General features: G+C 41.1%; 2 protein-coding genes and 2 pseudogenes across 4 annotated transcripts; 1 reads left to right on the top strand and 3 right to left on the bottom strand.

Moving 5' to 3' along the window:
• Positions 1–27,504: 27,504 nt before the first annotated feature.
• Positions 27,505–31,718, top strand: LOC147879771 (putative inactive leucine-rich repeat receptor-like protein kinase At3g03770). Of its 3 annotated transcripts, none has more exons than XM_087371796.1 (7): positions 27,505–29,626; positions 29,837–29,970; positions 30,092–30,314; positions 30,406–30,611; positions 30,720–30,772; positions 30,873–30,981; positions 31,132–31,718. In XM_087371796.1, exons 1-7 carry the CDS (start codon positions 28,192–28,194, stop codon positions 31,480–31,482), a joined length of 2,511 nt encoding a protein of 836 aa, XP_087227922.1. In that variant the 5' UTR covers positions 27,505–28,191; the 3' UTR covers positions 31,483–31,718. The 3 variants fall into 3 exon arrangements, with proteins under 3 accessions (XP_087227922.1, XP_087227921.1, XP_087227920.1); XM_087371795.1 differs by having other exon boundaries at positions 30,711–30,772; positions 31,138–31,718; XM_087371794.1 differs by having other exon boundaries at positions 30,711–30,772.
• Positions 31,719–44,551: 12,833 nt separating this feature from the next.
• LOC147879770 (coiled-coil protein (DUF572)) lies at positions 44,552–53,537 on the bottom strand. Its single transcript, XM_087371706.1, has 8 exons — positions 53,197–53,537; positions 52,946–53,095; positions 52,694–52,828; positions 52,268–52,333; positions 48,263–48,316; positions 48,055–48,141; positions 45,058–45,166; positions 44,552–44,836 (listed from the first exon to the last, which is right to left on the bottom strand). The coding sequence occupies exons 1-8, from the start codon at positions 53,392–53,394 to the stop codon at positions 44,583–44,585; spliced, it is 1,053 nt and encodes a 350-aa protein (XP_087227832.1). The 5' UTR covers positions 53,395–53,537; the 3' UTR covers positions 44,552–44,582.
• A 6,469-nt stretch (positions 53,538–60,006) lies between these two features.
• LOC147879769 (uncharacterized) lies at positions 60,007–61,849 on the bottom strand (annotated as a pseudogene).
• Positions 61,850–63,043: 1,194 nt separating this feature from the next.
• Positions 63,044–63,817, bottom strand: LOC147879768 (uncharacterized; annotated as a pseudogene).
• Positions 63,818–72,089: the final 8,272 nt, after the last annotated feature.

Raw genomic sequence — 72,089 nt, 5'->3', positions numbered from 1 at the left:
GTGGTGGTCAAGGATCAATTGCCATCTAGCTTCGCATCCATCGTAGCTGTTCGCCACTTCTCTGTTGCCTATCCACAATCAGTATGACATTTGAGGTTGCCTGGAACACAATGGGCTATGACAGATTATCCTTCTCTTGGTTCTGATAATGGGGACCTTCCTTCTTAGGAGAGAGATGCCCCTGCTGCTCCTAGTGATGGTGCTATCATCTGCCTCTTCAGTGGCCTTCGTGATGAATTTGTTGGCAATATCATGGGTTTTGGTTTTCAGCTTTCATTTTGGGTCTTGAAAATGGCAACTCTCACTCACAACTGCTCTGTCTCTCCTAAAAGGACAGCAGGCAGCAACTCTCCTCTCCATCTCTATCTCTCTGTGTCTCTCGCTATATTGCTATATTCCATGTAGTATCTTCTAAGCACATTCCCTCAAAGATCCTACGCTTGTACCTGTGACAATTTTGTGAGTTCACTGTGTAAGGTTCCCTCCCTTGTCTTCCAGCTTCCCTTGCAACAGCTCTTCAGTCTTCCCTTGCAATAGCTCTTAAGTTCTTCCCCACAAACTCTTCTTGCTTCTTGGCTTCTTGGCATCCCATTATACTAGGCCATCACAACGCATTCTTGGCTTTCTGTCTGACAGCTCATGGGCTCCTTTTCTTCAAACTCCTCAAGAGTGTCTCATCTTTCAATGCTTGCTTCTATTCTCTGTCGTCAATGCCCTCAAGGCTTCAAATTGCAAGGCTGTGATACCAAACTGAAGATGGAAGGTGAGAAATCTACACACAATACAAGAGGAGAGAGATGCTCATGAATCTCCTTCATTCATTCTAGGATGCCAACTCTCAATCTACACGTCACTTCTACACACCCATATACAAGAAAGTCAGAAGACCTTTCACACCCATACTATAAAGATGACACATCATCCTATATATCCACACTCCACACTATATCCATATAGTCTATACATCAACACTACTGCTATTGGCCACTAGTGAGACTGCTACCACCACTAGCCACTGATCCGTGGGGTATTTTGGAGAAGCCCTCTCTTAAACTTCTGGGGCTCTATTCTTAGGTAAGACCTACCACAACTAGCCTGCCAAGAAGGGCTCTGCTTTGCATCTCCAAGTTTATGATGCCCAAGAATCCTAATGCTTAGGACATGATCACTGTCTGCCATGCAACTTTGGCTTTGGTGTTCCTCATGCCATATCTGTTGAAGATGTGTAAATTGCACCATACCTCTAGGGCAATAGGGGCAAACCCTAACCCTAACCCTAAGGGATTTACATGTATATATTCATGTTTATGTTCTCAATACAACATAGTGTACAGGTAGCTATATCGTGTGCACTCCTCTCTCTCTCCCTCTCTCACTTCCACTATCATGGTATCAAAGCATGGTGCTCCCACTCCCTTCATGAGTGTTAAGCCCTCCTTGCATGAGGGATCTTCCATTGGAAAAGCTTTGGTGTTCCTCATGCCATATTTATTGTAGATGGTGTAATTTGCACCATACCTCTAGGGCAATAGGGGCAAACCCTAACCCTAACCCTAACCCTAAGGGGTTCACATGTATATATTCATGTTTATGTTCAATACAACATAGTGTTCAGGTAGCTATATTGTGTGCAATCGGTAGCCACACAGCCTGCAAGTGGCTAAGGTAGCCAGCAAGCCCGTCACCTTGTAGCAAAGGCACGCCAAGCACTACACGGCTCCTACAAGTGCAGTAAGACTCTGACACCCCTGCTTCTCTAGCAAACTACAACAACGGTAGCACAATACCCATGAAGGCCACTGCTCAACTCTCCAATGCTCCAACAAGTAGCGGCTCACAATGCCACACCTAGCATAACCAATGCAATGATGAAACTCTAGCGACGGCTCTTCCTCAACTCCAAGCTATGCCTCCAGCCTCCATCTACGGCACCTATTCACCATGACTCAGCAAGCCTCGTGCCCACAGATGACTCTATATGTGAGACGGCCTCCCATTCCATCCCTTCATTAAGCTCCTTCAACAACGATCTCAGCAACCAAGGCAACGACCCTTCAACGCCTCTCAAGCTCCAGCGACGGCTCACGATGAGCCACTAACCACCCGTAGTATCTTTGATTTCAACTACATCCATCCCTCCAAATGCAGGCGACCTCCAACACAGTAGTGCCATGACTCTCCACAGAGCTTTAACAGAACACACAGCAGCCCGACTCCACGGCAATCTCCAACGCAAATGACAACACACACTACCGGAATCTTCAGAGATTCTACCAAAATCTTAAGAGATTCTGTCGAAATCTCTACAGATTCCAGGATACCCAAGTGGGAGAGAGGGAGGATCACCCTTATCCTCAACCTCACTACACACTGAGGTGTGGTCAGCCAGCTAACACGTGGCCTTACTACCACATAGTAGGCTGGCCTTATCCGACCATGTCACTAAGGCTCCCATACGCTATGTTATCATCCCTGGTTGGTTGCCACGTCAGCACCTCGTGCTGCCACATCAAGACACCTCAATGCCACATGATCAGATCCATTGCCACGTTAGTAATCCATGGGACCTTGCCATGTCATCTACCATGTAGGACATTATGACATGTCATCATGGTACCACCTCAACACCTATCTGCCAAATCAGCAGTGTAGGCCCCAAGTGCCATGTCATCAGTGTGGTCACCTTAGCTACCACCTCACTTCCCATGTGGCAATGCCATGCAATCTACCATGTCATCATACCTATCAATAGGTCCACCTTAGCTGCCCAATCAGTAGTGCCATGCGGCACAGTTTCAACCAGGCATACTTGCCCCTTCATAGACACCCTTATCACCTTCCATGTGCACCCATGTGCCGCCATGATAGAGCCGATGGGACTGATGCCAGTGGGACTTCGGTAATTGATGAAACTGAGTTAAGAGTGAGAGAGAGAGAGAGAGAGAGAGAGGAGTGCACAAGATAGGCTAGCTGTACACTAACTGTATTCCAAGGAAAATAGGAATATATACATGGACCCCTTAGGGTTAGGGTTAGGGTTTGTCCCATAACCCTTATGGTGCAATTTACACACGCCATTCTCAACACCCCCTCTTAAATTGCACTGCATAAGAAGAGGGTGATTTACAAAACACAAATTTTGGATTTTTTGAATGTTGCATAACGGCAACGGAAATAAAGATCAGAAAAGATGCACAAGAGTGCAAAAAAGAGCACAGCGGAAAAAGTATGTACAAAGGTATACAACTTAGTGTTCACTTCCCCCTCTTAAGTTGCAATTGTCGAAGGCCAATGTGATGTCGAAAGTGTGCAAACTTATCAAGGGAAAGAGGCTTGGTGAAGATATCTGTGACTTGTTCGTGTGTGGGACAATGTATCAAGTCGATTTCTTCAAAAAGTATCTCAATCTTTGAAAGAAGCCTTCTAAACTAAATTGCTTCACATGTTGCATTGGTGGATCCTCTATACTCTGCTTCGGTGGAAGACAATGCCATTGTTGGTTGCTTCTTGCTTTGCCATGACAAAGCTGCTGAGCCAATACTAAAGCCGTATCCACTGGTGGATCTTCTATCATTTACACTTCCTGCCCAATCAGCATTGCCCAATCAGCATCTGTGTAACCATGGAAGTGTAAGTCGGATGACCTGGCATAATGTAGTCCATAATCCCATGTACCATGAAGGTATCTGAGTACTCTCTTTGCTACAAGGAGATGAGTCTTCTTGGGATTTTGCATGAACTGGCTAAGCACACCAACTGCATAGGATATGTTCGGCCTGGTGATTGTCAAATAGATCAAGCTACCAATGAAATGTCTGTACTGTAGAGGATCTGAAGCTGGAGAAGTGTCAAGTGGTGACAACTTGATATTGCATTCCATAGGAGTAGGGAGTGGCTTGCAGTCATGTAGATGAAACTACTTAAGTACCTTTTGAGTGTACTTTCCCTGAGAGAGTGTGATCCCTATGTCATCTCTCCATATCTCTATACCAAGAAAATCATGGAGTGCTCCCATATCCTTCATGTCAAACTCTGAGGTAAGCTGACTCTTTGTTTTTGAGATGAGATGTCCATTGGAGCCGGTGATGATCAAGTCATCAACATGGAGTACTACAAGAAGGATGTCTTTTGTAGTTTTTTTGATGTAAAGAGATGGATCTAAATTCGATGGCTGAAAACCAAATGTCAGAAAGTGACGATGAATCCTTGCATTCCATGCACAAGGAGCTTGTTTCAAACCATAAACTAATTTCTGCAACCTGCAGACCTTCTTTTCCATCCCAGTAATAGCATAACCTGGAGGCTGTATCATGTAGATTTCTTCATCTAGAAAACCATTGAGGAAGGCATTCTTCACATCCATGTGGTGGATGGGCCAATCAAAGTGAGCTACAAGAGCTATGGCTGTCCTGACGGTAGTCATCTTTGCAACTGGTGCAAAGGTCTCCTCATAATCTATGCCATACTCTTGGGCATATCCCTTGGCTACCAACCTAGCCTTGTATCTGTCAACCTCACCAGCTGAGTTGAGTTTGACTTTGTAAACCCATTTGCATCCTATGGGCTTCTTCTTTGTAGGAAGATCTGTCAAGGTCCAAGTCTGATTCTTGAGAAGAGCATTGTACTCTTCATCCATTGCATGTTTCCACTCAAGGACTTGCACTACATCTTTAAAGGAGGTTGGCTCATCAAACTCCATCACTTTGGCCATGAATGCATAGTTGCTCTTGTAGGTCCACCTCTCAGGTGTCTTTCGATCACGAGCAAATCTTCTAAGATTGGAAGTGGAGCTTTCAGAAATCTCAGTGATGACCATGGTAGTTGTTGTATCCATCATGTCAAGAACCTTTTCTTTGCCTTTACTCTGAGTGGTCACTGTGGACTACATACTATCTGACTCTGTAGGCAAAGAAATCTGATGTATCACTGGCACTACTGTGGTGGCTAAGGTGGAGTAAGAACTATAGTCGGACTATCAAAGTATGATGATGCCTTGACAATGATAACATCCCTGGATATAATCAACTTTTGCTTTATTGGATCATAGAGTCAGTATCCCTTCAACTCTGCAGCATATCCAAGAAAAACACACTTGATTGATTTGACATGAAGTTTAGTCCTAAGTGCGTCAGGAATATGAGCATAAGAAAGAGAGCCAAATACTCTCAATTGACCAATAGAGGGCTTAGTTCCTATGAATGCCTCTTCTGGTGTTATATCTTACAATGAAGCAGTGGGACTCCTGTTCATCAAGTACACAGCTGTGTCACATGCCTCAGCCCAATATTGTCTTGGAACATTTTTCTCATCAAGCATGCACCTAGATGACTCTGCAATCACCCTGTTCTTTTGTTCACCAACCCCATTTTGCTGAGGGATATACCTGCATGTGAACTGACATGCGATGCCATGCTGTCTACAAAAGGCATTGAGCTCTGTGGACTTGTATTCACCTCCATTGTCACAATGGAGAATCTTTAGGTACTTGCCGGTCTGCGTTTCTACCAAGGTTTTGAAGTCTTTGAAGGTGTTGAATGCATCAGATTGTTGTTTTAGGAAGTAGATCCAAGTCTTCTTTGAGTAATCATTGATGAAGGTCATGAAGTACAAAGCCTTGCCAAGAGATGGTATAGTAGCCAGACCCCATAGATCTCAAAGGATGATCTGAAGAACATTGGTACTTCGAGTCGAAGATGTTGGAAAGGGCTGTCTGTGTTGCTTACCCATGCAACAAGCCTCACATACATCTTTTTGAAAGTACAATTGTGGAAGCCCCTGTACCATGTTTGTCTTTTTGAGGGCTACAAGGCTTCTGAAGTTGAGGTGACTGTACCTCTTGTGCCATAATGTACTCAAATAGGCATCTTGATTCTAATGATGAGTTGCTAAGGCTCTCTGGATTGGAATGGTAGAAGAAAGCTTGAACATTCTTCCAATCTTAACACCCTGAGCAACGATGCATTCAAGACTCTTGAGCTCTCTCACAGTACATCCATACTTGTTGAAGATGACTTCCATGTCACTCTCAGTTATCTGTCCAATAGAGAGAAGGTTCTTTGCCATTGTGGGGACATAGAACGCATCTCCAATTCTCTCTGCAGTGCCTGCATTATTGTGCAAGGGTATATTGTCGATCCCTTCGATTTTGTGGGGTGTGTCATCCCCCATCATGACGTTCTCTTTTGGATTCCGATTGGCATGGAGATCAGAGAACCATTCTTTCTCGGGTGTCATGAAGTGACTAGTCAAACCACCATGTGCCCTCATCCTTTTGAATCTAAGATGTAGACTGCGATATGAGAACTTTGTGTTGATAGTCCTAAGAGTTGTCTTCATCGTAGGCATAGTGGGCGGATTGCCATTGATGGGTGGTGGATGCACAAATCCCTTAGATGGTCTATACTTGAGTAGCAAACCACATCCCAATGGTCTCGTGGCTTTCACTCCCAGTCTCTTTGGGGGCATCACTTGACACTACATTTAAATTGGATGCTTTCCACCTAAAGAGCAAGGAGTTTTGTATATTGGTTTCCAAGATTAGGTAGAAATTCAAATTAGAAGTGGAGGATCCCTATCTTAGGGAGGACATGGCTACTAGGGCTGTGGTTGCTTGTGTTAGGGAGTGGGCTAGGTATTTTAAAGTATGTAGACAAGAATTTGTAGATAACCTAGCAAGAAATAGAAAAAGGGGCCATGAAGAACTCATGTTATATTCCAAAGATTAGATCCTCACTAAATGGATGTCAAGTTGGATGAGGCTTTGAATTTTTGTGAGATTGAGAGGGCCAAGATAGCCAAGCTAAAGAGTCAACAATTGTGGTTTTTAGTCGGCAATTTGCTTCCCATGCCTTCTTTAAAGTGGTGAAGCAAAAGCACACTAGGGAGACAATAGGCAAGGTAATGAAAAAAGAGGGGAATATGGTGATGGAGTTTTGGCATATAGCTAGGATCTTCAAAAGAGAGATGGGGGCCATTGGTGGTTATCTAGTGGTTGTAGATGAGGGTTGGTCCAATAAGATGTAGGAGGTTTGGAAGTGGTATGGCGCAAAGTTTCTAGTAGCCAATGATGTGGGTTGGCTAGGCTGTTCTCTATAGACAAAATTTAAAAAGCACTTAGTTTGATGTAGAAGGAGAAACCCCTAGGCCTAGATGGGATGATGATGGATTTTTATCTAGCAATGGGAATATTCTTAAGGAATATATGACCAAAAATGAAAAAGATTCACCATATAAGATGTTAATGTAGGCTTGATGAAGTTATTCCACAAAGAGACCAACCAACCGGGCGATTGGAGACCCATTGCTATGCTTAAAACCTCGTAGTATGTGGTGTTGGCTAAATCCTCACTCTTAGAATTAGGGATATCTTCATGATGGTGGTTGACATAGGATAGAATGGATTCATAAAGGGTAAGGACATCTTTGAAAACATCTTGAATGTCTATCATCCGTGACCACATTCGCTTTCGGTCAAAATTTTATTTTCTTTGGCTTTGATTTGAGTCTTATGACTATATTAGATGGGATTATATTAGTGGTGTTTTGGAGTAGCTAGGGTTGGGGATGCCTTTGGAAATATGGTAAGGACCCTTTTTGGAATGTGTCTCCTATCTTGCACCTTTATGATGGTGTCATTTTGACCTACATAGGTCCATACAATAAGGGTGCCACTTGGCCCCTCTCCTATCTGCCTTAGGTACTATAGTTTTAGTGGGATTTAAGAGAAGGGAGGATCAAAGGTTTGATCCTATCATTGAGTAAGCACTTTTAGATTGCAATTATTTGCTAATGACTTTGTTGTATTTAATCAAGAGAATCAAAAAAAAGTTGTAAAAAGCTTTCTACTAGGTTTCCAACTCTCTATAGCTGGGAGAAGACTTTCTCCCTTAAAGTTGAGACCAATCTAGTCAGAGACCCTTTTCTTCAATTGGATGGGAAGAAGGTGCCCCATTGGGCCTGGGTATTACCTTGAGGTAGCTTTTCAAATGATTTTGTGATAAGCTAAAATAAAAATTCCAAGTTTGGCAAGGTATGTGTCTACGATGAATCATTAGAGTTTTGATAATTCAACAGGTACTTACAATGGCAACTATCTATTAGGCCTTAATTTGTGGGGGCTAGGGGTGATTTGGGGCGGTGGTGGTTGAGGACTCAAAATTTGGGGAGGTAACTAAAGTTTTTGAGCTCTATATTGCCTTCAATTGGCAAGAGAGGATCCTTAAATTTGTCCCTAATTGATGAGTTAGGTGGTGCAAAGTGTCATTTTGGTTGGTACATTGGCTAGGGATGACCTTCAAATAGTGGTGTCATGACTCACCACATCGATCTTATATGCCTACTCTATCTAAGAACTTAACCTAGAAGTTGGCTTGATTAATCCAAAGTCCACTTTGTCAACTCCTACTTGAATCCTACATGCCCTTTAGTAGAACACAATATTTACTTATCTCCCATTTATGATCTTGATGCTAACAGTGTTCATGATGGTGCAAGATGACCCATTTGCGACAAATCCTTAGACTAAGAGAGTATTTCATGTATTCCATGCTACTTCATACCTCTTATCTCCGCTATCTTAATTCCTATTCCCCTCAAGTGCAAAAGTGGTTGCGCACATGCCTTGGGAAGGTGGTAGCAAAAGCTACGATATCTGATGATGCTAGTAGTAGGAATTGATGCACCTCCACATGATGCTACACATGACCTTCCAAATCCTAGAAAAATTGTGTAATCACAACTCCATGGAAGCAAACATTAAGTTATCGTATTATTGTAGCTCTCTTAATACAGATCCTCTATAATACAAACATTTGTTGATATAGATCCTTTTATAATGCAAAGATATTATTGAACCCCACATGTCTTCATGTTTCGTGGATTATCATGCCACCACTTCAATTGTAAAATGAAAAACAAATTATCCTTTCCTTAGTTGAACTTACAACTAAAGAATTTCCAATAAATTACTTGCAACCTCAAGTTTCTAAGATAATAGCAACTCTCTAGGGATCCCTCGCCTCTCTTCTTGTCATAGAGATCTACCAAACTGATCTTCCCTTAGGTATCTTAGTCTATTGAATTGTGTTATTTATCTTCTCTAGAACACATTATTTTCTAAGATTTGATAAAGATTTTGTGGAAATGACTTTCAAGCCTAAAGCAAAACGTGATTTTGGTAAGAGAATAAGACCTTAAGTTAGTAGGTTAAAGAAAATTGGGACATGTGGCACACTAAGAAAACATCGCTTGATGCCAAGCAACATCTCTAAGACTTGACTCAAATGTGTTCTTGTCATATTTTTATTCTTCATGGAAAATGAACTCTTCACCATTCATTTTCCTTTAATTTGTTTTTAGGGTGTTTATACACCGGTGCCTACCCACACGCAAAGAGGGGTGGTGCCCATTGGCATGGATAGCGACGACCCCACCCATCAACCGCCCATAGCTTAAAATCTAGACTCGAACCCTTGCCAACCAATCATAAGTCACAAAGCTTAAATTACATCCTTCTTGTGGGGTTTTGCAGGAAGCCAAGCTTGGCTACCTAGTGATGGACACACGCTAAATTGGCCAATCACATGCTATTGCAGGGTCCATCGAGCAATGCCACCAAATTTGTTATACACATGGGGTGTGTGTGTGTGTGAAGGGTGTTCCCATGACAACTTGCCCATCTAGGTTCCCCATCAATGGGCTGCTTCTAGGGTTTGTAAGAGGGCCTCCCCACACTCATGCTAAAGCTAGAACACTAGCACGGAGATTTCAAGCCAACATTGCAAAAAGCACTACACCATGAAAGATTTGTGATTCTGCCTTGTGACTAATGAGAACATGAGAAGGTTGTTTCAAGTTGTTTCAGCCAATCGAAAAGAAGCTCAAAGTTTGTGCACCAATCACAAGGCTAGAATCGGCAAAATCCACAAAACTAGGCCAACGATCCAATGCCAAAGAAAATGCTGGGTGTAGCATTTTAGAGCCATTAGGATGCAAATCCTCCATGCTAGTGGGCTAGAATCTAGGCTAGAATCAACAAAATCCATAAAACCAGGACAACGATCCAATGCCAGAGAAAATGCTAGGTGTGGCATTTTGGAGCCATGGGGATGCAAATCCTCCATGCCAGTAGGGCAGGACCAGCCCCACTTTCACATAACACCATATCATCTATTTGAGTTTCAGCCTCATTGCTGTGTCCTTGCATTTGGTAATAACTAGTAGCAGGTGTCATCCCCCTTGATAAAACAAGGAAATTTGTTGCATGCTTTTGCGTAAGGTGTGAAACAATCACCGATTTGATACTGTCAACAGCAGGGTTGGCTAAAAGTAGATCCTCACAGTCTACAATCTTGCATAGTGGTAATCTTGGAATTACTCACTAGTAACTTAACACTCCTCCACTGACAGATATCACCCAACAATTTGACCCTCGGTGCTCCCCACCCGCGACAGTGCTCTATCCATGGCCATGTGGCACGTGCACATGCAAGTATTCCATGATGCCTCTGCCACGCGCATCCACTGCACTGCCTATCTAAGCAATCAAATGATGAAATGCACACACCCTGCTGCATCACGTGACCTCTCCTCACCGGTCCCCAATTTTCGATCAGAAATCATGGCAATTGGCTTCCGACCTCAGTCCTCCAGTTGTGGGGTTGCCTCGATTTCCTTCTAGAAATCTGAGCGAGTTGATTTTATAGGTAGTATGAAAGTAATTTTTTTATAAAGCTATTTTAATGCTTGCGTAATTTTTGCAAAACCATGTGAAAGCTCTGTTCGATTCCGATGCTTGCATAACTTTTGCAAAACCATGTGAGTTGATATTTTGATGCTTGCGTAATTTTGGCAAAACTAGAATTGCATCTTTAATCATGGAGCACATAACGACTAATTCGAAATTGAACCCGAATCCTAGCATTTTATCAAATTTTTAAAAGAAAAAAGCAAATGAGTAAAAAGGTGGACATGAGACATGATACAAGGTTCGTTAGGACCCAACCCTCCCTGCCAATGTCAGGGGTGGTGATTTATTATTGACTTCCAATGATATCCATATTTTTTCTGCATTTTGGGAGTTGAAGCCCAACAAATACATGAATAAGGTGATGCTCACAAGAGCTCATAAATGATCCTCATTACAATCTATACAATATTGTCACATGGACTACAATCATATGAATAAAGGTGTCAATATCTTTCGATCTTGCATCTAGCTTGGCTTTCCTTGCTCCCTCACATGGAGAACATCCATTAAAAAGAGAGGAATGCTGTAACAATTCAGATTGAAAATAAGCAATTTTGAATGGACAAGCAATTGAAAATATTTGTATGATAATATATAATATAGAATTATTATAACCACACAGTGTGTGGCCGGGGAGGTGGGGCACTTCCTTCCCTAAAGAGTTATAATCCGAGGGAATAGGCCCTTCCCTGTGTGTCAAGAATATAAATGCTGAGAATATAACAAGTGCTAAGAATAAGTCTCACAAATAGATAAGATTCTACTATGTGGGCGGGGAGGCGGGGCACTTTCTTCCCCAAAGAGTTATAATCTGAGGGAACTGGCCCTTCCTTGTGCGTTGAGAATATAAACGCTGAGAATATAACAAGTGCTAAGAATAAGTCTCACAAATAGATAAGATTCTAGCATATTACTTGGATGTCTAGCTGTAATAGTATTTCAGCATAAGGACTCCCATGTTAACCTATACCCACAAATAGAAAATGGGCAAAGCACATGAGGGTGCTAAAATTCAAATTTGACTACTTTAGATATAAATTAGTACGTGGATCATTGGATTCAAAGCCAAAACTTGGAGGATAAGTTTCCTATTAAACTAAAAAAAAGACCTTGCTAGAAGGAACCCTTTTTTAGGCCAATTTATTGTTGACTTTTGGAGCTATTGTTGTTGACGCCCAATATCCTAGCATATTTTTGGATAGGCATATGTCCCATGATATGCTAGGGACATATGCTAGTGATGGACGTTGATGGCCACAAAATCAACAACGACTGCTCTACTATTGTCATCGGATCTAGCAAGGTAAATCAATTCGGGACTACACAGGGCCTCGTACTCAAAGCCAAATTAATTCATAAAATTGCACTTTGATTTCGACATTCAAACTGCTTCTTGAGTTACCTATTCACCTACGGATCGATAGGGAATCAATGCACTTTTGTATCCTCTCCTCCCAAATCCACCATCCCTCAATATCTTGTTTTGGAAGAGACCATTCGTTGCATGAGCAAGCTCCTTGTAAGTGAACGTCATTTTCAGGAAACAACCAACCTAATCTGCCAACATTTACTCAAAATCCATAGTTGAATCCTGTCAAATAAATAAATAACTACTAGCTATCTGACTTTTTCGACAACTGTAGATGCCCCTACCATGAGGATTGTGATTTAAAGTAGACAACACCCGTCAACATAATAGACATCGCCTCGATAGTGATAATTTGTTGTCCATTTTTTAATCTGCAACATGGATGATATTGCACATGATTAATTTTGGGAACTACGTCATCTAAGAGTGTTTCTTATTTCATGGGATGCACAAATGATAGTGATGGTGCTGCATCTTTTCTTGCTACTTCAATACTATCAAATCGAAAAGCTCCGTCTTCTAGTATTCTTGTCGAGAATAATTTTTTGGGAGGAGCCATTGTAATTTGTATCCAAGTTGACTGCTCTGGTACTACTTTGTGGCGCTTTGTATTTAGTGAAAATTATCTTGAATGTGCTATAGAGATTCGCCTAGGTCAAACTTGAAATGTCTGTGAGTAAGTTTTATTGCTTAAAAGAATAAACCCATTCTATAAATCTAGCAACTACTCACATCCCTAAGCATGTTCTCATTCAATAACTGCTTTGGAGGCCCAAACATGGGATTAACTTCCAACATTGGTAAGATTCATGAGAGCTAAATTTCACTTCTCTTAAATTATGCACTAGCCAGGTGGGATTAACTTCCAACGTTGGTTAGATTCATGACAGCTAACTTTCACTTCTCTTAAATTATGCACTAGCCAAGAGCCTTTAAGAATATATATTTACCCTTGAATGTAAGTGGTAATTAAAAACTTGTATGAAATTATCTTAGATGGCATGCACAATTACGGGTACTGCACCTTGGTGGCTTGGCAAAGCTCCAGGGGAAGTGATCCTGATATCTACAAGATTTCAATCATTAGCTCATCCATTCACCTCCTCAACAAAGAGCTTTTTATTCTCTACAATTGCACCCAAATTCATCACTTCTTAATCTAATGAGCAGATGCATACAGTGCCATAAGATTGGTCAAGCTAAACACAACAGATGGAACTGATAAAGTCGAATCTTGTTGATGCTTAGATTTTTATGAAAGACCCACAAGACCTATAAGATGCTTAAAATACATCAACCGCTAGGTCCTCTGTAATCAGAGGAGAAACATGCAAAAATCACGCTGTCGATTTCCCATCAGAAGATTGTACAAGATCTCAACTATTTTGCAAGTGATTATCATGAATGGTTTAATTTCGCAGCCATGACTCACTACTCTTCAACAATAAATTCGACGATCCGAAAAGGGATTTCCGTCACTATGCCTTCTACTAATTCATGCGGCCTGAATTTTGGAGGAAAAACAAGTTGTAAATTCCCTCGCGTGGCCAATTCCCATGCTCCCCTCCGGTACCCTCCTCCTCATCGGCCTCCCTCTCTTGCCCCCACTAGATCCCCTCTAGCTTGCACCACCTCTAAGACTGCATCTATGCCTCTTGTCATAAAACCAGCAATGATAGATTGTTATCATTGTTTAAAGGTGCTTTTGCATTCCTCTGGTTGCCCAAATCCAAATTCTGTAGGTACTCTATATTTTCGATTTCACTGGACATTAGTTCCACTTACCCTTTGTTGGACAGTTTTTTCTTTAAGCAACAAGATCCCGAGAGTGTACCATTTATGACTTTTTATCGTATGAATTCATGTGCTCTGTAATTGTTTCTACTTGCATAGAGGCCTTTGGTCAAGCTTGGTACTTATGCTGCCGCTAGCACCTTTGGTGCTTTTTCCATCATCTTCCATGCCTTCTAGAGGAAAGGCCAATTCTATCCCATAGGTATAAGAAGCCATAAGTCAGTAGCAAAACTCATCAGCTCGCCCAATCATATGCCTCATGCTCTACCTCCCCACTTCTAAGGTTAGCCTTGTTCTGCACTTGAATATTTCCCTCGTTATCATGTGTGCGATCACGAGTGCTCTATGGCAGTTCATGAAGTGTTTGAACTCAGCCTCTACATCGCGCACACTACAAAAAAGGACAAGGGGCAACAGTTTCACAGAAAAGCAAAAAAGATTGGCCTGCCCTCTGGGTAGCCTTAGTGATGGTTCTACTTTTGCAAAGCTAAAAATCTAGATTATTGGAAATTTGGAAATTCTTCATTTTGGCCTACCCTCTAGGTAGTCTTAGCAACGATGCAAAGCAGAAATTAGGCATTTTTTGAATTTTTGGAAGTTCATTTTTCCTATTGGCTCTTATTCATTGGACTTGAATGCAGACTTTAAAGGGGATGACTCTCTCTCTCTCTCTCTCTCTCTCTCTCTCTCTCTCTCTCTCTCTCTCTCTCTCTCTCTCTCTCTTCTCTTCCCTTCTTTATCTCCTCAAGTCTTCTTACACACGATCTCCACCTTTTCTCCCACACCCCCCCTTCTCTCTCTCTCTCTCTCTCCCCCCCCCTTTATCTCCTCCAGTCTTCCTCCACACCATTTCTAGTGGATTCCTTTTTGTTTACTTTTTTAATCTTGGGCAGGCCTTATGAATGATTGAATATCATTCACCTTGTTTGCAATTGGTCCATTAGTTATTGCAAGTGTGCAACTATTGCAAGTTTCTTTCTTGTTGGAGGCTCCATTGTCAAAGTGCTTTAATGCCTAGTCTTTCTTTCCTTGGAGTTGCCCTCATGTATTGTTTTCAAACTATGGCCTTTTAGTTGTGGATTTTATGTGATTTGGGTTGCCTTTGATTTAATGCACACCACTTGTGAAAACAAGATTGTTTCCTCTAAATATCCTCCACATTTTCTCTCTCTCTCTCTCTCTCTCATGGCTTTAAATTCTTCATCTCCACCCTCTATCACTATATGGATCTCAAGCAGGCCTTATGAATGATTTATTATCATTCACCTTGTTTGGCCTGCCATAGGTAAGGACGTAGTCGAGTTGATCTTGGAGAAGATAAAATTAATTTTACTCGTTTTTCTTGGGTGCTGCAAAAATACTTGTACTACGCTGATTTGGCCACATGCAATGTTTCCATGGACCACTGTAGTGTCACCACTGGGCGGTCTTCCATTGCTGTAACGTGTCCTGCGTGCGCAACAAGGCCACCCAATCTACTTTCCATTTGCATGAGCTTTTTGGTGGTCCACATGTTCTCTTTGGATTTGTGCACTCTCAATCCTTCCTTTATCGATCCTTGTTTATGGTCTCCTATTTCATCAGCTTAGGTGACTCTCTACCAGGGTAGAGGCATGGATCCAGTGCATGCATAAGAAATTTGGAGGTCCATGATGTTAACATCCTCACTTCTACTGATGTCATTACTAGCATGTTTTTTTATAGTGAGATGATGCACACACAACCCCATAGTGATTATCACATTAGAGGACCAATCCATGTAGCGCTAAGGTACTTCGACATCAACTCGATGGGATATCCCTTTGTAACTCCAAGGGATGGGCCCATTGATGTTCCTAGTCCTGAGGATGAGGATGGAGATACTACTATGTAGACAGCCCAAGCTTAAGTGTAGAGCCATCGCCATAGCGACTTACTAATCCAGGTTGACATCTCGGTTGACATCCAGACAAGGAGATAATGATTATGACAACACCTGTTGTGATGACACTAATAGTGATGGTGTGCACCGTCTCTGCAATTATATTCGCTTGGTTGCACATGGCAACAAGTGGATACACATAGCTTGAATTTTGTCATGGTGAGGTTTTTTCCTATGGTCTTTTGCTATTGTTATGTTTGCATCTTCAGGCTTCTTCATATTGTCTCCTTGTGGTTTTATTAAGAGTTTTAGTGATTTGAATTGGGTTTTATGGTTAAATTAATATGTCCGGAGAAAGGGACACCTAATTAATGGGATTTACTTAAATGTGTTGCATTTTGATTTTTTGCCATGGGAATTTTTTTCGCGATAAATAAAAAATATTAGCTTCGGAACCACCTTCAATGGCCTTCTAAATCATAATTTCTAGTGTACAACGTCTCTACAATTACGTTCCCATGGTTGCATGTGGCAACAAGCGAATACACATAGTTTAAATTTTATCATTGAGAGGTTTTTCCCTATGGTCCTTTTGCTATTATGTTTGCATGTTTACGCTTCTTCCTATCATCTCCTTCTTGTGGTTTTATTAAGAATTTTACAAATTTGAATTCAGTTTTATGGCTAAATTAATATGTTCCGATAAGGGGACATTTTAATGGGTTTACTGAAATGTTTTACAGTTTTTCTTTTTTGCGAGCTATTAATTTATAGTAAATGAAAAAATCATACACCAGTGCACAACAACTGCAATGACATGTAGAGTTCCTTACACTTGGGCTAAAGTAGCAAAGACATCTAAGAAGGTCATCTCAAAGTTCCATTTAAAAAAGAGGTCAAAAAAGGAATACTTTGAAGGATGACATCATATCTAATCTTCCATATTTTATGAATAACAAGGGCTCTAATTAAACTCCAAAGACTGAAAATCAGTCAACTTCCCTTTGTTGTGGATAAGAGCTATCTTCCCAAAAAAGGTGGTAATGACACTCCAAAGCGACATGACAAAATACATACATGCGAAATCGGCCTCCGTTTAACAAGCCAATCCTTAGTTGGAAACTTACATATGAGCAATCACCAAAGGAGGAAATTAAGGCGAGAGGAAGGGGTGGAACGCCATATATGCCAAAGATAAAAAGCCCATATATGAGCCGAATCAAGATTCGGAATCAAGATTCAAAGTGGAGCATATTGCGTCCATGCCTAACGAGTAATAGCCGGAACCAAACAAGGAGACTATATGGAGAAATCCTTAAGGTGAAGCCTTGAGATGGGTTTACCTCCATTTGAGTGCCAACCCATAAAGTCCAGTGGCCTAAGAGCCACAGGGCTAGGTGGCCAATCGTCTCTCATGCGCTGCAAATGAGAGACGATAAACTGCACCTCTCTTGAAGAGAGTACATGATGCCATAGCCCAAAGGGCACCCCAGGTACCAAAAGACTTCACCATGTTGAATGATTCGAAAGCTATAACCCGATAACCAATCTGGAGCAAAATTATCATAGATGGATAGAAGCCAATCAAGGTTATTGCATTCTCCTACCAACAAGTTTGTGTTGTCATCAACGAACATTTGATCTGTAAACTGGCTTTGATTCGATAAAGTGAGCTTGTGAAGAAAATCACCTTGCACATGGTATTATAGCAGAGAGTAAGGGTGCCAAGGGGCATCCTTGACATATTGACCGACGAAGTGGAAAAGCACTGTGATTATATCCATTGATACATACACTTGTAGAGGCATTAAATAAGAGCGTGGAAGTCATATGAATGAAGTCATCACTGAATCCAAGCTTCAACATGGCTACAAGCATGAATTCCTAGTTGACCCTATCGTAAGCTTTCTCCACATCGAGATTGAGGAGAAGAAACTTACGGTTGCTAACCACTATCACCTCAATAGCCAAAAGCATGTTAAGGATTGCTTCATGTAGGATGCATCCATGAATGAATCCATATTGTCGGGTGTGAATACATTTACCTAGTACAAACTTTACCCTCAGTGCCAATGCTTTGGCAAGGATTTTGTATGCTTCGTTGACCGTCATGAGTGGACGCCAGTCCCTTGGGGAAATCCTACTTGCAGATTTTGGGATCAATTTGATAACTCCTTTATGGATTGAGCATGGCAATTGAAGGCTTAGGCACACGGGAAGTGGACACCACGTGGTGAGAGCATTCGAGGACTGTGAACCCTCATTTTGATGCTTACGCTCTACCGTAGGTAGCTAATGTCTGTCGGCCTCTTTCTGTCATAAGGATTGGCATTGTTTGGATCCATCATTGCATGCAGCCTCATTAGATGGTGCAGTTTGCTTGATAAAAGAAACATCTTGCTCTTTTTGTTTTGCGGTAACGAAAGTTTATATTGAAGGTAAAGTGAACTGTACAAAAAAAAGGAGAAGGCAGCCTCAGAAAGAGAGGCAAACACCTCTAATTCAAGCTCCTACCTATCACTCTAAAGCTCTCATTGTTTTTTCCAAAAAACTGTACAACCTTTCTTATATCGTTTAGTATAGCCGCAGCCAGCATTCTCCGAAGATGGGGTCTGTGATATACTAAGTCATTTCTCTGCTTCCAAATATGTTGAATCATGAACCCTCTAACTAGCTGCCAAAAATCATATAAGGGGTCAAGCAGTCCACCCTTGTCTCCTAAGAGGGCCGTTTTCCAACTAACTTTGAGATGGATTTGAGCTCTGGCCAAACTGTGAATTGTTTGCTTCCAAACCTCTCTGCTGAAGAAACAATCCCAGAATAAGTGCATATGGGTTTTCCTCCCTAAATTGCAAAGCAGGCAAGTAGGGCCAACATTGGGATTCCATTTGGCAATTCTTGCTCTCATAGGCATTTTCCCAACAATCACTCTCCAAAGGAGCAGATTCAGTTTGTATGATGGAGTTGCCCCCCACGCCCTTCTAAGTCGTATTCCCCACATTGTCAGGTTTTCATTAGGAGCCTGAAATTTCCATTGACCTCTTGCAGTCATAAGGAGTATCGTAGTTGATTTCTCCTTAAAGTCTTTCAAAGTAACTTTAGTAAATGGTTTCCCATTCGCCAAGGCCCTGAAGCCCACCTCTTCTTGCCAATTCTCTTGGATCCTCCTCAGTAGGACAGCTAGCACCTCCTCTTCCCGTGCAGTTAGCCCGTATTTCTGCCCAATAGTTTCACTTTCCATCCATTTCTTTCGACCAGGGTCCCAAACTTGGAAGAAAGTTCTAAGTCCTCGAAAGAAACATCTTGCTCTTTGGAGGTTAGACTCTTGGACCTTGTTGGGGAGGCTCTGGGCGTGCTTTGCCTGCCACATATGTGACTTTGTTGGTAGATTCAGGACCCTTATGCTTAGCCTGTGTGGGCGAATCCGATTCTGTGGAGGGGCGCTGAGAATCGTGACGATGTAGGGAAGTGGATTAGACGCTTGCATGAGTAGCACGCGTTCGGGAAAGACCCAAAGACAACAGGGACAAATATTTCCCACCCATTTGACAGCATGAGCTCCAATCGATTCGGTGGTTCCTGCCTTTTATCTCAGAGAACGCAAGCTCGAGGTACTGCCTTCTTTGGTTGTACTGTGGGAATGTACAAGACTTGGCCGAGTGAAGTAGCAATAGATGTGACTTCTTGAGCAAATAGTTCATTAAGGTTTGGAAGTTGCACCCAAACCAGAAACTCAGACTGGAGAATGTCCTCCACTTTGAATGTTGCACTCCAACGTATACTATTATAAACCAGGTTCCCGCGATCCTCAACATAGCAAAAGTGAGTAGCCAGTCTCTTTCAATCTGGGATATGACAGACGCCTGAAGGAAACCTTTACCAATGAGCCTATAATCACAAAGCGAGCAGCAGCGGCCTTGAAACGCTCCATGAAACCACCACAAAACTCATCCTTCGTGGGAACTCGGCCCCTGAAGAGAAGGAAAAAACTACAGCTGTGTAGCCTGTTGTATTATGATTTTTGGCCATTGGGGATTTTTGTGCAATAAATAAGAAACATTGGCTTTGGAACCACCTTCATTGGCCGTCTAAATCATAAGTTATTGATTTTGACAGAAGACTAATATATATGCCCGCCGCCCCCCGCTAATGAATGTAATTAAGCTAACGACCCCTTGAATGAACTTTATTTATCTACAAAATTTTATTCCCTGCCCCCCCCCCTCCAAAATTGAAACAAAATTGAAAAGTTTATCCTTCTATCTCTCGTCTCCCCTCCGTCTTAGCTCTGCCTCCCCTCCCTCCTACCTTGCCTCTTCTCAACTTTTAATATACTACTACTTAACCTGCACGTTGCTGCTGGATGTAAACTTCCCCCGGGGGTGGAGTGGACGTTGGATTGAAGCTTCTATACTAATCTTTAAGGAGAGGTTCCACGTGGAGCGATTTTGGAGGTTTGGAAAGAGCAAGAGGGAGGTTCGTGGAGCTTCGGAGGAGGGCTATGGAGGAGTGTGGAGTGAAGGGAGCTGGTGGCAGATTGCGAGGGAAGGACGACGTCAAACATGTGGCACGTGCGTGTGGATTATTGCGGATTGTTGCAAACTGTAACGAGCATAGGACGTCAGACAAGTGGTAGGCACATGACTGACCACCCGACATGTGGTGCATGAACATATGCTGGCACATATGCTACATGAGGGAAAGGGCACTGGAGCGCCACATGGCGATGCGCTGCATGCAAGGCAGGCAAGAGGTGACACGTGGCGAGGCATTGCCCTCTAATATATTAGTATATATTATATTATATATTAAATAATATTAATAAATATATTATTTAGATATATTATAATACTATAACAAATATTTTGCATATATATATATATATATATATATATATATATCATATTATATAAATTATATATATATATAGTAAGAAAGATAATATATTATATGTATATTTTAAGTACAAAAATATAAATATAAATAAGTACATACACTTATATATATTATATTCCATTTATACTTCTATATACATATTTTTTTTTTAAATATTTATATTATATTATGGGGCAACTACTCACCATAGAGAGAGGGAGGAGAGAGAGAAAGAGAGAGAGAGAGAGAGAGAGAGAGAGAGAAGGGGGGAGATGAGAGAGAGAGAGAGAGAGAAAGAGAGAGAGACGAGAGATACAGAGAGACAGGAGAGGGAGAGAGAGAGAGAGAGGGGGGGGGAGGCAGGGGGGAACAAAGGAAGAGAGAGAGAGAAAGAGGAGCGACCGAGGGAGTAGAGAGACGAGAGATAGAGAGAGACAGGAGAGGAAGAGAGAGAGAGAGGGGGGGGGGAGAGCCCAATACCTATATATATATACATATAAGAGAGAGAGAGAGAGAGAGAGAGAGAGAGAGAGAGAGAGAGAGAGAGAGGGAGGGAGGGAGGAAGGGAGAGAGGGGGGGGGGGGATATGGGAGAGAGAGAGAGGGGGGGAAGGGGGGAAGAGGGGAAGAGAGAGAGAGAGAGAGTTCATAAATATAAAAATATATATATTTTTTTAAATATTTATTTAAAGGTATATATGTATATATATATTTAGAGGTTATTAAATACATATATATATATATATATATATATAGAGAGAGAGAGAGAGAGGGGGGGGGGTCTCATGTTCATGGTTCAAGAGGTGTGGAGGAGAAGTTGGTGTGTCAAGGGAGCATGTTGGATGTGAGTAGAAATTTGGTGGTGAATCTTGAACACTTTGTTTTTTCTTTGGAAGGAAATGACCCTACCTTAACACATGTTTTAGACCCCATAGGACTAGTTGCATCCCCACATACCATGGGAATTGATTTTGGCTCAAGAAATGGCTCCATGGAAAAACAACAACCTCTTTCACCTTGTATAACGGTCTCCCTCCTCTTCGAGTGGTCAGAGTATCTCCATGCCAACTTCTTTGGAAAAGAAATGCATGCATTGGTATGGATCTAAATACTTTACCAATGCACAATCAAATCAACATTGTAAAGGCTTGACTGCGTTCTTAAAGAAAAGAAATGCATTGTGTTGGTATGGATCTAAATGCTCTACCAAAGCATAGTCAAATCAACATTGTAAAGGCTTGATCGCCTAATCGTGAAAACTCAAAAGTCAATAATTGGCTAGATAGAGGTGAGCAAAGGTAACGGATTAAGGGGAGAAGTCGTGCTGCTGCATGGAGAGGGTAGGGTAGGGAGACGTGGAGCAAAGGTGAGGGCGGCTAGCTTTGAAGGAGAGCGGATGGTGAGGTGGAGTGAGGGTGAGGGGACAGAGAACAACTGCATGAGGACATTAGGGATCGAGGGAGCTGGCATGAAGGGGGGTGTGAGGGAGTAACCAAATGAGGAGGTGAGCTTGGTTTAGGAAGCTAGCATGAAGAGAGCGGGTGAGGGAGTAGTCACATGAGGAGAGAGAGAGAGAGAGAGAGAGAGAGAGAGAGAGGGCACATATATATATATATATATATATATATAAAATTTAAACACACACACACACACACACACAGAGGGGGGAGATATATATATATATATATATATAGTTAGTTAATTATTTATATTTACATATATATATATGTATGTATGTATGTATGTATATATTTATGTATATATGTATGTATATATATATATATATATATATAATCTTGATTATGTATATATAGATATAGATATGTTTATGTATATATATGTATATATATATATATATATATATATATATATGTATGTATGTATGTATGTATGTATGTATGTATATATATATATGCATGTATATATATATATATATGTATATATATATATATATATATATATATATATATATATATATGTATGTATGTATGTATGTATGTATGTATGTATGTATGTATGTATGTATGTATGTATATATATATATATATATATATGTATGTATGTATGTATGTATGTATGTATGTATGTATGTATGTATGTATGTATGTATATATGTATGTATATATGTATGTATGTATGTAAAGATATAGAAGAAAGAATGAGAGAGAGAGAGAGAGAGAGAGTTTCGAAGATATTTATTTATATTTTAAGATTAAGTGTTTGGTGTGCGTGTGTGCATGCAGGTGTGTTGGCATGTAGTTATATGTTTTTTTTTAATTTTCTTAAAATTCCTCAAAGTTTGAGATTATTTATAAATGAAGCCTTAAATTTTATTAAACATGGTAGATAAGACCTAGCAGAGCGGGTCTCTAGCCTGTCGTAGACGAGTCAGGTTACTCATGATCACAATGGGAAACTTTTCCCAAGTAGAGACACCCTCTACCGATGATGGCTCAATCCCCATGCCTTCTACATCATATATTTGCATCTCCACCTTGGTTGGATCTTCTCCACGTCGGGGATTACACAACTCACCATCCATAGCCATGACGTTCCTCCCACCGAGTATCCGAGAAAAGCACTCACTAACATTAGCCAACTTCTTTACACATTTCTCCAAACGCTTCCTATTATGATGATTCTTTTGTGCCTCTTAGTGCTCCCTTACAACTGCATCATCTTTGCCCTTCAAGATTTCTTCATATCTAAGCTTCTCTTCCTACCCCTTCATATGTTGTTTGACTTCCTAGTGCTTGCCTCGAGCCTTTTCCTTTCACAATTAACATAGTCTGGCCTCTTGTAGCCCTCCTTCCACTTTATTCTAACATAGCTTTCTCTCTTCATTCCCTTCCAATCCCGTGTACTCGTTGCCAACCTTGGTTGCTACTTCTTCTCAGGTGCTTGAACCTTGGCACAACTCCTTTGTAGTCTTAATCGGGTCGCCACTCTTCTTAACCAACCCGCCTTTCATGTTTTGGTGCCTTTTCTCCCCTCTGTGTTATCTTGACCTTCATGGCTCTTGAACAACCTTACCTACCACAGAGTGTTTCCTCCACTTCGTCCTCCTCTTGCTCTTCCTACCATCATCTTCGTGCTTTCGGACCTTGGAACATCTTGGACATTACAGGGATCATATTTGGCAATCCATCTTCAAAAATGATTCTTCTTCCTCATCCCCTTCTTGGCGTCGCTTCCTTTTGAAGTCGTTGCCTTCACCACCAAGATATCCATGTATCTGCTCCTTGCATCCATCTTCCCTCTCAGGAATTTCTGACAAAATATGCTTTACCTACACACCTACTTCCATTTCCCATTTTGGTTTCTCATTATCCCATGTGTCGATCAAGCTACCCCCTTTGATCAACACATGGCATAGCCTTTGATCACCACGTCAAACTCAAAAATAAGTAACATAAAATGTCCCCTTGCTCAACTTTTAATCAAAAATCCCTATTCATAAGTCCCCTCCCCCCCCTCCTGAAATAAACTTAATTAGGCTAATGCCCCTTGAATGAACTTTATTAATCTATATTAGATGAAAACTTAATCACATTCCCCCAATTGAAAATTTTATCCTTCTATCTCTCCTCCCATCTTAGCTTTGTCTCCCCTCCCTTGTGCCTTGCCTCACCTCCCTCAGCCTCAATTGCCCCTCTATCTTGCATTGCCTCCCCCTCCTACATGCCTCGGCTCCCCTCCCTACTCGCTCTCTCTCCATGTCTATTCACTCTCTCCATGTCTATTCTCACCATGGAGGTTTACTTCCTTTTAGGCCATGTGAGTGAAGCACATTTCCCACCAAGAAAGAGTGTTTCTTTGTTTTGATGGTTTTTTAAAAGAGGTTTCTTTATCGTATATAATAGTATGATTTCAAGCAAGCTCTAGTTTTTTATTGCTAGAAGAGAGCTTCGATGGTATAATGTAGCTAGTCTTTTGAGCTTTGTACGTTGGAAATGGTGAATAGAGGCGTTGGAGGAGGTGATATTAAGGCGTGAAATGCGAGAAGCAGTTTTGGATAGGACGGTTTCTGCTACGTAAAGTTTTTGTCAAGTTGGTGATTCAGCGATTGTCGTGTGAGTGTGGAGACTTGGAGTCTGGACCCGTGGAGAATTAGCTGTGAAGGCAAGGTTCGGAATGGGGCGGTGGGGAAGATCGAGAAAGAGGGTGAAAGTGAAAGTCTGAATGGGTTGTTTTTAAAGACGGGAGTCGGAAGGTGCGCGGGGCGGGGTAAAGGTCGGCTTCAAGCGTTGTATATGTGGAGGGAGGGATGAATGATCATGTTGAATTAATGGGGATGGAGGCGAGGGGTGCCGGAAGGTGTTCGAGGCTGGATGTGGGCGAAAGAAAGCGCCCATGGTCACAGTGTGCAACGTAGAGAACTCAGAAGGCGATGAAGGTGGTGAATTTCCAAATGGGCAAAAGCGAGAGAGCTGAACGGGAAGTTGGGCGGACAACAGGAGCAGAAGGAGCTGCATGAAGGTGATGAACTACGGCAAAGTGGGTGAAGATGTGCGGTCCAAAAAAAAGGCATTAAAAGAGAGGCAGCAGGGAAGCAAGCAGGAGTTGAAGAGACTTCCGAGGCTCCAGCATTTGTGTCTGTTGGTTTTTTCATGGCAGCTTTTTGTGATCTTCTGCAAAAACTCAGATTTTTGGCCTATGTCAATGGCACTGGCCAGTTTTCCGAGGTTGCCGGATCTATATAATCCATTTGGAAACGGTTCATAGAAAAAGAGATAACATGTCTCATTGTTCACTTTCTTGCACCATCTTCCATGGATGCACAGAAGGTTTTGTGCGACCAGGGCAGCTCTTGTACTGAAAGGACTGACCAAGATGAGTGACATGATGTGCTGTGCAGGCTCACATCCGTAGATTGTTAAAGAATGTCTGCCACCATGGAGAGAAAAGTCTTGGATATCACTCACTTTTGTTAATATTTTCCTCTTGTGGGCAATGTTACTTCTAATCAATTGCTACATCAAGTGCTTGATACATGTAAGATTGCTCTTGAAATGTCCCCCCAAGCAACACAAAGAGCAATTAGCCCTCTAAGAGAGGTAGATCGAGCTTGGCCCGTGTAGCCTCTTGCCATAGCAATGGGAAGCCTCCATTAATGGGTCACAAAATTCGTGCAACGGCATATAGTTCTCGTACTTCTTGGTTTGCATGGCAACTGAACCCTAGTCAAAAACCTTTGGCTATCAATGAGGAGAGGTTTGGTTGATTTGGCTTGGCAAAGGCTTTGACCATTAAAAACTTCCATGGCCTCAAACTAGGAATTGACTTGACCTCCACATGGGCTGCACACAAAGAAGCCCAAAGAATTGGGTGTTTAAACACAACTAAAAACATCCTATGGGGAATCGAATGCCTATAACCACTCAAGCATGTGAACACACTCAAGCAATCATCCCCAAAAAGAAAAGACCAGTAACAAAAGAGTGGGCTAACAACCTATGGCCTATGTTGCATTACAACAGAACTCAAACTTAAAGTGACAAAGAGAACCAGACTAAGTTTCGCTACTCCTCCGAAAACTAACATGTTCCTAGCTCCCCAGATTTCCAAAAATGTGCGGCCTTTATGTAAGGTCAAATTGAAGCCACTAAGGGTCACCCATACAAATTGGCCAATCTCCTTGCACTACCGACAAATCCACAAGACATGTTGCAAAGATTCAAATGAGAAACTACACATTAGGCACAACAAAGTAACTTCAAACCACTTACTTAGGCACCCTCTGATCGAGAGCCAATTGTGCATGATCTTCCATAGTAAATATTTTGCCTTCTCCACCTCACATGACTTCTAGATTATCAACATTCTATCTTTCCACCACAATGACCCCCTTTAAAGTTCCACTTCGAGTTCAATGTAGGGACCAAAGAGCCTAATTGCTTGTAGAACACCTTAGCTCTTGGCCTTAGTCAATGTCACCTTTACCCACCTGTTCCCCTCTAGTTTTTGGCACTCCTAACACTCTTGTGATTAGAGCAAGAGTGTTATTTTGAGTTAATACATCACTATTTTTCCTCCTCCTTTTTTCCTTGCATACTACACTCACACAAACACGGAAAGGGTTGGGGCATAGCCGAGAACAAAGCAAATCTAGATATCCCCATGAAGGATGGAAAACACTCTCAATCGCTCAAGTTGGTAAACGCCCTTGCCATAGGAGGGTGCCACTCTAGGGTGATACAACTCTATGGTGCTCTCTCACCTTGAGCACACGAGAGGTTTTGCAAGCCCTTCGGGCAACCTGCAGTCGATGTGGCAAACGAAAGGCCATCGAAAGTGCAAACCTTGCCTGAGCCTTGCAATTGGATCTGCACAGGCAGGCAAGGGTTGTTAAGGATCCGACAACCAATGAAATGCTGTCATTAAACTCTCGCTGAGCATGTGCCTACAAATCGGGGAGGGTCCAAGCAAGCATGTGTGCATAAATCCAATAGGCAACTTGAAAACAGAAATGGAAGGGAACACATAATATGTGGCCAAGGGGGGATATGGAGGTCCATGGTGCATGAGGCATCCCATGCAAAAGTCATATAAACAATCAAAAAATGAAAAAAAGAGAAAAAAAACATCGAAAAATCAAGCGATTGCAAACTTTGAGAAAGCAGCAAAATCTGTTAAATTTGCGAGTATTTGAAGATTGGGGTCGATTTTGTTGGGCAAATCTGTTAAATTTGCGGATCGATGTTATTGGGCAGAGATAAGTGGCGGGCAATCGAGGCATAGAAAAGAGAGCCACCACTGATTACCGCCAACTCTCTTTGAGAGGTAATGCTACAAAAAAATCAACAAACAAATGACCAACGGATGGATGTGCAATGTTTCCACGTCTCACTTTGCTCAACAAAGAAAAGAAGAGCTTGCCGTCGCCATAGCCACATCTACTGCTACGACCCAAGCCAGTTATTACAACAATCGCCATAGCCAGCAAGCTTCGAGCTTTTCCTATAGTTATTACTCATCTCCATCTCCATCTCCATCTTTTTGCTTTTGACAATCAAGCTCGCTTTCATCTCACGCCATTGCCAGCTTCCCCTCACTTTGAGCATCTCTCTCTGTAAGCTTTCAACTTGGGCTGGTACCGCGAAGAAGAAAAAACGTAACTTTCGCCATAATCAGCAAGCTCAAAGCTTCGCCATAGCTGAGATCTCCCTCCCAGATGATCACCCAGAGCTTCCCTGCCATCGCCATAGCCAGTCAGTAAGTAAGTAAGCAAGCACAAAGCTTCGCCATAGCTGAGATCTCCATCATCTCAAAACTACATCTCCCAGCTGAGCCAGAGCTCCCCTGCCATCGCCATAGCCAGCAAGCTATCACCCAGTTGAGCCTTCCATTGCCAGAGCTTCCTTGCCAGTAAGCTAGCAAACAGATAGCCTTGCATTGCTAGAGCTTCCTTGCCATAGCTGCCATAGCCGCCATAGCTACCACTTCGCCATAGCCAGTAAGCTACCATACACTGGCACTGCTTGCAGCAGCTCCTCTCCCTCACGGATCGAATTTGTCCACACTATAGCCATAGCTTCAATCTGAAATGACGCTCTTCTTGTGGTTCGCCACCCTCTCCTTCCTCCTCTTGCCACCACCCTCGAGCTCCTTGCCTTACTCCGAGCTTCAAGCCCTGCTCGACCTCAACGCCTTGCTCGAGTATCCAAGCTCTTTGCAGAGCTGGAGCCAACAGACTGACTTCTGTAACCTGCCCCCTTCCCCTTCCCTTACAATCTTCTGCCAAGGAGGCTACATCTCCCAAATCCAGATCGTCGGCGACAGAGCCAGTCCTAGCTCAGTCGGCAATGCACCACCTTCCAACGCCATGCTCTCTGCATCTTTCTCCTCCGAGTCCCTCATGCTCCAGCTCTCCAACTTCTCCAAGCTTGCCGTCCTGCAGCTCAACTCGCTCGGACTTTGGGGTCCTCTCTCCAGCAAGCTCGGACGCCTCTCCTCCCTCCAGGTTCTCAACATCAGCTCCAACTTCTTCTCCGGTGTGCTGCCAAACAGGCTCTTTTTCCTTCAGAGCCTGCAGGTTCTTGTGCTCGACGACAACTTGCTCAATGGGTCTTTTCCGCAGCAATGGGGCTCCCTCCCCGGCCTTACAACCCTGAGCCTGTCAAATAACAAGTTGCAGGGACAGGTTCCTTCCTCCCTCTTCTCGCTTCCAAGCTTGAGAACTGTAGTGCTTGACAACAACCTCCTGTGGGGAGGGCTACCGGACTCGCTCAGCACTGCCTACGGTCTTCAAGCGCTTTCTCTCTCTGGAAATGAGCTCTCTGGAAATCTTCCTGACATGCGAGGACTGACGAATTTGTTGGCTTTGAACATAAAAAACAATCAAATCGGACCTCAGTTCCCTTTACTTGGCAAACAGTTGCTCTATTTGGCTTTGGGTAAGAACAAGTTGCAGGGTCTCATTCCAACGTCTGTTGGAAATCTAGCTCAATTACAACAGCTTGATTTGTCGTCGAATTTTTTGTCTGGGACGCCTCCCCCTTCTCTGTTTGCCCTTCCAAGTATCAAGTATTTGAGTGCGGCAAGGAACCACCTCACTGGGAATCTGCCTTCTAATTTGACCTTGTCCAGCAGCTTGAAGTTGTTAGATTTGTCATTCAATCTTTTGACTGGGAATTTGCCATCACCATTCATCGCCTCCTCGTCACAAGGTCTGGTCATTAGATTTCAGGGGAATTGTTTCTCAACGAATATACAACCCCAGAATCCCATAGATTACTGTAGAAATGGAGTCTCGGCATCAGGCCTAAATCCACACTTTTCTGCCGGTATGTCACAGCGAAATCGTGTTGGTTTCTTGGCTGGTATCGCAGCAGGGGTCCTGGGGATAGCCATAGCATCCATCATTTTCGTATTGGTAATCCTTAAGAGGCGGAAGAATGGCCAACCTCTGAAGTCCCCAAGTGGATCGTGTATGGGCACTAAATGCGTTGCTGTCTCTTCAGAGCTCTTGTCTAATGCAAGTAAGTGTTTTGAGTTCCAATGAGAATTGAATGAAAGTAGCTATTTACGTGAACTGCCAATAAGAGAGATGAAGACTATGAGTTCTTTTTTAAAATATTGAAATCTGAGGTTGCCATTGCATCACTGACAACGACTCAAACCAAGAACGGACTAGAAATTGGAATGCGCTTTCTTCGATATAACTCTGATGGGGGTCTGTCCGTTCTTAGGGTACATCTCTCAGAGTATGAAGCTCGGGGCATTAGGCTTTCCACAGTTTCGTGTTTTCTCAGTAGAAGAGTTGTTCAAGGCAACCGACTATTTCCATGACTCGACTCTCATAGGCGAAGGAAGCCGAGGCAAGGTAAGTACAGTTGTATTTAAACTTTCAGTTTGTGGTTGATATGATAGCGATGTACAGTTAATGCTCAATCTTCACCAATGTACTTTTAACTTTCGTTCGAATGGATTGCATTGTTATCCAGGTCTACAAAGGACAGCTAGCAGATGGCTCGTTTGTGGCTATCAAATGCTTGAATCAGGAGTACGTAAATAATATAAAGAATCTAAAGCTTCGACTTGAGCTTGTTGGCAAATTGCGACATCATCATCTTGTCAGCCTGCTAGGCTATAGTGAAGATAATGGAGGCCATGTGTATTTAGTCTACGAGTATATGAGCAACAGGACACTACGGAGTAGACTTGCTGGTAAGCAAATTAAATGATAATCCCAAATCACGTGAATTATTCAAAACCCTAGCGCTACATGGATGATTTTGTTAAATCTTTCCGTGATCAGGCAAGGGACAAGAGGGTTTTGGATGGCTGCACAGGCTTCATGTGATTATTGGAGCAGCAAAGGGGATTCATTTTCTGCATTCGGGACTGGTCCCTGGTATCTTTGACAATGACATAAGAGCCAGGAACATTCTTTTGGATCAGAATTTCGTCGCTAAAGTGAGCGACTATGGACTGGTGTTTAGACCTGATGTAGAAGATTCCAATGTAAGTTGTCCAGATCTCCATGGCTGCAAGGATTTACATGAAACGTTTCTGTGTATCTCACTCTGCATTCAAGCGCTCTCATATCTTCTGTCTTGTTAGCAAAATCAGGGAAGGTCAGCTCACACTACCAACGGCTTTTTGCTGGTGGACAAAACAGACAGGTGATCTATCCCCAGTTCCAGTAAAATTCTTTGAATCCTTTCTCCCATTTCGTTTCCCATTATTGTTGCGACTTGATTTCTCTGGCTGCATGTTGTACAGAAAGAAGCTGGTGGATAGAACTGATGTCTACAATTTTGGTCTTCTATTACTGGAGATAATTCTAGGAAGACCTCCTACAATGGATATTAGTGGAGGGCCTAAGGAGCTGGTAAGCTCTGCAAACTTCTGAGTGCTTGATTGTTCTAGAGGCTCCTTACAAGATCATCAATTTTGCGCGTACTTTGTCTTTTAAGAAGTGCTGTGAGGTTGATTCAATCATTTGACTGAGACCTCTTTGGTCATTACTGTCTCCTTGAAGAAACAGGAGCTTCTGGTGGGAGAGCAAGGCCCAAGTTTGGATTTGATTGACCCCAGAATTGTGGGTGCATGCAATGTAGAGTCACTCAGTACAGTTGTAGAAATTACTGCAAAATGTCTATCTGAGGATCCCACCACGCGGCCGTCCATGGAGGATGTGCTTTGGAATCTGCAATATGCTGTTCAAGTGCAAGATTCATCTCATGGGGGGTCCCAAGATGACATTGTTGAAGGCTTCTTCTCCGAGACCAGAGAGCAAGGCAAGGGCAAAAGGAACATGGTCATTATGGGAAAGACCTCGAATGAGGAGGTAGGCAAACCCTCCTCTCCAAATACGGACTTCTTTAGGTAGCACTAAAAATGTTTTAAACTTCGCGGGTTGAGGCTGGAAATTGATAGTCGATCACACATGAACATGCTCTCGCATTTGTCAACCCGGATATAGAAAGATACAAGCAAACTGCTGTCAACATAACGCAGCTCCCATGTACTCTTAAACATTCCGTCTGGAAAGGAAAGAAATGGCACCATTCAAGGTCACGCTCGTACTTCTTGAGGTCTTCCTATGGGATTGTCTCTTTGGCAATCTAAAAGATCTCGTTAGATGCAAAAGCATTGAACAATAATGATGCTGATGAACTTCAAAAATTAAAGCGGTTCTATCATTTAGGCTCTAGTACTCGTTCGTCTTGCTGGTTAATCTAATATACCTGGCAGGTACTAACAGACAACAGGATGACCCTTACCGGCAGCGCACTCTCACACTTACCTGCATGTCATCCTTATTTTGTCGTTCTATGTTAATTATCTTTGTGAGCCATTGTGACTCTGGAACTCGCAAGTGTTGAGCTTAGAAAACTATTGAGCTAAGCTGACGAAATCCTCACCCCTCAAGCTTATGCAACAGAATATGGACGTCCAAATCCAAAATTGCCATACCAAGTGCTCTCCAAAAATGATCTAAACTAGTTAAAAGAGGACCTACGTTCTGGCATACTCAGCCTTCAGGCCGGCTAGCTCACATTTATTGCATTATTGGAGATAGAGGTGTTGTGAAGATCACTAATCAAGCAATATATAGGAAGGATTGGTCGTCCTCCAAGAAGATCACTCGTCAAGCAATATATAGCTAAGGATGAACGTACATCAAGAAGTAGAAGGGACGTGTTAGTAAAACAGACTCATACGTGGTGCACGAACTAACTAGATTTACGGCAGCAGTCTAGTTCCTTAGGCAAAAGCTTAGCTTCTACATCAAACGAAATCAACTGCGTACATTCATGACAAGTGGCTCAAGGGGGTGTGGGAAAACCCAAACGCCTCCCTAGGAAGCCACTTTACTTGGATGTTTACATAATCACTTGTTTAATCTGAGTTTGAGGGGGTTTTAGGGTTTGGACAAATTGCCATTGCATTCGGCACTGCCATCCCCATACTTGATTGTAAGGCATCGTCGCCATCTAGTCTACCCTCCACTAACAAGGGTCTAGAGGGTGGGGATACCTCGTCCTATGATGTGCCTCATGTGGTGGTGGCATGATTGACACATTGAGGCGCCCACAAATCGCTAGACTCGTCCATCGACACCTTGTTCGACGATGTGCTTGATGTGGTGGTGGCACAATTGACATGTCGAGGTGCCCCAAAATTGCTAGACTCCCTTCGCCATATGTTCTAACGATCGCCATCATGGGAGTGTTTAGGGGACCCAATGCCAAGTCGCTTGCATCGGCTATGGATGGGTAGCGATATACAATGGGGACGATACATGTAGTAGAGACGGTCTCGCACGACCCCTAGAGTCGGTGCTCTACATCACTTACATTGTGCACGGTTGCAATTCTCAAATGTCAAACTGAGTGGCCCTACTCCAAACCTCTCTAGTAGGTCATCAGCCCGTTGCACAAAAATTTTGAATTGCAAACTTTGAAAGATGCAAAAGAAACAAACGAAGTTAGCCAACGTTGAAATGCCCCATTGGAGAGATCTAAATTACCCTCTAGCAAGGCAGTCCAATGCTTGATTTTATGTGGTGGGTAATCAGTGAAGTCGTGAGCAACGCAAAGCATTGGCACTTTCGAGTAATCTTGCTCGTGTAGCGATGAGTGGGAAAGGAGACCATTGACCCTCAAATGATGCATTACTCATACATTTAAGTATGTACTTCCGCAGGTGTAGAAATGAGCTCATGTATAGCTACCATACACATATTTACACCCACCGTTCTCTACTCCTTAGTTCTCACTTAACTCTTTTTGGACATCCATAGGTAGTGTGAGAAACAACTAAAATATAGAATGCTTTTGAAATAATTTTTTGTAAATTTTACCTTCCAATCTCTTCTTTATTGTGTCGTAACAAACACAATTAACTCCAAACCAAGATGTTAAACATCCATAGGAAATGGGCTTCAATTTTGATGTTCAAGTCATTTTAGATGATAAGAAGAATACACTTTGTTTGTATAGCATTGCTTTATGTTACACTATCATGAACATTTGTAGGGATCGGATTACCTTTGAAGCAACATTGGGTTTGCTCTGATGGTGCAACTTCCCACTTCAAAGAATGTGGACCTTTCTACTTTGTGTGTAGGTATGCTAGTCTCAATGGCTTGTGCATGATTTGGAACTTTTTTTGATCTAGACATAGCAAGGGAGAACATGATGTTTTAGGGCAACTATAAAGAGAACACTAACCCATGAATAGCTGAACTGTGATAATTTTTTGATACTCAAATACTGCTAATCACTATTGTAATGTTGATTCAATACTATTGTGATAGTGTTTAATGATGATCTCATTTGGCTCCTAAACCATACGAGTAATAGCAGTAACACATCATCAAGTAACACATGATCTTATTTTAAAGTAGACTGTTGATCTTGTAATTACATACGATTATAGTAAATAGTTAAATACATAACTCTAGTAATTTCAAGAGCCATAACTCTAGAAATACTACTATGACACTATAGTTTTGGTGCAACACTACTATAGTAGTAGGGAATACTTTAGTGGAGTTACAAGAGTCTATTACTAGTGTTTAATGATGATCTAATTTGACCCCTAAACCATACGAGTAATAGTGGTAACACATCATCACGTAACACATGATCTTATTTTGAAGTGTACTATTGATCTTGTAATTACATATGATTATAGCAAATAGTTAAATACATAAGTCTAGTAATTTCAAGAGCCATAACTCTAGAAGTACTACTATGACACTATAGTTTTGGTGCAACACTACTATAGCAGTAGGGAACACTTTAGTGGAGTTACAAGAGTCTATTACTAGTTCTATAATGGACATACAATAGCAGTGCAATAGTTTTGTAGTCCTAATGTGGTGCTAGTGACAATTGCAACATTGATACATTAGCACTGAGATAATGATACACTATTGATATAATGCTACTGAATATTGTTAGTGATACAATTGTACTATGGCACTGGTTCTACCAAGGACTATAATAGTGTTAAAATAGTACTTTGAAGCTAGTGCAATACTAATATAGTGCTAGTGAATAATAATCCTGTGATAATGGTCCAATAATACTTAAATAGTGCTAGTCATAGTACAATGGCGATCCAACAATATTGTGATAGTGGTATACTAGTACCAATTCTCTAGCTATAACCTGATTTTTCCCCTAGACCATGAGACTAACAATCGTGCTATTGTGTGGGAAAGATTAAAATGGTGCTATGGTGTGGGAAAGAATATCATAGTGCTATGGTGTGTACAAGTCTGTTTATAACATGACTTATGAAATTTAACCTTGCAATTGGTATCAAATCATTGAATCAAAATCATCAAGTAACACCCCATCTTGAATTGAAGTTGTAATTACATACACTTGTAGCAATAGTTAAATAGGACTATAATAGTGTTATGGTGTGTACAAGTATATTCATACTAGCACACTCTATGAAATTTAACACCCATATATGCCCTCATCCTTGTATGTTGAAATCCTACCTCTTTGTTTAGGGGGTTCAAAAGTATCCCCAATTGATGTTATAGCCATAGCCTCATGACTTGAAGTTGTCACTATTGTGCCATGTATCATTTCTTTGTGTTGGTGTTCATCTTGGCACTAGGGGTACACACTCATGAAGCAAGTCATGATCTATGATACTTTGACATCATTTCATCCTAATCAGTCCTTTTTTTCTTCAAATATACGATGACATCACGAGCGATCTATAGACTTGGTATCTTCTCAAAGGAGCAAGTTTGAGAACTCTTTGTTTTGCCATGTCTAGCAATGTGCTTTGGTGGTTGGCCCCTCCACCTCTTTGAATCTTCTAGATTTCGCAATCCGTAGTCAAATGGACCTTCTACAATCTTCCAACATATTTAGAGGAATGCTAGTACTAGAACCAACTCTGTTGCCTATACTTCATAGTGTTTGGCCTAGTGGGCTATGAGCAACAATTTTGTTGTTTCCTTAGGGTAATGGTCATAGACGGTGGGCTAAGGTCACCAAGCTTAACGTTATGAGGTCGACTACATGTCTCCATTCATGTTCCTACATTTTCTTGATCCTTTGCTACTCTAAAAGCAGCTTTTGGGCTTGTTTGGTCACTTTAGTGTGTTCTTTCCCTCCACCTTGGCTATGCCAAGTTCTTGTGTATGTCTTCTTGGTGGGTGGCCTTGACCATAGAAGTCATTCTAGTAGTTGTAGTGTGGTTGCCCCTCTTGCACTTAGCTCGGGATCATCATCTCTTTAGGGCTTCAGTATGGCGAGCTTCATTAGCTTCATCAAGAGTTGAAGCAAGTATTCTACATCTGCCTATATTCGTCTCTCTATCAACAAAATCTGCTCAAAATGATGACCTTTCACATGTGAACTTTGCCTAGACTTATGTGAGCTTTGCTTTGAAAATAGATGACAATGGGTCCACTTGTGCTTCCAAGATTTGGTTGCAGTTGTTGAGCTTGACATTTTCTTTCACGACCCTATCCAAATTTTCCATTATAGATTCGAACCTGTGTTTCTTGTGCCGACTTACGTGCTTCATCTTGTTGACTTCATCTTTCAGTTCCTTTAATTCATTCATGGCATTGTTTGCCTAGTGAACTACTTGAGTTCACTCCTTGATTGCCCTCATGTCCTCCAACTACCATTTTCTTTGTTTGGTTTGAAGAGCCACACACGTTTCTCTTATTTGTTTATTCTTTCTTCTATCTGGCATGCTCAAAACTCTACCACATAATAATTTTTGAAATTCTCCTAGATGTGACATAAGATATTGATGGCCTATTAGATGACAGAGACATAGATGTAGCAATACTTTTTATATCATACTTGGTTGAATATTGGATGTCAATTCAGGGGAGTGTGGGCAGAGGCTCAGCATACAATCTCTATTGGCCAACTTGGAGCTATTTGGATGGAGAGACAATTGATTTACCCTCCTCTTTAGAAGTTGGGTGATTACCTTTGCCCTTTGCTTGTGCAGCTTGCTAGTGAGGGGTTGCTATGGTGATTGTGACTAAGTTTGTGGATGTGGCTACAATTGTTACACTATGGCTTCCATTGGTTGGGGTGCTTCCACTGGCTACATGGTTTGGGGACTTGGTGACTTGTAAAAGAGCTCGTCCAACATCTTTGTTGTTTTAGTTGGTGGCTAGTTGAGCAACTCTTTGCTCCTTCATGCCAAAGGCATAGCATGCCCCCACCCTCCATGCCTTCTATTTCTCGACCTGTAGCTCTTTCGCCCAATCATAAATCTATGAAGTTAATACATTTGCCCAATTAACATGTCCCTACTGTGGCACTGATACCTTAAAAGATTTTTGAACCAATACCTGGGCACACAAGTTGTTCAAATATAAAACAAAAGTAATTGTTTACTTTGGATTCCTTTACTTTGCTCATAATGTAGCCTTGTCCTTGTGGTAGCCAAGAATCTTCTTGGAAAGGTCACCACATTTAACTATTGTCGCCACACTTGGCTATTGAGATCTAATGATTCGTTGTCCTATGTGGATAGCTTGAAAGTTGAAGCAACTTTGGCCTTGCTAATCATAACCTACTATCCCTTTTCTTGGACGATCTTTAATGTCGGGATGTAGGTGTCGATGGCATCTAGGGCTACTATATTGTCAAAGATGAGGCTCTATGGGAGCTCATGGAATTCGTGTGGACCTATGAGATGTAGCAAATTTATTTTTTCCACTATATCCTACATTCAAAACTTTATAAACTAGGTTTCATGAGATGTTTGTAATTTTGGGTACCATAATTGAGAAGACAAATGTTTACCCCTTCTATGGATTTCTTATCCTTATTGCATTCAAAACTTTAAAGAATTTGGTATCATGGGATGTTTGTGTTTTTGGGTACCATTATCAAGAAGACAAATGTGTAGACGATCTTGAAGTTGAATTCCTGCAATAGTAGCATCTGTTTGATCAACCTTGGCTTCATGATTGATTTTGGATGCAGGGTGATCTACATAAAATCTAAATGTGTTTCCCAAAGATAGTGCCAAAGTTTTTTGAATACTATTCACCATCTCGAGGGCCTCCCTTTCAATGGTCGAATAGTTAATCTCTACCATTAAGAACATTTGCCTCACATAATAGATGGGGAATCTAATTTCCCCATTGGACGAGAAAAAATGAACCCAATTTCCATCTCAAATGCATCCACATGCTCATGAAGATCTTGTTTTATTCCATCTTTCCAAGGCATGAGCCAAAATGAACCCAATTACCATCTCAAATGCATCGACATGCACACGGAAGATTTGGTTCTAGTCTAGATTCTTGAGTATGGGTGCCTTCTAGTGCTTTTTTGGAGGACACCTCGTGGTATTTATAGCTAGAGGTTGTGAGTCTTCACGCTTTTCAAGCAATATCTATAGCCAATATTGTTTTCTCTAAGGCTCTTTCCCTATTTTTGTGGAGATCTATATATTTCCTCTAGAAAATCCATTATTTTGGTGACCAATTAGTCCCTAAACCCCTCTATTGATCACTTTTAAGTGACGAACATATGTCCCGATGGTATGAATCTTGGCCGAAATTCCTTATCAATATTTTCTTTTTAAAGAACAAACATCAGTGCCTTCATTACCTTCTCTTGCAGGATCTAGAACGATTTGGCTCAATCTGCATTCTATTAGGGCTTCATCTAGGTCAATGAATTATTTGATGACACACCTACAGAAACTAAGGAACCCCACATAGGACCAAACTTGCTTTGATGTTATTCAACTCTTTCATATTTTGTAGGGCATCTCTCTTGGATTTCCTAGTCATGATACCTTCACTTGAATTAGACCCCTAAGAACACACACATTACACATGATACAAATCTCCCAATGTTTCTAGAATAACTTTTGCAGGTATTCTAATTTGGGGTGTGTGTGTGTGTGTTCATGTTAAAGTACAATTTGTACACTATTCCAAAGGATTTAAAAGACTTACAATCACATGACATATATGGAAGACACAATGACATGAGAGAAACTCTACAATCACATGACATATATGGAAGACATAACGACATGAGAGAAACTCATTTGCAATTTGTAGCACAATTGAAGAAGACGAAGATGCAATTGCATGACTGCTAAGGGCACTGAAAAGCTTCAACAAGCCACAGCAAAATAGAGTAGATGATTGATGCAGAGTTGTATCAAGACAACCTATAAATACTTGGAATGGAATGTTGGAATTTCGATCAGCTTGAAAGACTCTCGAGGCATCACAAAGATTTAGTTGAAGGTGTAAGTGCTAGTGCTACGTAAAAAATTGATGTATGGTAAGAACCTCTTCACTTATCCTAGAGCCAAGATTTGGAATTAAATTCAAATTTCAAAATGATTTCGATGCCATTTTCTCATACAGGCATAAAAATTCACAACAATGGATGGGATTAGTAAAAGCGTCTAAGTTCCACATCTTAAGATTTAGTTATAGAGCTTAACATAAATTTTGATTTCTTACAACGATCAGGCAAGCATGATTTTTTCGATTCCATCCGATCCTAAGTAGTAGCAACACCATTGTTGACAAAACAGGGGAGCTTCTTCTAGTTTTGGATCTAGCTATTACCAAGGCTCTCATAGATACTAGCTAGTGACATGCCTCAGGCTCGATATCGCTCCATCTAACACTCTATCACGATTTATCTCACGCTCGCACGGCATAATCATCAAGATGACACTCTTCTAACACAAGTTGTAATTCCCATAACATGATGCACATGAGGACTATATTGTATAATTGCACTTTCTTAATTCATTCTAGTATCAAGAGTACCAATCTTTTAACATGGTCTATAATTTTCCTAGCAAAATGCATGTTAGAACCAAATTATCTAATCACCTAAGTCATTCTAGCCTCAAGAGCACTCCAATCTTTTAACATGGTTTGCAATTTTCCTAATAAAATGATCATGAGAATCATCTTACTTTCTCCATTCATTCTAGCCTCACAATAGTCTTTTGACATGATTTGTGATTCCCTTGTTAGAATGTTCAAGGAAATCAAATTAATTTTAATTTTATAATGATTTTGCCTAACTATCATTTTTTCACTCTTCTATACTTTATAGGCTTTAATGGCATTCTAGAGATTAGCTATTTAGCATATTTTTATAAAAAGCTTTAAGTATTTTTATAATTATTTATATTTGCAAAACCATTGAGAAAAATTTCACCAAATTTTAAAAGGAGATTTTTTTTAGTTCACTAATGATATAAAACAAAACCGAATAATTTATGAAAACATTCATCATTATATTATGTAAGTGTACCATCAATAAATGCATCCCTAGTTCTTGGCATTGATCCCAGTATGTTTGACGATCACTAAGCTCTAGATCAAGGGTATTGCAAAGTGGAGACTCAATCTTTCTTTGACCTAGTGACAATATTGTACAATATCTTCAATTGGAAGACAAGCTTGAACTTTCAATTCATAGAAAATAATGTCATCCAATTGTTTTTTTAATATAAGATGATAACATCGTCAAGTGACTTTGCCATGATGGAACAACCTAATGTAGATCAAACTTGTAAAAAAGGATTATGGCAACAATATGTCCAAAACAGACAAAGAGACTTTACAAGGACGATATGTGAAGGAACTATGCCGAAAATAGCCCTAAAATGACTTTACCATGATGGCATGCGAGGTGCAGAAAACTCCAATTATCTTGGCCCAAGGATTGTGCGCCAAGTGATTCACTAATTGTGATGAAGCCAATGCCATAAAGGTACTAAGATTTCAAATGCATATGTGAAACCGATGTAAGATCCATATAGGATTGACAATATTAAGAACTAATCCGGATTTTTTAAGCACGGGCCTACTTTGCCTTATTGAGTTTGATCTCTTGTAAAGATGAATGTAGCTAGACTACACATCATGGCAAGAAATAGCAACAAAAAATTTTCTTTTCTTGATTGTTTTTATCGAAAGTATGATGATGCTTTGAACCACTGTTACCTAGAAAAGAAATCAGGACAAGAGGCTAGACACTAAGCATGGCGACGCTCAAGGGCCATAGAGGAAAGGAGAACGTGAGGACGAAACGTTATCATGGGAGAAGAAAAGGGATTAGAAAGAGAGGAAATGAAGAGGGAGACTATGGCACAAGGAAAAAGGGAGAGGGGAAAGAGAAGCACGTACATGATGGGAGGAAGAATGTAAAGATGCAGATATCAAGGGAAGAGGGCCATGCTTTATTTGAAAGAAAGGATGCTCAGCAAGTGGGGTAGACGAATATACTTGTTGATTTCAAATTGTGCAAGACAATTATAAATACTTGCAAATTTAAAAATTTCTTGTAAACTGATGATAATATAAAATTGTATGAGGAGGGAGTGAGAGGAGAGCTCAAGGGAGAGAAGAGCACGAGGGAGGGAGAGGAAGAGAAGAGGTGGAGGAGAGGAGGGAAGCCGGAGAGGGTGGAGGAGAGAGAGGCCAACCAGGAGAGGGGTGGAGCGAGGAGAGAGTGGGAGAGGGAGAGAAGAGGTTAGAAGGAGAGGAGAGAGGTAAGAAGGAGAGGAGAGAGGCGAGGTAAAGGAGCAGGGGAGATAGATGAGGAGGGGAGAGAGGCAAAGTAGAGGGGAAAGTAGTGAGAGGTTTTGGTCTTCCCCTTGCTAAATGGAAAATTCATTTTTCACTAAATTCTCATGGCTCTTTTGTGATTGGCTAGGACTCCACTATTTTCTCCCTATTTTTCTCTTCTTTTTATTCCGAGCAAGCCCAGTGAATGCTTGATTGGGCTAACTTTCACTTCCTATTTGTATCCCCATCTCCCCCCCCCTCTCTCTCTCTCTCTCTCTCTCTCTCTCTCTCTCTCTCTCTCTTCTTGGCCTTCCCAAGCCAGGTCTAAGTGATGATGCTTCATCTAAGAAGCTAAATTTCCATTTAATTTCCTCCCCCTTTCTCTCTCTCTCTCTTCTTCTTATGGCCCCATCATTTTCTCCCCCTTTCTCTTCTTCTTCTTCTTTGTCTTCTTCTTCCTCTCTCTCTCTCTCTCTCTCTCTCTCTCTCTCTCTCTCTCTCTCTTCTTCTTCTTCTTCTCAGCTTTCAATTTGCCTAGGCAAGCATCTTGAATGTATTCAACTTGTTTATGATTGGTGCAAGTTTCACATGCGTACTAGCTAGGTGGCTTTACAAGAATGAGCGTGCCTCATCAAAGAATAGCCCCCTCCTTTTATAGCCAAGAGAGGGGGTCTCTCCCGTATGGAAGAGTCTCCCATGTGGGCTAGGCAGTTACGCACTCTCAATTGTGTGCGATGACGCTTGGTCACATTTTTTCACATATATAAACTCCCATATCCCAAGTCTATGATACTCCCTTGGTCTCTTCCCAATTTTATAATACGTTCAAACATATAGGAGGACAAGTGGAGGGTTAGCACAAGGAATCTTGCCACCTCAACCTACTTTCCCCATTATTTAACTTGTATCCTTGAACTATCTATACCCCTCCACATAAGCCTATCCTACATGGAGAATACATGGAGAGAATAATCCAATATAATATCCATCTCCATCTATTTTATATTACTACTCTCATGGACTTTAGGCCATATCTCACTAAATGCAGCCTAGGTGGAAGAGTGGCACATGGAGGAGCCATGCCACCTTACATTTTATAATATTACTACCATGGATTATATACATCACACCTTATGGATCCTCTTACGTGGAAAGGTGGCACATGGACACGCTTCGCCACCTCAACCCTGGGCTCTATACATGCCTAGGCAAGCATCTTGAATGTATTCAACTTGTTTATTCTCAGCTTTCAATTTGCCTAGGCAAGCATCTTGAATGTATTCAACTTGTTTATGATTGGTGCAAGTTTCACATGCGTACTAGCTAGGTGGCTTTACAAGAATGAGCGTGCCTCATCAAAGAATAGCCCCCTCCTTTTATAGCCAAGAGAGAGAGTCTCTCCCGTATGGAAGAGTCTCCCATGTGGGCTAGCAGTTACGCACTCTCAATTGTGTGCGATAACACTTGGTCACATTTTTTCACATATATAAACTCCCATATCCCAAGTCTATGATACTCCCTTGGTCTCTTCCCAATTTTATAATACGTTCAAACATATAGGAGGACAAGTGGAGGGTTAGCACAAGGAATCTTGCCACCTCAACCTACTTTCCCCATTATTTAACTTGCATCCTTGAACTATCTATACCCCTCCACATGAGCCTATCCTACATGGAGAATACATGGAGAGAATAATCCAATATAATATCCATCTCCATCTATTTTATATTACTCCTCTCATGGACTTTAGGCCATATCTCACTAAATGCAACCTAGGTGGAAGAGTGGCACATGGAGGAGCCATGCAGCAATGCTTTGAAATTTAAAATTCTCTGTGCTTGCAGCTATTATGTGAAGTTAAAATTGATAGCAAGGTGTGTACCTGAAAGCTATCAGTGTCCCCTCAATACATACGAAGTCAGTTTCTTTTAAAGATACCTACTTATTGACCTAAAAGTTGTCCTCCTACAGTCAACAGAAGCGTGGAAGATGCTCAAGGAGATGTTCGAGGTGAACAACAAAGCCCGGATACTTAACCTCAAGACTGATCTTTACACATGAAGATGGACGAATGAGCAGGACTACATCACGAAGGTAAAAGTGACTGGTCAAAGATCAAATCGCGACCGTTGGTCAAAAAAAGGTATCATCCTGGATTGCTAGATAGGTGTTGGGTGTGCTTCCCTGGAGCTACGAAGACTTGGTGCGACCGACGACAACAGAAAGGGTGGTGCCAATTACTTTTGAAGAACTAATTTCATTGCTCCTGTATGGGAAGCGGCTCAGGAGAAGAAACGTGGTGGACTCGAGGACAAGCCCTTCCTAGCGAAAGAGAATGACAAAGATGCTTGTTTAAGTCTTGGTGATTTCATGGGTGTTTTCATCCTTCTTTCATTAAGAGTTCTTCATGTTCTTGAGTTTGTTGTGAGAGGTATGTTCTGGCTTTGTAACGTTGCAATTATGAGATGAAGGATCATCATCTCCATCTGTTTGGTTGTTTGCGTTGTCTTTTCAAAGTCACCAACCCATTCAAGTTCTCATTGGAGGACTTTCATAGTATTGGGCTATGGATCCCAAATCTTGTGCTTCCTTGAAAGTTGGAGCTTTGATTGCTAAGCCCAAAGCCAGCTGTTTGCTGCGATTTCTAGTACTCAACGATACATTGTGCATTGCTTTGGGATGTGATTAGTGCGGCCCCCAAGCCCAAAACTTCTATCCTGAAACCTAGCTATAGCTATAGACGGTGCAAACCACACACAGCAGCCAAGTAGCTACCTACTAAATCATCTCCATCTTTCCACATTGCAAGTAGTCGTGTAAGCTAGTAGTCCTTGACTCCGAGCCTCTCCATTCACAACAAACGAGATCCGACAACCTTTATGACCATAGCAAGTCAAGCCCAATAGCGGACTCTTGGCTAGTCTCCCCCCTTTAGTAAACATGTGGCACATAGTGCCACCTTAGCAGGCGTGGCACGGGATCCTTATGCCACCTAATCAACAAGCACACTTGAATTGAAGCATATATAGCTATTTGCCACATCATCATTTTGAGCACTCTTTGGTCAGTATTGTAAGCCATGCAATTACCATAAAGTTCATAAAAAAAGAATTCATCTACAATAAAAAGAAAAAGTACATGACATCTCCACTTTATGCACTTCTCACACCACATGTGAGTTTTGATCTTCGTGCTTTGCACTTATTTAGCTTCATCATTGAGTCCACTTCTTGATTGATTGAAGCCTCGTCATCGAGTGTGGTGTTATGGATAAATTTGACCAATGAAAAAGGCATAAATATGTGTGTGTGCTTGAATGTGTGACAATAGTATAATAAAATATGGTGTGTATAGAGCCCAGGGTTGAGGTGGCGGAGCGTTAAACATTTAGTAATCTTTCTATATTAAAATTATCAATCACTGAGCTCGCTGTCATATGAAGCACACAATGAAGCCAAGCCAGTTCCAGCAGGATCATCAGCATCATTTTTCTGAGTTTGATCCAACGGTGTAAGGTTGCTCCCTGCAGTCACTGGCGCTGTCTGAGATTGTCTCTCCTCCTGTTTAGTGTCAGTCTTTTTGGGCCTGACATTGAATGCAACGTTTTGGGGCCTTACTGCAAAAGATGCCCTTGGACCATGCTTTGTATCATCTGTTGTGGCCTGACCTGCATGATCAAAAAACAAGATACGCAGACATTATATAACAAGAAAAGGAAACACTACATGAGTTTTGAAATTCTGTGGTGTTTTGGCAGCAGCATCCTTGCTCAAAGCAAGTACTCCTGACGTTTACTTAAACTCTTTGTGAAAATTCCACAAGTACTTGACTCCATAATCAGAACCGTTGCTCCATAGCGATCTTGCATCTTTGGGGTTAACAGCATACCTTGAGTCACTGCATTGGTAAGGGGAGCATCAACTGGAACTGAAGTTGCCTGCAGAACTACATTCTGATTGCCAGAAACTCCTCCATTAAGAACATCAGCCTTTTGTTTCTGCACAATTGCCAATAAATGCATGTTCAGGAAGGCCTCATCAAATCTTATCTTCGTAAGTTCATAGGGCAATTCTTGCGCAACTATGCATGGACTACCTGTTTCAATGACTTCTGGAAACATAACAGTCCTGTATGGCACTCATATAGGGGTGTGTCGTACAAAACAAAAACCATCGGCACATTAGCTGCATGCCCTTTGTATCTTATTTTTATCTCCCCTGGAGGCCTGGAGAGGGGGGAGGGGAAAAAGGTGCATAAATGTAGTGCACATGCCATAATAAACGGTCGAGACTTGAACCATAGAACTGAAACATGAAACGATGAAAATAAGATATGAAATTTTTATTCCTATGGTCCATGTAAAGTACTGTACAGAGTGTACAGAATATACCTTATGGTAATTTAAATCCACTGTATACGCCTATGTTTGGAATAAAGGGAAAAAATTAGCTGAGTTAGTGATGGCCAGGATTTTCTATAGTACATGGTCTCCTTTCAGAACTCCAATAATCCTGCACAACTACTCACTTCTACCTTCACTAGCTCTCTTCCCCTATCTCACCTCCCCGTCCATTTCCCTCTTCTGTCTCCCGCAGCCAGAGCCTGCAAGCCCCGAGCATAAGAGATCTTACACTTGGTCTCTAGGCACTGCCTTTCTTTGTACTCACCCGATTTTGGGCTAAATTCAATACATTGTTTTCTTTGTTGCTTATAGACATGAGAACCTTTTGATTGCCAATTTGGGGGGAAATCCTTTTCATAGAGATCTTAAATCTTAAGGGTTTCGACGAGTCCAAAGTTTTGGAAAACATGCTTAGTTTCCAAGACTTGATAAGTCTAGATAGATGCTTCAACTAGGACGCTAGTCAGGGAAGTTTCTAAGTGCACACATATTATCTATTCCCTAGACCAAGAGTTGGTCCCTAGTCTCGAATTGCATTAATAGTTTTCGAGACCTTTTTTTGGTTGTGGTTGGCCATTTGTATTTACTGTTTATGATAGTTTGCGATAGATCCACAAACTAGTGTTGTACTAATCATAGCACATTGGGGTGTAATGCATTATGGTGGTATGGACGCCATGATCCATCACATGCTGCGGGGTTATGCTAGAGTATCCATGTTTCCGGCTTAAAGTTCTCCAAAGTACAATGAGAAGTACATTCGAAAACTAACGTTAGCTGTTAGAAAAGGAAAGTAAAAAGTACAAGAACTAATGGATGGTCTATAGCATGCATGAAAACTATATGCAATCATGTATGCATTCATGCACACTAGCACACATGCATGCAGCCATGAAGTACTCAAAAACTTGCCAAAAAGTATTCTCTAAAAGTTTCCATGCAGATTGAACTATGCATGTAAATAAGTGGCCACGTAAGCAAAGGGGGGGAGAGGAGGCTTCTAGGAGGCGCATCTACTAGTTCCTTCCTTCTAGGCCTCAAGCCCCAAAAGGAAAGTACATGCACCCTTCTTTCCAGGCATACAGCCCACAAAGCGCGGCACATCCAGCCACAGCTTCAGCCTTTGCCACAAGCTAAAAACAGACTTGCAAGGTGTCGTACATCCACGATCCTTCATTGAACAGACCCCAACGAAGCCAAAAGTGAAGACAGCCCCTCCAGATAATGCACTCCACATACTGGAAACATCAGCAAAACCATGGTTGCTGTTGTTTGCCAAGGTCCATCACTGCTCAACCAGAATAGCACAGACAGCCAGCTGCCATACTTCTTCAACAAGTACTGCCGCTGCCAAACCCAAATAGCTCTACGTAAGCAGCAAATTCTGCCTAGATTTAGAACGACGACAACAAACGGAAACACATTTCGTGACTGTCTACGTTCATCCAGCAAAATACTACCCTTACAAATTCAGAGCCTGACAATCGACAAAAACAACACACAATTACAAGAACCAAGAGGAGTGTACAAGCTCTACTCATGCTGTGAAATCGCAGCACATACAAATTCATACATGCAGCCCCATCTGCGCACAGATGTGGTTAGGGAACGGGAACCATGGGCCTGAATGGGCTCCATCCTAGCTGGGTGTCGCCAGGAGGTCCCACTCCCAAGAATGCCCCAAATGAGCTAAGGCTGAAACTTATATAGACATAATTGTCTCAGTCCTAAGACTACCCTAACTGTACCAAAAGAACATCATGTCTTGGCTATCCCAAGGTTAGTTACATGACCCAAGGTTAACCTAACCTCCATAACACTCTATCCACAGGATAGTAATCAAATTTAAGAGCCTGTCTGATAGCAAGAATAATCTAGCAGCTAATGAGAATCACACAAGAACACCCCCATCTTCTGGCAAGATGAGAAATAGCAGCCCATGCAGTATCCTTGATGGCAAATTTTTTTGCAAAGGAATGGGTTGTAAAAAAAAGGGAAGCAGGATTAAAATGCTATGAATTGTTGGGTTTTGGAGAGAGCTGAAAAGGAGACCCTACAAGGGTACAATATAACTCCAACCCTATTCATTTGTTAGTATGTCTTGGCATGACACAACTTCAGCTCTCCATTGTTCTCTCCCTGGCTCTCTCTCTCAATCCCCTATTCTATCCCCCTTCTCAACCATCTCCTTTTCTCTCACTAGCCCCCTCCTCCCAATCTGCCCCTACCCATTTTCTTTCCTCTTCAATGTTGATGTTTGCAATCATCATTTTGTGCTTGCATACTAATGGCAAATATTTTCCAATGGCCTAAAACACTCTACTAGGCCTTATCATGTCATTTTGCAAGACTGTTTAAGAACTTAAAACCTTTTTAATCCAGCATCCATCAAATGCATGTGTTGTATGAAACCTTATTATACATAGATACAAAGGTGCCTTTCTTTTGTTGGAAGATGCCGAATGCTAAAAAATGTTGAATACCTTTTTTTCAGGTTGTATGTCCTCAATATCATCAGCATCGTCATCATCATCGTCGTCATTTAATCTACGGACATAGTTACTGGACCCCTAAAGATAAAACTGTAGAGCTTTAGCACAATCTCAAAATTGCCAAAACATCAAACCGAATACAGAATGCATATAACTGCAATACAAAGACTTCGCCTAAAAATGTCCAACTTTGATTCACCTGAAACACCACAGATCGTATGACAGCTTCATCTTCCTCTGCAAGTTCTTTTTCCTGATCACATGCATCTAATATTAGAAACATCCAAAATGACACAATGGTTGGACAAGTGAAATTCAAATTCTAAGCCTAGAGCAAAAATACAAAAGAATAATAGACAAATAACAAATTATCAAGTACAAATACTTCAAGCTGCACGTCAATATTTGCAAACAAAAGAATAACCTATTATTTAGTCCCCACCAAAATCAAACTCTGGTCGTTTTCTAGGAATACATGATTACACAAGAAAAAATGCCTTCCAAAGCACGCAGCTTTGTCAATTCCGCTTGACTCATCCTAGAAGTTTAACTTATGTCCTTCCTATTCAATAGGAATTGTAAAACTTGTCACCTATCCTCTAAATCTTTTACAACAATAAGTATGGCAAAGTACCCACACCCAATACGCAGGTCATGATTTTTTGTTTCTCTCCTGAGATAGGGAGCGGCAAGGGCTGCAACTGCAATACTGGACCAGATCTTGTCTTGTATTCTGATGGCATGTGGTAGTAGTGAGGATAGACATGACCATCTGGATACTGATATTGATATGATGTTATCACTGATATTATTATGATTATGTGGCATTTTTAGTTTGTATGGGTGTTGATGCTCGTTTTAGTAACTCCACCCTTTCAGCTTGCTTTGTATCAGGTTTCTCATAGCAGCTAACCCAACCTACTTGGCATCATCCTATGCCCAACCTACTTGGCAGCGACCACCCAACACAGGCCTTCCACATGAATTTTTGTTTTTGTTGTAGCTTGTACGGCAGCAGTCCACGCTGTCTGTCCAGTTTTGGTGTCCATACGGTTCTGGGAGCGAACTAATCTCAACAGCATTTGGCAGGTTGCAGCAAATCTGTGTTGGCTGACATACTCTGCATACAAGCACATGCAGAGGTAGGGGCTGTCAACATGTGTGGCTTCGAGTATGGAAGCACATTGGTACAGCACCTTGCAGTGCTCTCTTTAGTTTGCGGCACTGCAAAGCGATGGCTGCATGCTCGGGAAAAGTTATGGCTGCAAATACTTACTTTTAAGGCTGTCTACTATAGAAAGGAGAGTGCATTACCAAGCAAGTAGATATATGTGTCGTGAAGAGATGTGACAACATGTATGCGTACGCATCCCGAGTAGGAAGAGTTATCAGGTATGATCGCATGGGCGACTTAATTTTCTATTGATGTGTTCTAACATGGTACTAAAGGCTAGGATTAGAGCTAGCCATACATTTTCAGATTAATCCCAAATTGGTATCAGAGCCAATTCACGATTCAGAGGTGTAAGAGCCAAGGAAGGTGATTGAGCTCCACAGGAGTGCATCAGAAGGTCAACTTGGAGGTTGTGTTTCAAGGGAAAAGGTGAGCAGAGTTTGCTATCTGTCACCAGTCTCTTTCAGGATTTGATGGCTTTAAAGATGCTGTTGGAAAGTAACAAATGGTGGCTAGAAAGATTTGGAAGGTCACCATAGGAGAAGAACTAAAACCTGAGAATTTGGCAGATGCAACAAGTGAGATCATGAAATACACTGCCCCAAATAGCGTGGAAGAATGGGAGGAGAAGGTCGTGATCTCTTACGACATCAGATGATGTGCTTCCACACATTCAGTTTAGAGGAGGCCAATATATATTGAAAGACCTGTATTAGACAAACAACACTGGCTGGATTCTTGGGTCAGAAGGAAGAATTTTCTTTGTTTCTTTGTCTCGCATCCATTTTCCGAAGAGTCCTTTGCCCCCTTAGAATCATGTCAGTCCCGTGTCCAAGCTTACCCTTGTTGTTCGCCTTTCCTTTGCTTGCTTGTCCTTGCCTTCCTCTTGCATGAGCCTTGGCCAGCTCCCACGAAATTGAGTGGCTCTGATTGCTCTGCAGCGGTTAGTGTCATGACCGAAGCCTGACGCTCTTGGGAAACATTTTAAGTACTAACAATGCAAGGTTTGCACACATTAACAAGGATTTGCTGTTTGAAGAAGGCTGATTAATAGAAGAGGATGGATGACAGCCTAGGTTGCTCAAATATTGAGGACAAGCCATAAAAAATGAGTGGGATACAGGTAGGTGCACACACAAAATATGGACTCCAAGGGCAGCATGACCAGGGTATATATTCTCAACTATTCTTACATGAATTCCGCAAGATGTTGTGAAATGTTTGGGTGGCGTGGAGTTCTCAACAGGAAGAGCCCTGCCGGACAGCCAGAGGGGTTAGATTCAAAGCAGAGGCAGGCGACACCCTCTACATGATCTGCCCTCCGGAAGTGCAAAAAGGCACTAAAGAAGCTGGATAAAGGCAGCAGCATACAGCCAGCAGATCCAGCTCTCAGAAGTGCACCGAGGCACTAGAGAAGGTGGAGACTACAGCAGCAGCAACAGTAGGGTGCATCAGAGGCAGCAGCAGCAGACCCTGGCAATTCTGAGGATCTCAGGCTGTGAGCAGACCACAGATGTGCAGAAGGAAAACTGATGTGAAGTCCTCAAACAGAGGTGGTCAGCAGCAGGAGAGAGCAGCATATTAAGGAAACACTGTTGTGGCCTCAGATCCAGCACAAGTAGGTAGTAACCTGCTGTCCATGTAGTGTGGTTTCTGAGTGCAATATTTTGTGATACGTTTTGAGTCCTCTCTTGGACATCGTATTCAAGTATCGGTTGTCATATCTTAACGTGGTTGACAGATAGAGTGCTCAGGTGTGACCTTGTGGGCCATTCAATTTTTCTAATATCATACCAAAGGCTAGGGCCTGAGCTACACATACATTTTCAGATATTTTCCGACAAGAGACTCTATGCCTATATAAGTGTAAGCCTCAACTCAATCAGGGCATTCTCAGGAGCGGGGCCTCCTGAGAATACCAGCTCCTGTCTAGGCATTTGTGTGCAGATGGGGCCATGGTATGGGACACATAGTCCTAGGACCTACCTAGGAGGTCGATCATTGTCCAAGGTTTGTTGACTGACCTCTAGCTTAGGGGTGATCCAAGGATCTACAAGTGGGTGTGGTGACGCACTAGCCTACACTACGTGTGTCCCTGCTCTATGTTTCAACCTCTGGTGCATGTAGCTCGTGGGTAGAGGATTGCGTATAACCCTCGGGTTGATTGTGGCTAACTTGTAAGGGGTGTTTCACCAACTGTAAGACAAATTGAGCTTAAGTACGTGGGGTGGAAGAATTGCAAGTACAAAATAAGCCCAACTTAGGGCTGAAAGCCTCAAAAGGAACATAAAACCGAAACAACATGGACACCCTGAAAGTGACCTGATAGAGGCAATTCTCGCCCAGGTGGCACCCATGTAGATAGTACGAGCTAATCATAAGAGCTGAATGACTAACATCATTAATTCTGAGCATAGTCAGACCCAATGTAGCAGTGGCACTATAAGGGGAACACACAGATCACCAATTGTACACAGTATGGGAGATGCGCCTTGCTACTTGAAATACTGTAAAAGGCACAGCAATCCCATAACGACAATCAAACCTTTTTGTGGAAGAAGAATCTTGCAACAACCTTGACAGCCCTTATCCACACTTGACATTGGGAACCCTACTGCAGAAATTTTAATGCACATGTCTTTGTTTGCACCACTGAGTTATGATCTACTCTCATTATCAGTCTTCGTAGCATTGACATGGCACTATTATGTCATGGCCTAGTTCTTCATCACATCCTCCTACCTTTGCACACTATCTTATGTACTTAAGACTCGTGTTGATGTGAGCTTAAGTTTGTTATGGCCTAATTTAAGTTTTTATCACTCGACATTTTGAAGTACTAGCGCAGCCATGATAGGTTGTCCCCTTGAGAATATCACATTACAACCAATCAATGTGCTTCTGTGTTTTGCCTTGTACTTTAATTAAGAAGAATCCAGGGGAGATTGGTAAAGGGAGATCAAGGGCATATAGTAGTACCAAGCATGCTGAAAATAATATGGATGACTTTGTAAAGAGATAGCAACACACCTTGAGGTCTGCTGTCCGACGCAAAGCTTCCAACATCTCCTCAGTCCCGACTGTAGCATGCCTTGCCTAAACATCACAACGCAAGTATCTCAGCAACTTGCAAATCAGCACGTGCTCTATCTTGAAAAAGAACAAGAAACCGTGCACGCTCAAGCGTAGCGCCTATTAGTTAAATCATAGTAGAAGAATACTTTCAAGGAGGAAGCCAAGTACACCCAAACAACTAGCAAGGAATATAACTTTTACTTCACGTGTGTTAGTCAAATGACAAAAAGTAGTAAGCTTGCACAGTTGCTGAGAGAAGAAGGGCCACACAATACGCATGGGAAATCAAATATAAAAACTAAATAGCAAATATCTAAATGGGAAGAAAATGTGTATTGCCAACAAAATTACAATCCCAACACCAAAGTGAAATAATTTTACCCGCATTGACTTCATTTCGTCAAGAGCAGCAAGTACATCCATCTCTCGCTTGGAGTCGATTGTCCTATTTTCAAGGGCTTTCATCGCATCCCCTAATTCCTCAGCGTCTCTTTTCTTTTTAGCGTCATCTGTTGCCTGCTTTGCAGAAGAGCAAACATTAGCAAAAATATGTGAGGAGAATTAGCCCTGAAGTTGCTAGCTTCTGCAATAAATTCAATTGCATAAAATAGAAAAGCTGCTTTACTTCACAACCTCGTCTGAAGACCGCCAAGGCTCGAAATTCCTCGTGGCACCAGTCTCGACTAAATAATCGCTGTTTTGTGGATCAGTTTTGAATGTTATTTCAGCAGAACATTTCGTGCACTTAAAATAGAATCTGAAAATTTGTATGCCGAGGTATGTCTGCATACAAGCACACCAAAAAAAAAGGTCAACACGAACCTCGCAAGAATTGCGATAAACACAAGAGTCACAGAAGCAACCGGAAGGCAGAAGCCACAGACCTCTCCGATTACATCCTCCTTGCGAGAGTTGAACTTTGTGCCCTTATAGATGTAATTTCCGCAAGTACCACAACGAATGCTCATGGGCAACATCATGCGGACCTTAATTTGCTGGTTTTTGGGCTGCCTACGTCTGGGGATCTTGGAAGGATCGAAATCCGGAGGGTAATATTTGTTGAGAACCTTTCTTTCTCCCATGGTTTCGCTGCAGCAGACGACCTAAAAAATATGGCGTTTCTGCTGTTTCTCAGACGAGCTCTTCAACAGAACTTCACGCAGGATAAAAATAAGGTGGCCATTTCTTTATATACACCTTGCAATTATCTCCCTCCTTATATAATAGATTTGCACAAAGAATTAATAAAAAAGTATGCTTTTGGGTCAAATTTGGAACGAGTGTTTTAGTCCCTTAGATCAATCTTTTATCAAGCAAGGCTAAGGACATGATTGATTTTAAGGAGTCTCTTGCTTATTGCAAGCATTTTGGCCTTATAGGAGGACCTAAAAGATGGAGCTTTGAGTTAACTATTTTTGTCTACTGATAATGCTTTATAGATTTTTTAGCTATAGAGAGTAGAAGCTACTTGTATTCACTCTAGAATCAATAGCCTAAAGGTATTTTGTATTTCCATTATATTAGATGCTATGAACATAATTTGCTCCTATGAGTACATTGAAGGATGATCAGGGGGTCTTGGTTGCTCAACCGCATAAAGTTGTTGATTGTTCTATGCAACATTACATCCAATTACTGGCAATGAACTAAAGACTAAGGATATCCTCACCTGTTTGAATGAAACATTCTATTGATTCAAGAAGTTTAGGTTGGGTAAGGGATTAGAGAAAAGAGAACCACAAGGCACTGGGGGCTTGGTTAGAGTTTGATAAGTCACTCAAACTAGATGTCCTTTTTAAGGAATTATATGAGCATTCTGTCGTTTATAAAAAATCATATGTGAGCATGGTCCTCAAGAATGTTACAACGGCCAACTATTAATATAAGTTTCAATACTTTGGTACCCAAAAGGGTCCAACACAATTAAGATGTATAATTTGAGACCCCTCTTTATCATGAATAATTCCCATAAAATCTTGGCTATCCAAATGAAGGTTTTACTTCTAGACTTTCTTGGATCAAAATAGCATTTTTTTGTTAATGGAGGGAGTATCTTAAGTAACATCCTCAACGTGAAGTTCACTATTAATTTTGCCTTGGAAAAGGTGATAGACATTTGTTTTTAATTGCCAAATCATGATTTTTTGTGTGATGTATACATTATGGTTTTCTTCAATATCAAGGGGAGGGTCACAAGTGGACAAATGAGTGAGGCTTAACTACATACATCCCATGGAATTATTAAAAAAACATGATATTCAAAAGATATCCAAAATAAGAGTCAAACAGGAGCCTCATTAATTTAATAGTAAAGATTAGTCCCTAGGAGTGAAGGCCTCTTAAAACCTTCATAATGTGGCATCAAACTATGCCAAGACCTTTCTTGTAATCATAGTACATATGATTAGTATTACAGGCACCCATGTAGCTCATGGCAAATGATGGTACTATTTAGCTCCATAGGTATGGATTTGTTATGGCTTTGAAAAGCTAGATTTGTGATCTTGCATTCACCCAGCCCACAGTCCATCATGCATTTACATTCCCGAGTCCTGTTGGCCACTCTTTGGCATGTGTAGCAACATGCTAGTTGGAATCCTACTTGCTTTCTTCTATGAGTCGAGTCTGGAATCTCGAGTCTAGGCCATGTATTGTTGGAGCCTAGTCATTTTCTTTTATTATCGAGAGTATTAAAATCTGAATATCAAAATTGAGGTGTGAAATATGAAGCTAGAGGCACTTCATATTTGCCTCAATAATTTTTGTGCACATCACCAAACCTCATGACAAGAGCTGCTATGGGACTCGTGTGATGTAAGCCTTACAAAGGACATGACACATGGTGTACTTAAAATTTTGAACAATCTCACCTCCAATTTAGATATGCTCTCCTCAAAACTCTGAGCTTCTACATTGAATCCAAGGATATCCAATGTAGTGCTGAATGAGGCAATGTTTGCCTACACTTTTTTGTAATGCTTTGAGTCAGCTATCAAATCCATGACTGACAATTCCATCTCTGCTACTTCAACTTGTCTTTAATGTCTGGGTAGTTGTCGACATGTTCTCCTAGCATAGCTTGTCCTTTTTGGCCTTGTTAGTTGCATTAATGGCTGTGTCCACCTTTAGAATTGCCTTGTTGAGGCTCACTTTCATAACATATAACATATTACAATAGTTGAATGGCTTACGCATTATGCGATCATGCATGGTGTGCCATGTCCACGTGAAAATTAGGCAGATGAAGATCCTCGAGCTGATAGAGTGTGGGAAATGGAATGCCCTTCATTGCCCCTTGTTTGATTAACTTAAGAGCACTTCGAATATCTTCAACCACTATTGTGCTTTTAGGGGAGTCAGCAGCAGAAAGATTGTCATGTTTTTGGAATTGATTGATTTCGCACCCTAGCTTGCCTCATTGCTTGACTATGCACACCACACTTTCTACAACGAGACGAAATACTTCGATAAAATAGTTGAACGATGAGAGGTGGAAATGTTAGGTTGTATGAAAGAAGAATGAGAAGGCCAGGATCAATGAACTCTCTCCCTATCTAAGTGCAGTGCAAACACAACTAAGAGCTCATTATGAATCTAGCTCCGAAACTTTGTACACTGATCCACCTAGTGCAAATCTATGGCATACCCAAAAGACTTTGGAATGCTCATGTTCTATTTGAGAACAATTTAAAGAGTAAGCTTCCTTTATGGTGGCATTTCTTGTAGCCCTGCAATGCTCAAATGCTCAAGGGCAAAAGCCCTTGCAAACAACCTTGAATTGATTATTAGGGGGAGCCTCTTGGTAGAACTGATAATGCAAATCTATAGCTTCTTGTAGAAGGTCGAGGTAGTCCTTGACCTTTTTAGGCTCACTGTTGCAAAAAGGGCTCAGCAAATGAACCCATTAACATAATTACCACATAGGGCAAAGGCCTTTGGCAATCCCTACTCAAGCACATCACGCAAGAGCCTCAAAAAGAGCGTTGTGCCAAGACAAGGTAAGATGTGTGAAATGCCAATATACCTGCTTATCCTAGCTATAGAAAGGGTTTTGTCGATAGAGCCATTCCCATAGTCATTAGATAGGGTACATGCATAGAGCTCTCCTTTTGCCCAAAATGACTTGCATTATGCTCAAGAAAGTATGTAGTGCTATTATGTGAGAACACCTTGACAAGATAAGAGATAATAACCACTAGGACATGATAAATTTTGCCTAGCTTGATTACTAAAACGGTTTACATCGTTGAGACTATTTGCATAGTTGCAGAGTCCACCATGAGCAACCTTCACTCTAGTAGAGACACTCTGATTAAGGACACAAGAGAAAACTACCTTAAGAAGTCACAACTTGAAAGGAAGAGCAAAAGACAAAGTAGACGCAACCAAGGAAACTGTCCACTTATGCTTCCATTCAATTCGAAGCAACCAAGGAAAGTATTTCTATTGGGTGCTCGTAATGGCCTTTACTAGACTATTATCCATTCAATTCCTATTTCACATTGAATGCCTCTCTGGTCATGAGCACAAGCTATGACTAGTGGACTAGATGGCCTAATATGGCTTAGAGATTCAAGTCTCTTGATGTAGCACACAATGATAGGATGGGAAGTCTGATAGCATTGGTATATGCATGATTGATGGCTTGGTGATGCAACTTTGGTGAAGGAGAGTAAGTGTAGGAGATTTAGAGTAAATGTAAAGAGAGTATAATAAACTTTTTGGGACCCAAACTCCACGTTTGCAATTTTAAGAACCCCACTTTATGTTTATGTTCTGAGTTATTGGTTTTGGGTTTTGAGTTCTTGGATCCTCGACTCTAAGTTCTGAGTTAAGGGTACACTAAGCCTCTGCTAGCCACATTGCTACTAGCATATTGCTATGTAGACCTTCACCTCTAGACCCTCACAAAGGTGGGGTACCTATTGGGGGAAGAGAGAGAGAGAGAGAGAGAGAGGGGGGGGGGGGGGGGAGGGAGGGAGGGAGGGAGGGAGGGAGATGGAGAGAGAGGGAGAGAGGGAGGGAGAGGGAGGGAGAGATCGAGAGCGAGAGAGATCGAGAGCGAGAGAGAGAGAGAGAGAGAGAGAGAGAGAGAGAGAGAGAGAGAGAGAGAGAGAGAGAGAGAGAGAGAGAGAGAGAAGACTCATAAAGAGTGGAAAGTAAAAGAAAAATGTAGAGTAAAGATAGGTGATGGAGAGTAAATGTAGAGGAAGTGCACATCCCATCAAAGAAGGTTTTTGGCACACCAAGTTTGTGCTGTAAATTCCACATTCTATGCTCTTGGAACCTAGGTTTTTAAAGTTTTGGGTTCCGGGTTCCTAGATCCTTGGTTGTGGGCTCCAAGCTAAGGGTTCATTGGAGCCTCTACCCACCATGTTACTAGCATAATGCTATTAGAATCCTCACCTTAGGATTGGCATGAAGTTGAGGGTCCCTTTGGGTAGCATCAATAGGGGGAGAGAGAGAGAGAGAGAGAGAGACACACACACACACGCAGAGAGAGAGAGAGAGAGAGAGAGAGAGAGAGAGAGAGAGGGAGAGGGAGAGGGAGAGGGAGAGGGAGAGAGAGAGAGAGAGAGAGAGAGAGAGAGAGAGAGAGAGGACTCCTAAAGAGTGGAGAGTAACAGGAAAGTGGGAAGACTAAATGTAGAGGGAGTACACATCCATCAAAGAAGGCTATGTTAATATCATTATCATTCTAATAGATTACACAGGGCACAATGAGGATACGTTATTGAATGCCCATGGTTTACGGTCACTAAGGAGAAGGCCTCATGTGTCCTATTAAGGTCAACTTTGTATTTATTGCCAAAGCTATCCCATTTTATTTCACTATGCACACTAACTCATATTCATTTTGCACATGGGTATAGAGCTATAGACGTCCAGAGAGCCAAAAACTAAAGCTCCATGTCATTAGCTCATTCCATTCTGTTGTGGCGCTATTGTTGAGAAGCTCTACTTGTAAAAAGTCTTGAGATGGCCTTGGGTTCAAGGAGGGATCTCTTTCACTGGAAGACATTGTGGGAAGGGAGATGAGCTAAGTGTGTTAGTATTCTTCTAGATCTATGTGAATCTACAAATGGTCTAGCATCTAATCTTGGTCGAGTGATTGGCAAGCATGTGAGACCCACTAGCATCCACAACAAGAAAAGCTTGACTTGGATACTGAATGTGAACCTCAAATATGAACCTGTTGCCTTTCCAAGACAATGTATGAAGTCAAGGTAGAGAGCATATACATCAAACTTAGTCGTGGAACTTCTCAAGGGTTTGTGTTTCAAGTCTAAATGCTTCACCAAGGTTTAGATATTTGAGCGGTGGATACTATACAACAAGTATATGATGGTGATGTTCTCTTTGGATTAGCTCCTGTGGATAGCGATAATAACATGATGGAAGGGATGCAACCAACAAAAGATACTCATTATTGGGAACCACATGTAATGAAACATACAATATTTATCAGAAGAGCATCTTGCATTGGACATTTCCAATGCCTAAGTAATGAATGCCTTATTTTGTTCATGTTAGAGAGATAAATGAAACCTGATGCGGGTAAGAGTCTTGCATGGGAAATGGGTAATGAAAAGAGTCTTACTTATCTACTTGGACATGCATAGTCATCCATTGGGAAGTGAAACAATTGGGAGAATTGTTCCAAAATCATAAGAATTGTTGCCGATAAAACCCATCAATTCTTGTCAATAAGTGGTTCAAGAAATGTGTAGCATAGTGTCCCACAAACGTGCAACAAAGTGTCATTAAAAGATATTATCATGCAAATATTGTTTTGTACAAATAGTGACGAGACTTCGTACATATTGGAAGAAAAGAAGGATCAACTAGGCAAAGCGGTTCCCCTGGGTTCCCACTAGAGGGCTAATGAAGTCTCCATTTTGAGTGTTGCCGTTGAAGGGGTATGTCTTTTCTCTGAGCATCTTGGTCTGAGCACATTTTTTTGAGCATGGCCTATATTGTGATTTTGTAGACAATTTTATCATAACATCACACACCATTTAGTCATAAAACTACCCCAGGAAGATACTATATACATTTCTACCCCATAAACATGCCGCTAACATCACACACCCTTTAGTCATAAAACTATCCCACAAAGATGCTATATACATTTAATTACATTTCTTTGCAATAGTATTTAGGGCTTATAAGATCCCTTTATTCACAAAACTACTTTTTATGTCTACTTCATTTCAACACCCTCCACCTATATCATCCATCATTCATACTATCAGGATAGATAGTGATTTATCGATGAAATGATTGCAAGTCACATGGTGAAGAATTTAGGGTGCAAATTTGCATGCATCTATGCCGAAACATTTATTAGTTGCATCAAGGAGATACTTTAAGATTCAATTCACCATGATGATCATTTGTACACCTCTCATAGTTTTGACATGCAAACCTTAAGTAAGATATGACATAATTGTCACATCTCTAGCAAATAGAAAAAGTTTTATGAAACCAACATGCTCAAAATTGAATATGTGATATTGAGATTAATATTCATGGGTACTCACATGACGTACTAATAGTTCTTCAATATGATTACTACATCTCTAGCAAATGAAATAGGTGCAAGACACCACAAAAGTTAGCATGTTCAAATCTAGGGCATCACAAGCAAAATGAATTGCTTGAAGGGAAAAACTCATGTCAAATCACTAGACTTAATCTTCTTTACTGATGTCATCCACATAGATATTGCGATGATGCCTTCTCTCTTTGATGGGGGCATTGAATGCAATGTCATTACACATCATCTTAGCCATAGCACCTGCATAAGAAGGCAAAAAGCTAAAATAGATCAATCAATATCAATGCCTCATTGATAATAATATTCTCCAACAAATAGGTTTAAAACGATAAAACAAAAGAGTAACATACTTACTAGTCATCTGGAAGATTAACAACCATTTCCACATCTTCGGAATCATTTAGAGTCCCATAGTTACTTGACACATTTCCCTTTCCTTTCTGTCCATCCAAAAATGGTTGCAATATTGAATAGAAAATGTCAGGATCATTCTCAATAGATAAGCATGCTCTCCCAGAATGCATGCATGCTTTTTGCATAGAACCAGTCCCAGTACCTAAGTCCACCACATGTCCAGAAATTGGACACAACAACTCCAAGAAGTACAACATCATGCATGGAGCCTTCTCCAATGCACCTCTCCATGGAATACTCTCTCCATGTTTTATAGTCTGCTCACTTGTTGGTAAATAATGATGAAACAAACTACTTCCAAAAGCAATGCCCAATTTGGTACCAACCATGGAAGCATTTTCAGGATTACAAACACAAGACATACCAGCCTGATGAAGAAGGCATAAAACCACAACATCCACCTAAAGACAAGAAAAGAATTAAACTTATGCTTAGTACAAGCCATTTCATTATACAAGAGCATCAATTCTTTCAACAGGTCATTGTAAGACAATTGTCTCACCTTATGATCAATACCACCAACTTTGATTGTACAATATGCATCCAAGTATTGCGTGTACTTTCGACATGCAAACTCCAATCTGCTGATCCTAGCATAACGCTCAACCAAATGAAGAACATGAGGGGCACACATAACTAGGATCCAGCCAGAATCTGAAACAACTGTGGCCGCTACTAGCAAGGAGTAGCGTACATGGTCCTCTGTTAATAAATTCCAAGATGGAGATGTGGAATCCTCTACTCCAGGAGCTTCTAGCTATGTAGGTAGATCAAGAATGACAAAATCTGCAGCCCAAGCAACACTCTTACCATTTCTTGTTTTTCTTTCACCTCCAAGACCCACAAAGTATTCCTTCATGTCTATATAGGCTTGTGTGAAGTTTGAGACAGACAATTGCTTCCCAAACTCGACATAATCATAACACCAAACCTTGCAATGTGAAGCATCACATGTGCCACTCCGATTCAAAGTTAGAGAGGCCAATGGAATGTACAAAAAGCGGATAGACCTGTCTTTCCATTTACATCCTTTCAAAATGGGTGTAGACTGTAGTACTTGCACATCTGTATCCACACCACATAGTACCAGGATTTTTTGGTGGCCTACCACCCTTCTTTAGTTCCATACTTGAATCCTTGTCCTTTTTAGTCATCTTCTCTAGTGTTTTTTGAATCTCAATGATTGCATCATCCTCGTGGACTGAATTTGAGCTTGATGAACCCATCTCTCCCTTTTTATGCTGTGTGTACAGCTCTACCTCCTCCTCGATGCAACATCCTTTTTTCATATCGAGCCACCACGGGCAGTTCTTTCTCTCCCACTCAGAGAGCACTTGCTTCCCTTCTTTTTCTATCATGTTTGGAGAGTACATACAGAATTTTAAGTCCTGAATTTTTGTCCATACTCGACATATGGGCAACAATTTTTCAATCTTACCAACAGCTTTTAAGGATTGCAAGAATCTGCATACAATAAGAGTCTTAGTACAAAAGCGAAATACTTAAGGATGGATTTTTAATTGAAAAGGAAAAAACATATATTGCTTACCTAAATACCAATCGTCGAGATGCCCTCGTCATCTCCATTTGTCCTATTGCAGCTGTAGCAACAGTCATTGAATCCTTTAAATCTTCATAAAGTTCAAGTCTGTTCATTGCTTGTATCTCCCCAAAATACTCTCTCAACGTAGGATCTTGAGGAAGCACAAAGCTAGCTTGTTGACTAGCAACCAAGACCTGAGAGAGTAACCTCTCAGATTCACAAAGCAACTGATCCATCCATGCCTCTTTCGCCATCCACTTTATGAATTCTCTATCATCTTTTGGCATCCCATAACTTGTTCTCAAATTTGAATCTGACCCTAAGATTCCGAGGGTTGCTAGTTGTGTCTCCTTGGAGACCTTTGCAATGGAGATGTTATACAATTTTTCCAATGTGACAATGGAGGATTTATCATCAAATGGGAGGCTCCACAAGATATTAAACTAATCTTCACTATTTGTTGGTTTGACAATAGACAGAATCTACATATAAACAATACATGCAATCGTCACACTCAAGTGTATTTTTTGATCATACAATACATGCATATCCCATACCTTGATCATTTTCTAAACAAAGATCATATTTACATCCTTTTTTAACATTCTTTCTCAATCTCAAAAAAATTTGAACACTTTAAAAAATCAACTTTATGTTAAGAATCATTAAATTAACCATACCTTGATCATTTTTCGACCGTACTTGAGATTCACATCCTTTCGAATACTTTTAAGTGCTTTCTTCATATCAGCAACACTCAAATTTGGCTGAAGTTCCTTTAGCTTTGCCTCATAATCTTGCTTGTATAGTGGCTAAAATATATTCCAAAGAAATGAATCAGTACAATGAAGTAGTTAGTTCTAATTCAAAAAGACATCCATGACAAATGGTATGAAACTTATTGCAAATACCATTCTCCCTAGCATCAGAGATGTCAAAGGATACCAAGTGCTTGATCCTTTACTACTTTCATTTGCCCTATGCTTTTCAAGTGTCTTTTTTTCTTCCTCAGAAAAAAGTGATAAGTACTCATTCTCATCACACGAACACATTGTCTTTGTGTTGTACAAATAATCCTTGAGATTTGTTTTAATAATTGCTGTTTCATTAAGGCTGAAAAATAAAAAATATATAGCTTCAAACATATTAAGAATTGTTCACAAAACCCTTAAAAGCTAAAAAAAAAGTAACACGTATGAGCAAGAACTCGCACTTACAGATTGAACCTTTGAAGAGCAGCTATTAGCTTCATTTTTGTTTCTTTCTCTGGAGTAATAAAACTTGCTAAAACTCGAATATGCCATGCCTTTGATGTCTTGAATTTCTCTTCGATTAGAGACATCCATGCAACAGTCCGGTGATTCCCCTCCCACACAAAAAACATCTTTCGAGACAAAAATGACAAATCAGCATCATCAACAATCAGTGCCTCAAATTCTGCATTTACATCCCTCCAACAAGAATCCCATGATTGTTCAATTTCATCTGTCACCTCTTGTGAAACACCATTCGGAAGTGTTGTAGATAAAATAAACATTCCTTTCTGTTGAATATATTTTTCTGCCTCTAGAGCTTGCTTTAGGCTATCCATATCAGTTCGTAGGCCTCTCACTCTTGTGTTTACAACACAATGACATAATGGGATCAAGGGAGCAATCTTTCCAGGATTGATTGCAAGAGATTCAATAACATCCTTCCCCTGACCAATATCAAGTGCAGCAGGAAACTCTTGCTCAAACTCCTCATCCAGTTGTTTATCCTCTTTCTTTCATTTCTTAGAAGATTCCTCCACAATTATAGTAGTGTCTTCAAAGTCTTCCATCTCCTTATCCTCTTCAACTCCAATTTCAACCTCTTTTTGAAACTCTAAATTAGGTGTAGATTCCACTTGCAAACTTCTCTTGCTACTTGTCCTTCCACCTCTCCTACCTCCTCGTTCTCCTCTTCCACCTCTCCCCCACCTCTCAGAAGTTCTTATTTTTACCATCCTGCCAATGTGATACAAATGCATTTAAAAAAAGAAGTCATCGCATGGCATAGAATAGACTTACAAGGTCAATTAAGTCCCAGTGTTACTTCAATAGCATACAAAGAAAGCCCAAGAGGCTTCAAAATAGAAAATACCTGAAGCTTGATCGTGATGCTGCTAATTGAAGCTGCACTTGACGAGATGATGGGGCTTGAAGAGACTGGCTCTGTAGATCCAAAGGTTGATGAGGGGGTACGCTACAAGAATTCAAAGAGAGTACAAGAACACCGAGGAAAAGATGAGTAGTTACATTGCCTTTTAAGAAAGAGATGAAGCACCTGTGACTTGTGAAAATGGCAGGGCGTGTGGCTCGAAACCCGAGAGGGAGGGCTTGGAAGCCTTGGATGCAGAAGGAGTGAACGAGGTAGTCGAGGCCCAGAGGCGACTGGCGAACGTAATGGAAGCTGTGAGTCCAAGGAGCAAGAGCCTCGAAGGCCAAGCGAAACCAACGCTTCTGTAGCAGAAGTTTGTAGGACCGGGCAGCAGCACAACAACGGCAATGGGAGGTACAAGGAGTCTGCAGACTCCGAGGTTTGCAGCGTGGTTAGTGGGCTGCGAGGAGCAGGGGTAGAGGGCCTGCTCTTGAATCAACGAATCATCTGAGACTCAATCTGCCCAATCCTCTGCCGGAGAGCACACTGAGAGGGAGAGCGGAGGAGGAGAGCAGGAGGGAGAGCGGGGGAGGGGAGAGAGGAGAGCGAGAGAGGAGAGCAAGGGAGAGCGGGGAGAGCGGGGAGTGCGGGGAGGGAGAGCAGGGAGAGCGGGAAAAGCGAGAGCGGGGAGAGCGGGGGAGGGAGAGCGGGGAGAGCACGGAGAGCACGGAGAGCGGGGAGAGTGGGGGAGGGAGAGCAGGGAGAGCGGGGAGAGCAGGGGAGGGAGAGTAGGGAGAGCGGGGGAGGGAGGGCAGGGAGAGCGGGGGAGGGAGAGCGGGGAGAGCAGGGAGAGCGGGGGAGGGAGAGCGAGGAGAGCAGGGAGAGCAGGGAGAGCAGAGAGGGAGAACAGGGAGAGCGGGGAGGGAGAGCGGGGAGAGCCTTTAAAAAAGGGCCTTAAAATTTTTTCTTAAGGGCCTTTAAAAAAAAGGCTTAAAGACCCCTTTCGTCGATGAAAGGGGTCTTTTGGCCTGGCCATTTAAAAAAATTTCCTTAAGGGCCCCTTGAAAAAATTTGAAAATGAAAGGGCAAAAGACCCCTTTCGTCGACGAAAGGGGTCTTTTGGCCTTTCATATTCTTAAGGGCCTTGAAAAAAAAGGCCAAAAGACCCCTTTCGTCGACGAAAGGGGTCTTTTGGCCTGGCCATTTAAAAAAATTTCCTTAAGGGCCCCTTGAAAAAATTTGAAAATGAAAGGGCAAAAGACCCCTTTCGTCGACGAAAGGGGTCTTTTGGCCTTTCATTTTCTTAAGGGCCTTTAAAAAAAAGGCCAAAAGACCCGACGAAAGGGGTCTTTTGGCCTTTTATTTTCTCAAGGGCTTAAGAAAATTGGAGGGAGGGGCCTTTAATTTTCTTAAGCCCTTAAGAAAATAATAAAGGCTAAAAGACCCCTTTCGTCGACGAAAGGGGTCTCGACGAAAGGGGTCTTTTGGACTTTTTTTTAAAGGCCCTTAAGAAAATGAAAGGCCAAAAGACCCCTTTCGTCGACGAAAGGGGTCTTTTGCCCTTTCATTTGAAAAAAATATAAAAGGCTAAAAGACCCCTTTCGTCGACGAAAGGGGTCTTTTGGCCTTTTTTTTAAAGGCCCTTAAGAAAATGAAAGGCCAAAAGACCCCTTTCGTCGACGAAAGGGGTCTTTTGGCCTTTCATTTTCTTAAGGGCCTTTTAAAAAAAGGCCAAAAGACCCCTTTCGTCGACGAAAGGGGTCTTTTAGCCTTTTATTTTCTTAAGGGCTTAAGAAAATTAAAGGCCCCGCCCTCCAATTTTCTTAAGCCCTTGAGAAATCGACGAAAGGGGTCTTTTGGCCTTTCATTTTCTTAAGGGCCTTTAAAAAAAAGGCCAAAAGACCCCTTTCGTCGACGAAAGGGGTCTTTTAGCCTTTTATTTTCTTAAGGGCTTAAGAAAATTAAAGGCCCCTCCCTCCAATTTTCTTAAGCCCTTGAGAAAATAAAAGGCCAAAAGACCCCTTTCGTCGACGAAAGGGGTCTTTTGGCCTTTTATTTTCTTAAGCCCTCAAGAAAATGAAAGGCCCTTAACAAAATGAAAGGCCAAAAGACCCCTTTCGTTGATGCAAGGGGTCTTTTGGCCTTTCATTTTCTTAAGGGCTCTCATGAAAATGAATGGCCCTTAAGCCCTTAAGAAAATTAAAGGCCAATAGACCCCTTTCGTCGATGAAAGGGGTCTATTGGCCTTTAATTTTCTTAAGTGCTCTCATTACAATTAAAGTTCACATTGATATTTGTAGAAATAATCATCCCTCTTCCATGATAAAGAACACCTTTTCTGGCAAGGGACCACCACATGGCCTCGATCGACCCAAGTACTTAACGCTGGCACTCGTTTTTATTATTTCAAATCATTACAATCAATGCGTTTATTTTATTCACCATGAGGGGATGACATACTGGCTATAGAAATGCTAACAAAATATGATGTTAATAGGAACCATGACTTATAATGATTATCATACGAATTCGATTGCTAATGAGTGATCATTTAATTAAACATCATTACTGTGTGAGGTTGATAATTTTTCATAATTGTGAGGTTTATAATTTTACTGTGCGAGGTCGACATACAATTAAATATCTTTTTGATTAATTTTCAATTAATGATAGAGGCCAATAGACCCCTTTTGGACAAAATAATTTTTATTTATTGTTAATGGAAGATAGAGGCAATTAGACCCCTTTTGGAGAAAATAATTAAATATAGAGGCCAATAGACCCCTTTCGTCAACGAAAGATAGAGGCCCATAGATGATGGTTCATGAAAGATAGAGGCCCATAGACCCCTTTCGTCGACGAAAGGGGTCTATTGGCCTCTACCTTTCATGAATAAATGATGAAAAATAGAGTCCAATAGACCCCTTTCATCGACAAAACAGTCTTTTGACGAAAGGGGTCTATGGGCCTCTATCTTTCATAAATAATTGATGAAAGATAGAGTCCAATAGACCCCTTTCATCGATAAAATAGTCTTTTGGCATATTTTTAACATCATAATTTATATTCAAAAGGTTAGAGATGTGCTGACCAACCATTTCTTGTTCACCACAATTATAATTTATATCTATCTATCAACTTTAAAATACTTATATCAAATTGTCGGAATGAATATGTAGCAATAATGCAATGTCATTGCTAGCGAGAATGGCTTGCAATAACTCCCATACGTGTCAAAGAAAGGCTGGGGATTAATAAGTCTAAGAGTCCATGGTATTATAGTATTGTTGTTAACAAATGATGGCTAAAATTTACATCATGGTTCACTACTATTGTCACACTTGTGCCGTCTTTCACAAGACCAATCTTACAAAGTTGTGAGTATAAACAATGGGTAGTGTGTGCAAAGCATTTGTAACTTTTCTTGCGGCAGACTCTTGTTTTAAATGAGTTCTTGAAACGAACACTCTGCTCTTGATCTCGCCCTTTGGACTTCATCTCATTGAGTTGCACAGCTCAACCATTCCGTTCTTATGGAATCTGTCACAATTCAGAATGAGGATAGATCTTTGCATATGTTTGTTCGCACTTCTGTAGGTAGAGGAGTGTTGTCAAAGATGGTGCTTGCTAGCCATTTTCGATTCACACTTGGATCCATATCTGTCCATCAACACTTTGGTGATAATGGGTCTGATTTGACAATGCAGCTGCAATACGAAGTCCATGACGATGGATACAAAATGTTTCACCTTGATGCACAGTTTGGTGATATTTTCACCGTGAAGGGAGAAAGATTCAAGCTTGATGACAATGAAATTCAAAAGACTCAAGTGCACGAAAACAAAAAGGATTTCTACTCTATTTGCAACAAAAATGATGAGGCAAGGAAACATGATTCAGCTAGCAACATTGAGAATGACAAACAACATAGTGTCATTGAGATTATTATGCAACTACCTATAAAGAACAGATTGCGTGAGGCCTATGAGAAGGTTGAAATGCACGTCACTGTGGATGAGTTGCCTTCTACTTATGATGGTGATGTTTTCTTTGAGCTACCAGCTACTTCAATGAAACATCGCACAAAAGGTACAGAGTCAACATTTGATGGTCATGTTTGGAGTGATCCTATTACAACAAATATAGTATTTCCTGGTGTGGTTCGTAGAAAGGAATGTGGAGGTCACCTCCGTTATATAAATGCAACTTGTGGTTATAAAAAAAGAATTGGGATAGAGAATGAGACACAATGGGATGGGAGATTGATTAGAGTGGCCCCAGCAAATGTGTCAATTGAATCATATGGCTCCTTATCATGTATACATTGTGGTCGTCCACCAATTTGCTTGGAGAGATGTTACTGTGAAATGTTACTCTACATGCCAGAATGTAGAGATTGTGTGAATCTTACTCGTGCAGTCATACACCATGGCCATCATAATCATCCCGTTGGAGATGGTTTGACTAGAAGAACAAAGGATGCCATTAAAATTAAAGTTTTTGAAATGGTGAGGGCTGGTGGTGCTGTATGCCCTAAAGGGATACAAAATATAATTGTCCAAGACATTATTCTGGAAACTTTATTGTCTAAAAAAGTGCAAGATGGGATTAAGATGTCGGATGTTGAGCTACAAGATTTGCTAAAACAATGTGAACCTTTGCTTGACAAAAGAAGGTAATTACCATAATATTTGTTATTGCATTGGTTTATTAAATTATGTTATTGATAATGAATATTGACCAACTTTATGTCTGTGTATAGATTATCAAGATGGATCGAGGAGGGTCGACGTGACTCTCGACCTGTGTCAGATGGGCTAGATGGAATTTTATACTTGAAAAGACATTGTAGATATAATTATTTCCAAAGTGTAGTGTTTCCTGGACAATTGCAACATAGTTCATTCAGCAGGTGTCATGTATTTAAAATGTCAACCCAAGGTTCTGGTCCAGGGGTTGATTTGGTAAATAAAATGAGACCTGGAGGAGAATTGGGTCATTGTTGGGTGTTGTTTGACTTTGTGAAGCGAATGAAAGATTGGACTACCATGGCTTGCCATGTGTATAATCCTTTTATCCAAGAGTTGCAAACAATTGCAACTTGTGACTTCAAGGTGGAAGATACTGACGCACAAATTCTATTTTGGGATACTCTCAACAAAGTAATGGTTTCAGAAGGGTTTGACAATGCTGAATTCAAACGGTTCATGGCAGATGAGGCCCAAGCCAACTGGAGAGCTGTACGTGCCACTTTCAATGGTGGCCCTGACAATATAATGGAAGGGAAAGAGCATTCTTGCCTTTTCCATTGGGAGCAAAGTCTTTATTCCCATGCAAAGGCATGTATAAAAGTTGTCAGCCAAGAGGAATTTAAAATCCGATGTAGATGTTGGAAGGATGCCTCTACAGAGCAAGCTGTAGAAGTCGAAATGAGAAGCCTAAGGGCATGGTGGAATGCAGGCCATGCAAGTGATTCAGACTTGCCACGGCTTGAAACTTGGTTTGCATGGTGGCATGCTAGGATTTCCCATTGGGGCCACTACATTATAGAGGTTGGTTTTGTATTTCTCTTGAATTTTTTTAAATCATGTTTATAATGTAATTTTGCCATTACAATATCTCTGCAATGCTTGGTCTTGGTTTGCAGAGTATGTTAGATAACGAGAAGTACTTGATACCTCGAACAAATCTAGCAGAGTCTATTCATGGTAGTTGGAGGGCTGGATTGAACCATGTGAAATATGTTGGTCTCAAATGCAATTTTACAAAGCTCTAGATACACATATTTTTTGAAGGGCCAGTTTATCGGAAGTGGGCCGAGTCTAGAGACCTTAAAAAAAAGATCTTCAAAATCTCGGATTGACATTAGTGCCAAAACAGTTGTTGATCGAACAAGTAATGTTGCAAAGGAAATGGGTGTTGTATTTGAAGTATGTTTTAATGATGGAGATGACAAGACTGTGCGAAGGAAAAGGCCAAAGTCAATGCCTTCAAATATATGTGAGGATGATAGTCACCGCCCTGAGTACAATTATGCAAATAAGAAAAGATACTCCATGTCTCCAAAATCTAGTACTAAATTTGCAACAGAGAGTTTTGAGGATGATGATTCCAAGAGTGTACAAGAATATGAAGTGCATGATGCAAATTGGGCATTACGAAGAGTTCTTGTAACAAGCCAAGTCTGTTGCCAGGCTTGGCTTGGACAAGGAGGAAAATGTAACAAGCTTGTCAATATAAAGGATCGTGAAAATCGATGTGGAGTTGTTGCACCATCATTCTTTGGGAGGATTCAAACACCAATCGGAGTGCGCTCCCAAATGATTTGGTTTTGTGGAAATGATGTAACCCACACGTGGAAGCCATCAACTAGCATTACAGGTGTTCCAGGACCATCACCAGGAAGGTGGAAGGTTCAATCAGGAACATCCTTGACAAGTGTAGAGATTGCCAGGTTGACAAGCTCGGGGTTTGTCATATTAGGAGTGTCAACTCCGATGGTGGGTGCAAGTTGTGCTTCACCAATTCAAGCCCATGATGAAACAATAGTATTACATGAAGATCGACCTCGGCGTCGAGATGGCAAAGCAATTAGATGGCGAAACAAAATCTCCAAAGAAATGGAAGATAGAATTCAGAGGTCATTGGTCATGAAATGCATTGTTAAGGATGCAACAGTCGTGAAGGCCATGGAGCATGCTGAGTTCATTGTTTCTACAGAAGGATCAATGCAAAAAGGTATTGAATACAAGGTTGACATTTCTCCATTTCCTTCTTGCAATTGTGAAGACTTCACTGGACGATCATGCAAATTGGATGCCTATATTCCATGCAAACATATTTATTACATCTTCCTTTCATACCTTGGATTGGATAGCAGAAATAATATGTTTGTTCACCAAGCCACCTTGAGTAAAAAAGAGATATTCCAGGCATTGTCCCGCATGCCTTGAGGTTTAGTTTTTGGAGACTGTACTTTCATGATGGTCAACAGAAAATGGAAGGGCTATTATATTAATCCTTTTTCCATGAGGATTTTGAACCACAAAAATGGTATTTTTTTAAGGACTGAACCTTCATGATGTTGAATACAAAATGAAAAGATATCTATAATAATCCTTTTTTCCATGAAGATTTTGAACCACAAGAATAATGTTTTTGGAGCCTTTTGCATTTCTCCTTGTGTAAAATTTTGGTTTGTTTCCCTACTTGTTCATAATTGTGGCAGGACGCTTTGTAGAAAACTTATTTGAAATAACATGAACTCAACACATCTAGTAGCCAAATACCAAACTATGAGTAAAATATTGACTTAAAATTTGGCTATATTTGTTACATTTCCTTTTGTACCTTGGATTGGATATAAGAAATCCTTTTTTCCATGAGTAATTTGATAATTGTGGTAGGACATTTTGAAGGATGATTTTACATCACAAAAGTTTGAATATGTCTTCTATGTGATAAATTATGTCTTCATTTTCATTTGCATAGGTTGAAAACTTATTTGAAATAATATGAACATGTATTGGAATATACAACAAAATAGAAAATATTGTGAGTGTATTTGACTTAAAATTGGGCTATATTATTTACATATTACTTACATGGATAGAAAAGATAATACTTTTGGTCACCAAGCTAACTTGAGTACAAAAGAGATCTTCACAGCATTATCTTGCATGCCTCAAGGCCTAGTTTTTGCAGATTGTACACCTTCATGATGTTGAACAAAATTTGAAAGGACTATTATAATAATACTTTTTGCGATGGAGATTTTGAACCACCAAAATAATGTTTTGGAGTCTTTTTCAATACTCCTTATGGAAACTTTGGGCTATTTCTATACTTGATACTTGATAATTGTGATAATTGTGATGGGACGCCTTGTAGGATGATTTTATAATCACAAAACTTTGAACGTGTCTTTTACGTGATAAATCATATCTTCATTTGTCGTGATGTAGGTTGGAAACATATTAAAATTGTCAATATAGAATAATTAGAAAACTATGAGCTAGTGTAACAAAGATGCAGAATACTGGATTTTGCTAAGGTCGAACGTAATCTTTCTTTTTTTTGGTGGACTATACATCCCATTTAATCAAAAAAGGGGTCTAGCAACTTCAAGATTTGTTTTT

This window comes from Dipteris shenzhenensis, chromosome 33, assembly GCF_047967505.1.
Source record: "Dipteris shenzhenensis isolate YYH24624 ecotype China chromosome 33, Dip_SZ_1.0, whole genome shotgun sequence".
NCBI lineage: Eukaryota > Viridiplantae > Streptophyta > Polypodiopsida > Gleicheniales > Dipteridaceae > Dipteris > Dipteris shenzhenensis.
This window is presented reverse-complemented; position numbering and strand designations above follow the sequence as displayed.

What these genes read in the sequence shown, in the direction of transcription:
- LOC147879771 (XM_087371794.1), top strand. Translation starts at nt 28,192, where the DNA reads ATGACGCTCTTCTTGTGGTTCGCCACCCTCTCCTTCCTCCTCTTGCCA. An exon ending in AGAGCTCTTGTCTAATGCAA is followed by an intron (nt 29,627 to 29,836) that starts GTAAGTGTTTTG and finishes GTCCGTTCTTAG; the next exon opens with GGTACATCTCTCAGAGTATG. An exon ending in CTGATGTAGAAGATTCCAAT is followed by an intron (nt 30,612 to 30,710) that starts GTAAGTTGTCCA and finishes CTGTCTTGTTAG; the next exon opens with CAAAATCAGGGAAGGTCAGC.
- LOC147879770 (XM_087371706.1), bottom strand. Translation starts at nt 53,394, where the DNA reads ATGGGAGAAAGAAAGGTTCTCAACAAATATTACCCTCCGGATTTCGAT. An exon ending in AGGAGGATGTAATCGGAGAG is followed by an intron (nt 53,096 to 53,196) that starts GTCTGTGGCTTC and finishes GCTTGTATGCAG; the next exon opens with ACATACCTCGGCATACAAAT. An exon ending in TACCAATGCAGTGACTCAAG is followed by an intron (nt 44,837 to 45,057) that starts GTATGCTGTTAA and finishes TTGATCATGCAG; the next exon opens with GTCAGGCCACAACAGATGAT.